At 33.8% G+C, this 72089-nt stretch overlaps 3 protein-coding genes, 1 long non-coding RNA gene and 1 other non-coding gene across 5 annotated transcripts; 2 read left to right on the top strand and 3 right to left on the bottom strand.

The window, feature by feature from the left end:
• Positions 1 to 39972: 39972 nt before the first annotated feature.
• LOC130974369 (uncharacterized) lies at positions 39973 to 40533 on the bottom strand. Its single transcript, XM_057899223.1, has one exon. It carries the CDS (start codon positions 40531 to 40533, stop codon positions 39973 to 39975), a length of 561 nt encoding a protein of 186 aa, XP_057755206.1.
• Positions 40534 to 41028: 495 nt separating this feature from the next.
• Positions 41029 to 45705, bottom strand: LOC130963044 (uncharacterized). Its single transcript, XR_009079799.1, has 4 exons — positions 44029 to 45705; positions 43876 to 43930; positions 43661 to 43798; positions 41029 to 41376 (listed from the first exon to the last, which is right to left on the bottom strand). It is a non-coding gene; the product is annotated as an uncharacterized LOC130963044 (long non-coding RNA).
• An 844-nt stretch (positions 45706 to 46549) lies between these two features.
• On the top strand, positions 46550 to 48528 carry LOC130940913 (zinc transporter 6, chloroplastic). Its single transcript, XM_057869200.1, has 2 exons — positions 46550 to 47319; positions 48131 to 48528. Exons 1-2 carry the CDS (start codon positions 46636 to 46638, stop codon positions 48443 to 48445), a joined length of 999 nt encoding a protein of 332 aa, XP_057725183.1. The 5' UTR covers positions 46550 to 46635; the 3' UTR covers positions 48446 to 48528.
• A 2145-nt stretch (positions 48529 to 50673) lies between these two features.
• TRNAI-UAU (transfer RNA isoleucine (anticodon UAU)) lies at positions 50674 to 50747 on the top strand. Its single transcript has one exon. It is a non-coding gene; the product is annotated as a tRNA-Ile (tRNA).
• A 17667-nt stretch (positions 50748 to 68414) lies between these two features.
• On the bottom strand, positions 68415 to 69609 carry LOC130945647 (RING-H2 finger protein ATL63-like). The gene has a single exon (XM_057874352.1). It carries the CDS (start codon positions 69391 to 69393, stop codon positions 68488 to 68490), a length of 906 nt encoding a protein of 301 aa, XP_057730335.1. The 5' UTR covers positions 69394 to 69609; the 3' UTR covers positions 68415 to 68487.
• Between the last annotated feature and the right edge of the window lie 2480 nt (positions 69610 to 72089).

Genomic DNA, 72089 nt, shown 5'->3' with positions numbered 1-72089 from the left:
ACTATTTTTCTCCCCCTCCCTGTATACAACTTAGTCAAATATAACTTTTTTTTTAGTTGATTAATATTTGTATAAATTATACAAACAATAATTTTTATATTTTAAAACATAATTAATTTTATATTAAATTAATAGCACACAAAACTAAATTCGAGACCATTGTGATTCAGTAGTACCAAACATTACTCAATTAATATATTAATTGTGTTGCTTGACACGGCAAAAAGCTGAACCATGGATCAACCGATCAAGAAAGGAATTACCACTTGTTAGAACAAAAATCCAGTACGTGTAGTATATTGCTTGAATTAAAATATTGTAAAACCTTGATAATTTTTAGTGACTTAAATATGGATGGTTTTAATATCATTTGTTAGAACAAATAATTTTATAATTTAGATTATTTATATTAATTATTAAAAATATATCATATATAATATGAAAGTATATTTATATTCATAAAAGTGATTGAAGAATTATTTTAATTTTTTTTAATTAAAATTTTTGTATTTTTAATAGGATTATTGAATCATAACCTTTTTTTATAAAAAAAGAGTTATAGAAGCGACTTTGATATGTTAGGACAAAAATCTTAAAATTATTATTTATATTTGAGTGTGACACTCATTAAATTTTAAATAACAAATAAAATAATATGTTTGGTTGTATTTTTATTTAATTCTAAATTAAAAGTAATAATGACTTATTCAATTAAATAATAAGATCACTATTATTATATAAGTTATTTAATGGAAAAAAAAAACTTAATTTCTGATTATAATTGATATATATATTACTTATAAATAGAATTTTTTTAATAAAAAAAGGACATAAGATGATCCAACAAATAAATTCAAGATCAGACAACACTTTGAGGATAAGAAAATTGTTCTCATTGTAATGAATATATATAACATTAAAAAGACCGTGGAGTATAAGATATTATAGAGTAATCATCTGAAATATTTGGTACAGGACATACACCCAATTTGGAATGGACTGTTAGTGGAAGATACGCGTGGCCTTTCAACGGAAATAGAAAAATTGGAAAATGAGAAGATATATTGGCCTTGTTCTTGTCTGCAGATCTCAATGGAGCAAGACCATCGATGATTGGACTCCAAAGTCATAACTCAGACGATATTTACAATGATAACAGCAGATTTGACCATCAGTATAAAAATTCTATAAGAATTTATTGAGAATCACTTTAGATACAAAGCATTCTATAGAAAAGTCTGACTTGTAAAAAAAACGAATAATTACTAAAATCTATATATGGAAATGTATTTTATTCGATATGTGTTTTTATATTCTCTGTAGTTTTATGTGTAGTTTAAAATGAGATTATCTTTAAACCTATATTATATGTTAGGTATATGGGTGCAACTTATAACTCAACAGTATTACGGTGATAAAAACAGTGTTATGTTTTATCTCGTATTTTGAATTATTTTATTTTATGTTGAGATTTTCAAGCACAGATAATTTCATCATATATATCCATTTCCAATGGATATTACCATTCTATTTTAATAATGTACTTTTTTTTATAAATTCATACAAATATATTATATAAAAAATAAAAATATTATATTCATATTAAAATAAACTATCACAATTAATTATAAATATTTATATATAAATATATGTGTAGTTTAACTTATTTTTAATATATATTTTATATTTAATGTGTAGTTTATATTGATAACTGATTTTAATAAACACCTAATATAGTTGATAAAAAAAATCATGTGTAATCATATTGAGTGATATCATAAAAAAATAGAAGTGACTATTATTTTTCATGTTATAAGTATTTAAAAATTGTTTCTTATAATAAAAAAATCACAAAACATCATGTATAATGCATATATTTTGTAAAGTTTAGTGAAAATGATTAATTAATTACTTTTACTCTTACTAACATGGAACTTTACAATTCACTTTCTAAACATTTATCTTAAGATATTGTCTATTTTGACACTTTAGAGCTCATAATTTTATTATTATATAGGGGCAAAAATCACTTAAGTATTAAAATACATGTACAAAGTAAAAATATTCATATTTTTATAAGACATGTTTCATTTTTGTAATACTGTAACTTTTAATACTTTATGATTGCACTAAAAATTCGAGCGCTACTTACTTCTATTCGTTTAATTATATACTATGTTTATTTAATATTGAGCTTTCGCGAGTACAAACCGAAAGTTTAATTAAGAAAAAGGAAAGGTTTTACTTTTAATCACTTAATCACAAATATATATATATATATATATATATATATATATATATATATATATATTCACATAGCATTATATATATAGACTTATTTCAAGATTCTCAAATACAAGTTCTATCCCCTCTAAAAACTAAAAACGATAAACGACGAGGAAAAAACAAAATCTAAGAACTTAACGCATGAGTATAATCTTCTATGCTCCTAAAACTCTACACTAAACCTTCACACCTGTAACTGAAAGGGATGGAGATAGGGGCTAAGAATTGGGGAGTTTTTATTAGTAGGGTCGGGGTTAGGAGTTAACTTCATTCTATATATATTTGGTCAGCAACAACAGTCAATAAGGTACCATCTAATTCAACAATTAAAGAACACAGAATTTAAACAGTCATTTAGCACACCCACAATCACAGAAAATTACACTTACAAACAAATATGCACAAACAAGTATGATGCATGTCTATCCCTAGTGCAAGTAATGAGCTCATCTGTCGGTTTCGACCCGCTCCCGACGTAACTCAGCAACCTTTGTATGAATTTGGTTTCCAGTGTCATAACCTCTGTAAGCAACCTCTGTCTTACAGGTGCAACTCTCTTGAACTGATGTATGCAAACATAACCTCTGTAAGCAACTTCTGTCTTACAGGTGAGGCTCTCTCTAACCAATGTATGTAGCGATAACCTCTATAAGCAACCTCTGTCTACAGGAGTGACCATCCCCTGGATTGGCCGATGTATCTCTAGAAAGCAAATTTCGGTGGACTCATCACCACCATATCTCTACTTGTTTTCAGCATGTAAATAATCATCTCTCATTCTCTTCTTTTTTTTTCATTCTTTCTTTCTTTCTTTTTTCTGTTCTCTGCTCTCTTGTGGCAGAAATTTTTTACATTCTTTTAATCTTTTGCTCTCTGCTCTCCTGTGGCAGAGATCCCTTTAACTAATATATTATTTTCTTTTCTTTTCTTTTCTTTTTTCATCATTCTTTTAATTCCTTACTTTTAACATAAAAAAACTATCTTCACACTCTTCCCTCATCTTTCCCTAAATGTTTTATGAAGAGGAGAACATGAGATTCTTAACTTAGATTTGTCTTTCTAAAACTTTTAGAAAAATTTGTCTGTTTATCACTCTCTGTTTTATTTTTCATAATACATACAATAATATTCTTATAAAATAATATTTTGATAAATAATAATTTGTAATAATAATAATTTACTCTAATGTAAATAAATAATTTTAAACAAATATTTAAAATAATATTTTTAATACTCTTAAAACTTATTTTATAAAACCTTATTTTTAAATTTTTATTAATTACTTTCTAAACCACGAATTCTTTAATATTTTATTTTTGAATTCAATATTTTATAAAATTATATTTAAATCTTCACTTTGTTTCATATTTATATAAATAACTCTGAGCTTTTATAAAATATCTGTTTTATCCCTGAACTTTATTTATTACCCAAAATACCTAAAAAACTTATATAACTATAATATTAAACTCAATCTTTTCATAAATATACAAGTATATTTTCTCAAAAATAATTCTTCTTGACTGATTCTTCTTTTCACCAAGAACTGAAACCCTCCTTATTTTCTTTTTAAAATATACATTTTAATGTTAATCTGTTTTTGAGTTTTATGTTTACCGATTTTTCACAGTTTTTAATTTAATTCCTCGGCCATTAAACCTCACCCATTTTATTCAAAAACTAACACAATGATAGCTCCAAATCAGTCTCATTATCACAATTTGGGCAGCACAAACATGACCAAATCACAAGCTTAATCACATATAACAATATATTATCAAAATTCAATATAAAGTCAATCAAACTCTATCAATAATAAATCACAACAACCATTCACTTATCCAACACAAATTTAATTGGTGAGAAATTACCGAAATCTTACTTCCGTGCGAAATCAAAATAATAGAAACTCCAGATAAGCTTTTTGTTTATGAGCATTGGGACGAGTTTGTTCGCTCTGTGTTGAGTATTCAGAGAGTGGCTGATCCTGGTCCATCCACTGAGTACCTGGACTTGTGGTACCATGTTGCACATAGAATTCTGTCACCAGGGATTGTATTCGCAGACCCCAGGTTGACGCAGGTTCCGGACCATGCTGTACTCAGAGGGTTGTCGCAGGCACCCATTAGAGTACTAGCGTCGGATATGCCCGATAATAGACGTGTGGAGCAGAGACGACGCATTGGTACACGTGCCACTAATCGCGAGTGGCGCTGGTTCGACAACATGATGCAGGAGGAGCAGGTTGGTGGTGATGAGGGAAGCCAGGCAGATCATCACCTTCATCGACCTGAATGAGTCCGCAGGCAGCCCGTACGACACTTGGTTCGGCATGGGGGGGACGCCGCCATCTGCATTTGGAGTAGGGCTACAGGAGGCTCCACCCGGAGATCGGCGAGCGACCAGAGTTAGGCGTCCAACTTGAGGTGGCATAGGCTCGCACTTACTTGGTCCATTTGGGGGCGACCATGATGTTGATGGTGACCAGCAGTAGCGCCCTTTATGTTAGTTCCGACCGTTATTATTGTATGAATTATGACTTATTTATTTTCTGTTAGTTTTAACAACTTGTGACAGTTATATTTGTATGACTTGTGTAGTTAACTTATTTTGTGTTAGTCTTAATGTCTGGTGGCTATTATTTTTGTACGACTTATTGCTTATGACGATTTCATTTTGTATCAATTCGTGCATTTTGCATCATGGGTTGTTACTATTACACAGGTATTACTGGTTTTTTTATAATGAGTCACTTTCCTCATAATCCGCTACAGGGTGTAGCAGATTATGATTTCTGCACATTTAGTCATAAACCGCTAAAGAGTGTAGCAGTTTATGTGATGCCAGGTTCTCCACGTAATCCACGACAGAGTGTAGTATTACGTATATTTACGTTCCGCTAGAGGATATCGCGGATTACATACAATTGCGTTTGTTGCATTTGTGTCTGGAGTTTGCCAATGTTATATTTGCGTAAAGATTTTCTTCAATCATTTTATTTATGTAAATTACCCTCAATTTTAGTCAATATTATATTAAATTACCAAATAAGTTCAGTATAAATACTATTAAATATAAATTTTTATTGAGTTTAAATTTTGAATATTTATTTTAATTATTATTATTATTTTTAATAAAATTTTATTTTTTTATACTAAATGTTGACTATAATATTAATTAATTCCTAAATTCTTTTCAAATTGATATGAAGATAAAAATAACATTATTATTATTTAGACATTTACTTTCAAAGAATGCTGCAGTTATTTGTCGTCTTGTTGATAATAATTTGCTGTATTTTTCTAAAACAAAGAAACATGTCAATATGATTTTTAAAATAGGACAAGAAAGTTTGACCCCCTTGACATACATATGAGCAGGCAGATCGAGAAAGACTAGTTTTGATTTCAGAGATTTTTCAAACCCCAATGCCATGCATGGTCCTTCCTCTTTTGTCTTCAAACACCATAGGGAGCTGAGACTCAGAGAGTAGTGTACTCATGATCAAATAAACTATAAAACCAACCATAGATAGGTGGAGACCACCTATTATTTTTGTAATGATAGATAATATAGAGAGCATTTGATTTAGAATCATGATAGATATATCTATCTGACCTTGAAAATGAAGTGTCTCTCTCAAACTAAGGGTGTTGAGTTGAGAAAGCAAACGTTGTATACTTGCATTTTTTCAGTCTTCAAAGATATTAGTTATAAAAGAAATAATAAAAAAATATATTTATGGCTGAATTAACTACATAGCGCATATCATTACGGTTAATGTTGTAAGTGTGATGAGTGTATGAAGTTAGTCCCACATAAAAAATAATAAAAAAGAGTGAGAAATTTATAAGAAGAAAGACTTATTAATTTTTTATCTTAAGATTTTAAGGAATATTTAAGGTGAAACATTAACCCAACAATTACAATACTAGTAAAAAGTTCAAAAATTATTTACAAAAGATATTATTTAATTATAAAAAAATAATAAAAAATATAGTTGAACTAGGGATTTAAGTGTTTTTTGAATTTTAGTAGCACTTTGCTAACCGCTCCAATATTGGAGTCACAAAACGGTTAGTAAAATAGAATTTTACTATGAATCCCTTTGCAGCGGTTTGTGGCGGTTTGTACCACCGTATTATTTTTATTTTAAATTGTTTATAAATAGTGGCAGTTTTAGATCGTCACATAACGCATTCCTTAATTATAATAGTTGCTATTCGATTATAGGTCTATCTACTGTACAGATGTATTTTTGTACAGATTTACAGATTTTTGTCTTTTATTGATTTAAAAGCGTGTCACTAAAAGTGTTGCTTAAAGAGAAAGTGTTACCCTTAATCGTTAACTTGGCTCTGATACCAATTTTTAAATGTAATTTCTTTTTCAAAATTTCTATTTTCAAAATTTCTATTAACTCTTCATATTTTGCTTCGAATAAGTTTATAATTTGTATAGATTTGGTTGGTGGTACTTTATAGTTTACAATTTCATAAAAAGTATTGACAATTTCTACTATTACTAATTCTGATTTCATTTTTATAGTTTTTCAATCTTGTTTTAATTTATAATATTCTTTTTTGAATGGATTATTGTATATAAAATCTTTTATCTGTTTGTCTTTTTCTTTAATATAATTTTTCAAATCTTCAAAAACCTCTTTTATTTCTACACTTTCTGTTGTTTCTAAATATCTTTTTAATTTTTCAACTTCATTCTCCATTTTTTCTTTCAACAGCTTTAATTCTTTTAAGTCATAATATGGTTTTCCAGGCATTTATAAATTTTTTAAGTTTAGTTCCAACTTGTTTATATTTATTCTTATTTCTATCCTTTTTATTATAAGGTCATTAATTTCGAACTGAAGATTATTTAATTCCCTTTTATACCCCTTTATTTTACTTTTTAATATTTTCGCCCTTTTTCTTTTTATTTTGTTTTCTGGTCTTTCAATCTTTGTATACTTCATTATTTATCTTAGAATTTCTGCAAATTCTATCATCGATTCATCACTATTTTCTAGAGATTCTATTAATTTTTCTAACTCTTCAACTTCTCTTTCAATTTGTCATAGATTATTTTAGAGCTTTAAATGCTCTTTGATTTATTTCAGAAAACTGTAAATAATTCAACCGATTTTCTCTTTCAAAGAGCTCTTGTTTCTTGTCTTGATAAGTTACATATATTTTTTCTTTATTTATTGTCATACTTAGTGTTTAGGGTTTTCGATTTTTCGAATTCTTTATTTCAGAATTTCTTCTTTGATCTTTAACTTAGAAACTTAACGGGCTATTAATTTTGGATTCTCTTATTTGAAAATTTGATGAAACTAATTTTCCTGATGGTTCTTTTAGTAAAAGAACTGGATTTTCAATAGCTTTATATTTTGGTATTTCTGTCTTTACAATTTTCTGAAATAATTCATCGACATAAATTCTTTCTCTATTTTTAAATATATACTATGATGGCTATTTGTTAAAGCATAATTTATTGCATATGTAATTGAAAATGGTTCATCGCCTTGTTCCATTAGATTCTTTCTGTGAAATTTATAAGCCAAACTTATAGATCTTCCAAGATTTTCAGTTGATAAAGGTATAGCATATCCAAGATGGGCATTGAATTTAACATTTACGTTTGCCAAGTTTCCATGAACAATTCCAATTATTTGATCTATTGGGTCATCAGTAATTCTTTTGTCACAGATTGCTAAGCTTATTGGTGAATTAATTCCTTTCATATATGTAGATTTGATTAAGACTTGTATAGTACTAATATGAATCCATCCAATTTTAGATCTTTTTTGTTGATCCTTAATTTTCTCAATCTGTTTACTCAATTCTTCATCATTTATCAAAGCTATTTCAAGTTCTCCATTGGCGGATTTTATCTTTATAGGGGCTTCAAGTTGAATTTTTCCATAGTATATTATATTTTTTCTATTAAAAACTTCTTTTAAAAGATTTTGTTTATTAAAATTTTCATTTGATTTGAGATTTAATTCTGTTTTTAGAACAGCCTGTTTTTCATTATCTAGTAAGGAAGATAATCTATAATAATCAGATTCTTCCGTTAATTCTAAACTTTCTAAATAATTCATAACTATGAGATTAGGATAAAGGCGTACCTTTCTGGAGAAAAACTTCCTTTATTTAGAATATTTACATAAGATGTTTTTATCTTCAGAGGGGAGATTGTAGATACTAACTCCAGAGGGGAGTTTAGAATTGGTTTTTCCTAAGTGAATTCTTCTTCGGACTATAGAATCGCCTTGGCAACTTCCTCCTTGCTCTCCTAGCATATGAGTACTCTTAGCCTCATGCTTTCTATTGTCTGATGCCTTCTACAATTGCCTAAGCAACCTATTTATAATGGTTGGGTCTGATGGACAATTCCCATCCTTACCCTTCTTATGACGTCATTGCTTACGTCATTGTTTATTATCTTGCACCAGCTATATTGTTGGTGCTCTATGACCTAAGCGCTTACGTCACTATGCAATAATGTTGAGAGATGCTTCAGATGTGCTGTCCTCCTCTTTCATTATGTGACCTTCAGATGCGTTGTCTTCTTCCTTTATCATGTGGGTTGATTCCGTTTCATTATTGCTTTCTTCAGATAACTCTGAGACACATAGCTGGCACTTGTGGTCTTCTCTGTCTTTTATCAAATAGCAGAGATTCCTCTTTATCCCTTCGGGGAGCTTTTCTAAGAGTCCAGATAAATTGTAGAATGCTGATTCAAATTCCACTAAGAGTCTCATCTCTCTTTCTTCAATTTCATTCCTTTTACTGGACACAAGCAAAGTATTTCTGCTTTTATAATTGATTCTTGTGTGAGATTCCCTTGTTATCTTTTGAGTTCTTTCGAAGACCCTTGCTAGTGTGTTGGCTAGTCTTCCTTCATGACTGTAGATTGTTAAATCTTGAACCTGATCAATTGGTTGAAAATTTCCTGGGAAGACGGACATGAAGATTACTTGATCTGCTGGAACCAAGCATTCTTCTTCTTCATTAAAAATAGGTTGACTATTCGTAAATTTTAGGGATATATCCCTTGGATTTACGTTGTCAATCATATTTTTAAATCTCTTTACTGCATCAATGAATCCTGCAGGAAACTCACTAATAATTTTCAAATCATTAAAAATTAAAATTGTATCAATTAATCCATACTGGAAAAACTGATAGGTGTCAGATGGGGAAGCATCTGGAAATATAACCAGTTTTGTTAGCTGGGTAGTAAATCAATTTTCCATTTCTTAAGAGATTTAATTGCTGCTAGAGTTTCTTTTTCATGAGTGGTATATCTCTGTTCTGTTGGAGTAAAAGTCCATGAAATATACCTGCAAAGTAATTCCTTTGGGGGATATTTAGAATCTAGTGATTCTTTTTCTTGTTCCAAACTTTTTATAGCTTTCTTAGCTTTTAGACATCCTGACCAAGTTATGTCTGAAGCATCTGTTTCTACTATTAAGTAGTCATTTTCTTCTGCAATATAAAGTTCTGAAAGTTTTTCACATAATTCTTTAATTCTTTGAATTTGTATACTATCTTTTTCATCCCATTTCCATTCTTTTTTAGTACTTATTTTTGGAAATAAGCTTTTAGTGTACTCTGTTATATTCTTTAAAAATCCTTGATCCGAAATATAATTTATACACCCTAAAAATCTTTGTAATTATTTTCTATCTTCTATTCTGTTAGGAAATAAATTTACCTTTTCTAGAACATTTGGTTGAAGTTTTAGCTTTCCTTGAGTGAATAGAATTAATCCAAGAAACTCTATTTCTTGTTTTGCTATTCTTGCTTTCTTTTTACTAAGAACTAATCCTTTCTGTTTACATCTTTCTAAAACTATTAATAATTTTTGAAGATGATCTTCTTTATCCTGTTTTGTAAAAATTAGTATATCATCAATGTATACTAAAACAAATTCATTTAACTCTTTTAGATTTTCTTCCATAAATCTTTGATAAATACCTGGGGCTTGCTTTAATTCGAATGGTAATACATTCCATTCATAAAGCAACACACTTGTTGATTCTTTTGTTGGGCAAGTAAAAGCAGTTAATTTCTTTGTTTCTTCGTCTAAACGAAGTTGCCAATATCCTGATTTTGCATCAAGAGATGAAAACTAGGGGTGGGCAAAAAAACTGGATCCAAACCATTTTAAAAAAATCCAAACCAAACCATTTAAAAAAAACCAGTTTTAAACCAAAAAAAATCCAAACCAAATTATATTTATTTTCTAGTTTGGTTTTTGATCCAATCCATTTAAATGGTTTTAAACCGGATCCAAATCCAGATCCAAATTAAAATCCAGATCTAAAAAAACCCTAATTTTGATTTTTGAGTCTTCTCCTCTTCGACAAATCCCTTTCAACGAAACCAAATCCACTCTCCGACAAATTCACCGTCAACATTTCTTCTTCTCTGCCTCTCGTCGGAGCTCGCCGGTGGTTCGTCGGCCTCTGCCTCTTCGAGTCTTCAGTCTTCACTTTGATTCGAGACTCTGTCTCTCTGCCTCGAGTCCTCGACCTCCCATTCGCGACTCTGTCTTCTCTCTTTCGATTCTCTTCTTCTTTCGTTGGTGGCTCACCGGAGCTCATGCTCATCAATTGAGGTAAGCCTCCTCCTTGCCCTTGTTCTGAGTTCTGAGTTTTTTTTTTTTGAAGGGATATGTATGTGTTGAGTTTAGAACGGATCTGGTTGCATCTTCGGTTTTTGTGTGTGCGATGATATCACTTGAGAGTTGAGAGTATTTGGATCATTCGTGTTCAAATAATTAAATGTTCTTTCATAAAAGGACCAGGTTTCTCTCAACATAAATTGACCTAACTTTGAACTATAGCTTAGAAAGAAGGCACGCTCATTCAGTTATTTGAGGATTTTATTTTATTTTATTATCTGTAAGTAATCTTGGGAATATATTGGAGATGATATATGTACATGTTCATGCCCCTAAATTTTCAATGAAGAATATTACCTAATCTAGAGGCTGAGTTTGAAACTGATTCAATGAGAATACTTGTACTGGAAGATAGGGATTAGAGATACAAGTGCTTGCTCAACAATGAGAAATCCTTCAACAACAATATTTATGTAGTCAATTGCAATTGTGGAGTCGCTCTAGTCTCAAGGATTAGATTTTGAAGGTCTATCTCTAGCTAGAATGATTCTATGGTATATAACAAGGGAGTTTCTTTGATGAAGTGTAAAGTTGGTGAAGAATGAAGATTATAATTAAATTTTTCAGGAGAGTGTGCATTGCATAGGATGTCTTTATTTTCTTTCTATTTTTTTAAAAATTTTTTTCTCTATTGTAAAACAGCAAGCTTTCACTCTTCATTGAAAAGCACTCTTCCCCATGGCATGAGCCATATAACAAACTAACTAAATCTAATACATGATTTGCAAAGATGCTTAAGCTCTTATAAATATTGCTAATCTCAAACTGACTCTCTAACTAACCTGAATAGGCCTAACACTAGTGGACTTATCATGGGTGTAGGGGAGAATTATCTTATCAGATTCAGTTTTGCTGGCTCTAGATCACATTGCTTCTGAGTTCTGTCATGATATCATTTGATAGAATCTTTGATTATTGATGCATGTATGAATATTATTGGTTGACTGACTTGTTGAATTATAGCCTCCAAATAATTCTTTCGATGGAATTAGGTTTGATTAAACTTTATCATGTTTGAAAAATTTATCTTCCTGCTTTTTTTTTATTTTTTTTCCATCTATTCTTCCTCAGTTGTTGTGGACTCACAATTCTAAATATTTCTGCCACAGGTTGCAAACGAGATAGGCACAGAAGTAAAGTATCAAAAAGGATTTTTTGGAACAAGTGGTATGTATTTTCCCATATTTAGTTTTGTGTTATTGGAATTCAACTTTTCTACTATATATCTCATTCTCTTGAAATCTTCAATTTTATGTTTTGAAATGTGAATTATAAATGTGCCGAAAAATTTCTCTTAATCATTATCCTAAATATTAAATGAAGTAAAAACTAAAAAGTAGATACTTGCAGTGTCTTAAAATCTTAAAAAGGCAATCACTTTCAATTGCCATATGATGATGTTAAAGTTGTTTATAAGTAAGGATAGGGATAAGGTTTCATATGGTTGTGGGCTCAATATCATGATTAATTTGCAGGGATGAATGATGAATTTGAACAATGCTGCATAAGAGGGATAGTAAGAACACTTCAAATGATGAATTTTTGTGTTCTTCTTTGGCAGGTTTTGTTTACATGTTGTAGATCTTGATCCATCATCTGTTACATCTGGTGGCTGGCTGGAAGATACTTCATTGGTGGAAAAATATACAATATCTGAAGAAGCCTATAATAAGTGTGAAGGTGTGATCCACCTTGCCCACTCCCTTATTCTTCTTCTTTTAACTCTTTTGTAGAATGCAAAGTGTGCATAGACAAACAAGTATATGAATTTAATGATATTTTAGGATTTGTATTATCTTTATTCTTTAAAAGTGGATTTTATAAAAAAAAACCGGATTTTAGATTTGGATTTAAAAAAAAACCGGATTTTAGATTTGCATTTTAAAAAAACCGGATTTAAAACTGGATTTTAGATTTGGATTTTTTAAAAAAAACTGGATTTTAGATTTGGATTTAAAAAAAAACCGGTTTTATATGTAAAACTGGATTTAAAACCGGTTTATAAGTAAAAACCGGATTTAAATTTTAAAACCGGTTTAAAATCGGTTTTTATTTTTTCAAATCGGTTTAAAACCGGTTTCTCTCTTCAATTCAGTTTTGGTTTGGTTTCATGAACCATAAATCTGGTTCTGAAATGGATCCGGTTTGGATTTAAAAAAATCCAAACCATGCCCACCCCTAATGAAAACCAAGTTGCTCCCTTGATTTTTTCTAAAATAGAATCTTTTCTTGGAAGTTTATGAGCATCACCAATAGTTGCTTCATTCATTTTCTTATAGTTTATTACCATTCTTCGTTTTCCCCTTTTAATTTCATTATTGTTTTCAACGTAAAAAGCTGGAGCCGCATGAGGACTTTTACCTAATCTTATAATTCCTTTTTCCAAAAGATCTTTACATTCTAATGAGAACTCTTCTCTGTCTCTTGCGGAATAAGGAATTTTATTTGGAACATTTATCTCTTTTGTGGGATCTTTTAATTTAATGCTTACTAATTCGTTATTTGTATTTTTAATATCTAAAGGATTTTCAGCACAAATTTCATCCAAGAGTTCTTCTATCTTTATTTCAAGATTATTTTTTGGAATATTTATCTGAAAGTATAGATTTAAATAACATGTTTCTAATATAGAAAATATTTTAAATTTTAAGATCTTATCTATAGTAGTAGTTGGTATTTTTATACGTTTTGATTTTTGATTTATTGAAGAATCGTGTGGAGCTTTTAAAACTATATATGTTAATTCTTGAATGAATGGATGATATAGCTTTAAAAAGTTATTTCCTATGATAAAATCCATTCCAGAATCTAACATATATATAGATGGAACAATGAACCTATAATTTTGAATAAAAATTTCAACCATCTCTGCTTTTTGGTCAATTTTATGTATTGTTTTGTCAGCTATTCTAACTCTTAATGGTTTCTTTAATTTTTTCCAATCAAGTTTTATATTTGAACTAGCAAAGCATTGTGTTGCCCCAGAATCTATAAAAGCATTTATAAACTTTTCTGTTATTTTTATAGTAATAAATGTAGCATTATTATTCAGTCTCTGAGTCTGTTTCCGAGACATATTCAAAAATATAGTCTAAGTTATCATCAGATTCTTCTAATGGTTCCATGAAACAAGACTTAGCAATTTCTATTTGTTTAGTAAGATCCTTTTTATCCTTCTTTTTCGGGCATTCATTTGCGTAGTGTCCTTCTTCTTGGCAATACCAACATTTACAATTTTCTTTTATTCGGGCAATAGTTATTTCTTTGTCTTTTATTTTTATTGTTATTTTCTTTTCTAAAATATCTCTTTTTTCTCCAGTTTGGATAGTATTTTCTTTTTCTAAATTGATATTTTCTTTTTCTTTGAAAAATTTTATTAAGACCATATTTTTGAGGTATCTCTTCATTATCCTGACAGCAAATTCTGATTATATTTGCAAATCTTTTTTAAGTTGCTTCTTGCATACTGATGAGCGGATATTTTATACGCTTTTTGGGGGTAATTTCATGTAGATTTTAGCATGTTTCAGTTAGTTTTTAGTAAAATAATATTAGTTTTTAGGAAAAAATCATATTTCTGGACTTTACTATGAGTTTGTGTGTTTTTCTGTGATTTCAGGTATTTTCTGGCTGAAATTGAGGGAGTTGAGCAAAAATCTGACTTAGGCTGAAAAAGGACTGCTGATGCTGTTGGATCCTGACCTCCCTGCACTCGAAATGGATTTTCTGAAGCTACAGGAGTCCAATTGGCGCGCTCTCAACGGCGTTGGAAAGTAGACATCCAGGGCTTTCCATCAATATATAATAGTCCATATTTTGCGCAAGGATAGACGACGTAACTTGGCGTTAAACGCCAAGTACACGCTGCTGTCTGGAGTTAAACGCCAGAAAAACGTCATGATCCGGAGTTGAACGCCCAAAACACGTCATAACCTGGAGTTTGACGCCAAGAAAGGTCTTTACACGTGGAAAGCTTTAGTCTCAGCCCCAGCACACACCAAGTGGGTCCCAGAAGTGGATTTCTGCACCAATTATCTTAGTTTATTCATTTTCTGTAAACCTAGGTTACTAGTTTACTATTTAAACAACTTTTACAGACATTTCTTGTACCTCATGACATTTTCAGATCTGAATTACATACTTTGTGACGGCATGATTCTCTAAACTCCATTGTTGGGGGTGAGGAGCTCTGCAGCGTCTCGATGATTTAATACAATTCCTTTGTTTTCCATTCAAACACGCTTGTTCTTATCTAAGATGTTTATTCGCGCTTAATTGTGAAGAAGGTGATGATCCGTGACACTCATCACCTTCCTCAATCCATGAACGTGTGCTTGACAACCACCTCCGTTCTACATCAGATTGAATGAATGTCTCTTAGATTCCCCAATCAGAATCTTCGTGGTATAAGCCGGATTGATGGCGGCATTCATGAGAATCCGGAAAGTCTAAACCTTGTCTGTGGTATTCCGAGTAGGATTCTGGGATTGAATGACTGTGACGTGCTTCAAACTCCTGAGGGCTGGGCGTTGGTGACAGACGCAAAAGAATCAATGGATTCTATTCCAGCCTGATTGAGAACCGACAGATGATTAGCCGTGCTGTGACAGAGCATAGGAACGTTTTCACTGAGAGGATGGGAAGTAGCCATTGACAACGGTGACACCCTACATAGAGCTTGCCATGGAAGGACCTTGCGTGTGGGAAGAGGATCTCAAGGAAAATTAGAAATTCAAAGGACAAAGCATCTCCAAAACTCCAACATGTTTCTCACTACTGCACAACAAGTAACGCTATTATTCCCCAGTACTGCATTCTTTATAAACAAATAACTCTATTGTTCAAGTAATCCAAACAATTTTCTTTGACATCCTGACTAAGACAAATAAAATAAATATTGATTGCTTCAAGCCAATAATCTCCGTGGGATCGACCCTTACTCACGTAAGGTATTACTTGGACGACCCAGTGCACTTGCTGGTTAGTTGTGCGAATCACAAATTCGTGCACCAAGTTTTTGGCGCCGTTGCCGGGGATTATTGAGTTTGGACAATTGAAGGCTTATTTTATTTCTTAGATTAGGAATATTTTATTTTTATTTTTATTGTTATAAAGTCATTAAATCTTGATAGGATAGTTTCTTTTCAAAAATTTCTTTTCAAAATATATTATTTTTCTTTATTAGTTGCTAATTTTCGTGAGTTTAGTGTCTTGTTCTAAGTTTGGTGTCAATTGCATATCCTATATTTTTCTTTAAAATTTTCGACTTGTGTTCTTTGTTCTTCATTGATCTTCAAGTTGTTCTTGTTTATTTTTCTTGTTTGATCTTTAATTTTTCTTGTTTTGTGTCTTTTCTTGTTTTTCTTGTGCTTTTTCAAAACATTAGTTTTCAAAAAATTTATTTTATCCATAAAAATAATACATCTTTAAAATACATTACATTTTTAATTCAGTTGGTTATAGTGTTGGCTTATGTTCTTGGCAATTGGGCACTTTCTTTTTAAAATCCTTTTTTCAAAAATAATTTTTCTTGATTTAATCTTGTGCCAAACTTTAAGTTTGGTGTTTTCTTGTTAATCTTTTCACAATTTTCGAAAATTTATCTTGGTTTTCTAAAAATTTTAAGTTTGGTGTTCTTTCTTGTGTTCTTGGTGTTCTTGTGAATCTTCAAGGTGTTCTTGAGTTTTTCTTGTGTCTTGATCTTAAAATTTTTAAGTTTGGTGTTCCTTAGTGTTTTCCCTCCAAAAATTTTCGAAATTTAAGGAGCATTAGATCTAAAAATTTTAAGTCTTGTGTCTTTTGTGAGTTTTTCTCTTTCATCATAAAATTCAAAATTCAAAAAAAAAAATTTATTTTCTAACTATTTTTAAAACTACTTTTTCGAAAATTTTACATTAAAAATTCAATTTTCAATTTCAAAATATTTTTATATCTATATCCCATTTTTTTTGTTATTCCATTACTATAAAATAAATAATTCTCAACATATAAATTCTCAACTTGTATTCAATATGGAAGCAAGTGGGAATGAACAGTCCAAGAGGACTCTGGGGTCATATGCCAACCCCACTACTGCTTCATATGGGAGTAGTATCTGTATACCCTCCATTGGAGTTAGTAGCTTTGAGCTGAATCCTCAGCTCATTATCATGGTGCAGCAAAACTGCCAGTATTCCGGTCTTCCACATGAAGAACCTACAGAGTTTCTGGCACAATTTCTGCAAATTGCTGATACAGTACATGATAAAGAAGTGGATCAGGATGTCTACAGACTATTACTGTTTCCATTTGCTGTAAAAGATCAAGCTAAGAAGTGGTTGAATAACCAGCCTAAGAGCAGCATAAAAACATGGAAACAGCTGTCAGAAAAATTCCTGAATCACTATTTCCCTCCCAAACGGATGACACAGCTAAGGCTAAACATCCAAGGCTTCAAACAAGGAGATAATGAATCTCTTTATGATGCTTGGGAGAGATACAGAGAGATGCTAAGAAAATGCCCCTCTGAAATGTTTTCAGAATGGGTGCAATTAGACATCTTCTACTATGGGCTTACAGAAAAAGCTCAGATTTCTCTAGACCACTCAGCTGGTGGATCTATACACATGAGAAAAACAATTGAAGAAGCTCAAGAGCTTATTGATACAGTTGCCAGAAATCAGCATCTGTACCTAAGCAGTGAATCCTCTATGAAAGAAGAAGCTAAAACAGTAACTGCAGAACTCAGTCCAGTGGATCAGGCTAATGAATTCAATCAGCAATTAGATTTCTAACTCAGCAACTAGCCGAATTCAAGGAAATATTACAGGAAACAAGAATGGCTAACAGGAACATGGAAGTGCAATTAAAGCAGACAGAAAAGCAACTGTCAAAACAAATAACAGAAGAATGCCAAGCAGTTCAATTAAGAAGTGGGAAAACATTAAATACCTCACTTCAAAGCAGCAAGAAGACAAGAAATGAACAGGGGGACACTCAAAACCCCTCTGAGGACAATCAGAGCCCAGAGAGGGATAAAGCTGGCGCTGAACGCCCAGACCATGCTCATTCCTGGCGTTCAACGCCAGAAACAAGCATGGATCTGGCGTTGAACGCCCAAGGGGAGCATGGTTCTGGCGTTCAAACGCCAGTGACAAACAAGGATGTGGCGTCTAACGCCACTCCAGCTCCTACCACTGGTGTTCAATTGCCAGTAGGGAATCAGTTACATACAAGTACTGATAACAACCCTTCTAAAAAGGCTTCCCAACCCACTTCTGTAGGTAATAAACCTGCAGCAACTAAGGTTGAGGAATACAAAGCCAAAATGCCTTATCCTCAAAAACTCCGCCAAGCGGAACAGGATAAGCAATTTGCTCGCTTTGCAGACTATCTCAGGACTCTTGAAATAAAGATTCCGTTTGCAGAAGCACTTGAGCAAATACCTTCTTATGCTAAGTTCATGAAAGAAATCTTAAGTCATAAGAAGGATTGGAGGGAAACTGAAAAAGTCTACCTCACTGAAGAATGCAGTGCAGTCATTCTAAAAAGCTTACCTGAGAAGCTTAAAGATCCTGGGAGCTTTATGATACCATGCACATTAGAGGGTAATTGTACCAAGCAAGCTCTATGTGATCTTGGGGCAAGTATCAACTTAATACCTGCATCTACTATCAGAAAGCTTGGTTTAACTGAAGAAATTAAACCAACCAGGATATGTCTTCAACTTGCTGATGGCTCCATTAAGTACCCATCAGGCATGATTGAAGACATGATTGTCAAGGTTGGGCCATTCGCCTTTCCTACTGACTTTGTGGTGCTGGAAATGGAAGAGCACAAGAGTGCAACTCTCATTCTAGGAAGACCTTTCCTAGCAACTGGCCGAACCCTCATTGATGTCCAAAAAGGGGAAGTAACCTTGAGAGTCAATGAGGAGGAGTTCAAGTTGAATGTTGTCAAAGCAATGCAACATCCAGACAACCATAATGACTGCATGAGTGTTGATATTATTGATTCTCTGGTAAGAGAGGTCAATATGGCTGAGAGTTTGGAATCAGAGCTAGAGGACATCTTTAAAGATGTTCAGCCTGATTTGGAGGAGTCAGAGAAGATAATAGAACCTCTGAAAATCCCTCAAGAAGAGGAGAAACCTCCAAAACCCGAACTCAAACCATTGCCACCATCCCTGAAATATGCATTTCTGGGAGAAGGTGATACCTTTCCTGTAATTATAAGCTCTACCTTAGAGCCACAGGAAGAGGAAGCACTAATTCAAGTGCTAAGGACACACAAGACAGCTCTTGGGTGGTCCATCAGTGATCTTAAGGGCATTAGCCCAGCCAGATGCATGCACAAAATCTTGCTGGAAGATGACGCCAAGCCAGTGGTTCAACCACAAAGGCGGCTGAATCCAGCTATGAAAGAAGTGGTGCAAAAAGAGGTCACTAAACTACTAGAGGCTGGGATCATTTATCCTATTTCTGACAGCCCCTGGGTGAGCCCTGTCCAAGTTGTTCCAAAAAAAGGAGGCATGACAGTGGTTCACAATGAAAAAAATGAACTGGTTCCTACAAGGACAGTTACAGGGTGGCGTATGTGCATTGATTACAGAAGGCTCAATACAGCCACCAGAAAGGATCATTTTTCTTTACCATTCATAGACCAAATGCTAGAAAGACTAGCAGGCCATGAATACTACTGCTTCCTGGATGGATATTCAGGTTATAATCAAATTGCAGTAGATCCCCAGGATCAGGAGAAAACGGCGTTCACATGCCCATCTGGAGTATTTGCATACAGAAGGATGCCATTTGGCCTGTGCAATGCACCTGCAACCTTTCAGAGGTGCATGCTCTCCATTTTCTCTGATATGGTGGAAAAATTTCTGGAAGTCTTCATGGATGACTTTTCAGTATTTGGAGACTCATTCAGCTCCTGCCTTAACCATTTAGCACTTGTTCTGAAAAGATGCCAAGAGACTAACCTGGTTTTAAACTGGGAAAAATGTCACTTTATGGTGACTGAAGGAATTGTCCTTGGGCACAAAATTTCGAACAAGGGAATAGAGGTGGACCAAGCTAAGGTAGAAGTAATTGAAAAATTGCCACCACCTGCCAATGTTAAGGCAATCAGAAGCTTTCTGGGGCATGCAGGATTCTATAGGAGGTTTATAAAGGATTTTTCAAAAATCGCCAAACCTCTGAGCAACCTGCTAGCTGCTGACACGCCATTTATCTTTGATAAAGAGTGTTTGTAGGCATTTGAGACCCTGAAAGCTAAATTGGTCTCAGCACCAATCATCTCTGCACCAGACTGGACATTACCATTTGAACTGATGTGTGATGCCAGTGACCATGCCATTGGTGCAGTGTTGGGACAAAGGCATGACAAGCTTCTGCACGTCATTTACTATGCAAGCCGTGTGCTAAATGATGCACAGAAGAATTACACAACCACAGAAAAAGAGCTACTTGCAGTGGTTTACGCCATTGACAAATTCAAATCCTATTTAGTAGGATCAAAAGTGATTGTGTACACTGATCATGCTGCTCTTAAATATCTACTCACAAAGCAGGATTCAAAACCCAGACTCATCAGATGGGTGCTGCTTCTGCAAGAGTTTGATATAGAAATAAGAGACAGAAAAGGGATAGAAAATCAAGTAGCAGATCACCTGTCCCGAATAGAACCAGTGGAAGGGGCGTCCCTCCCTCTCACTGAAATTTCTGAAACCTTTCCGGATGAGCAACTGCTGGCCGTCCAGGAAGTGCCATGGTTTGCAGACATTGCAAACTACAAGGCAGTAAGATTCATACCCAAAGAGTACAGTAAAGTGCAATCAAAAAAATTAATCACAGATGCAAAGTACTATCTTTGGGATGAACCATATCTCTTTAAGAGATGTGCAGACGGAGTAATCCGTAGATGTGTGCCTAAAGAAGAAGCACAGAAGATCCTTTGGCATTGCCATGGATCACAGTATGGAGGACATTTTGGAAGTGAACGAACATCCACAAGAGTCCTCCAAAGTGGCTTCTACTGGCCTACTCTCTATAAAGACTCCCGAGCATTTGTGCTTAACTGTGATAGTTGCCAAAGATCAGGTAACTTGCCTCACAGTTATGCCATGCCTCAACAAGGAATCTTGGAGATTGAGTTGTTTGATGTATGGGGCATTGACTTCATGGGACCTTTTCCACCATCATACTCAAACACCTATATTCTGGTGGCAGTGGATTATGTATCCAAATGGGTGGAGGCTATTGCAACACCCACTAATGACACTAAAACAGTGTTAAAATTCCTCTAGAAACATATCTTCAGCAGATTTGGCATCCCTAGAGTGTTAATCAGTGATGGGGGCACTCATTTCTGTAATAAACAGCTCTACTCTGCTCTAGTACGTTATGGAGTCAACCACAGGGTGGCTACTCCATATCACCCACAAACTAATGGGCAGGCTGAAGTCTCAAATAGAGAACTTAAAAGAATCCTGGAACGGACTGTAATTAACCGTAGAAAGGATTGGGCAAGAAGCTTGGATGATGCTCTGTGGGCATACAGAACAGCATTTAAGACCCCTATAGGGACCTCTCCATACCAGCTTGTGTATGGAAAGGCATGTCACTTGCCAGTAGAACTGGAACACAAGGCCTACTGGGCAACCAGATTCCTAAACCTTGATGCCAAGTTAGCTGGAGAAAAACGATTGCTCCAGTTAAATGAGCTAGAGGAATTTAGACTCAATGCTTTTGAAAATGCGAAAATTTACAAGGAAAAAGCAAAAGATGGCATGATAAGAAATTGTCATCCAGAGTCTTTAAACCAGGACAGAAAGTTCTGCTATTCAACTCTAGGCTCAGATTATTCCCTGGGAAGTTAAAATCCCGGTGGAGAGGTCCATATGTAATCACAAGTGTATCACCATATGGATACATAGAACTTCAGGATAGTGACTCTAACAAAAAGTTCATTGTCAATGGACAAAGAGTTAAACACTATCTTGAAGATAATCTCGAGCAAGAATGCTCAAGACTGAGATTACATTGAAGATCAGTGATAGTCCAGCTAAGGACATTAAAGAAGCGCTTGCTGGGAGGCAACCCAGCCATTTACAAAGTTTATTTACTAATTAAATAAATTTTCTTTTCTTTACAGGTTTAAGTCCAAGTATCTTCAAAGGTGAATTAGCAATTGGTTGAAGTCACAGAGTTACAGGGAAATTTGGAAGCTCACTGGCGTGAAAAAGCCAGTAAGAAATACTGTGGGCGTTAAACGCCCAAAAGAAGCACCCACTGGGCGTTTAACGCCAGTAAGGGTAGCTATCTGGGCGTTAAACGCCAGAAAGGAGCATCTTCTGGGCGTTAAACGCCAGAAAGATGCACCTTCTGGGCGTTTAACGCCAATCTGCTAGCATTCTGGGCGTTTAGAAAAACGCCCAGTAAAGAAGGACTTCCTGGCGTTCAACGCCAGAAAGAAGCATCACATGGGCGTTGAACGCCCAGGAGAAGCAACATGTGGGCGTTAAACGCCCAAACCATGCATCATGTGGGCGTTTAACGCCAGGATGGTGGGAGGAGGTACAATTTCGTTTTTCTTCATATTTTTTTCAAAATTTTTATGTTTCAATTCATGATTTCTTGCATAAACATATTCCAAATTATTATTTTCAATTCCAAAAGTTTTGATCCTAATTTCTAAAATCCAATTTTACAAATGTTTTAGATATATCTTAACCCAAAAAAACAAATGGCTTTCAAATTCAATCCATCATCTTTTCAAATTTGTTTTCAAAACTTAATTATTTCTTTTAAAATCTTTTTCAAAAGTAAATTTAAAATTTTATCTTTTAAATTATTATTCATATCTTTGTTTTTAAATTATATCTTTTTCTGATCATATCTTTTAAAAATCATATCTTCTATCTTATCTCTCTCTTATTTTTCGAAAATTTCCCACCCCCCTCCCTATATCTTGTGTTCGGCGCCCTCCTCACCATCACCATTCCACACTGCTCTCCTCCTATCCCTCTTCTTTCTTCTCTTTTTGCTTGAGGACAAGCAAAGCTCTAAGTTTGGTGTGTTTTACCCGTGATCACAAAAACTATTGTGTCTCTTGATCATGGCTCCTAAAGGGAAACAACCCAACCCAAAAGGCAAGAAAGAAAGTACTCCAAAGCCACTTTGGAATCAAGGGAAGTTCTTAACTAAAGAACATGCAGACCATTACTACAAGATAATGAGTCACAGATCAGTGATCCCGGAAGTCAGATTTGATCTGAAAGAAGATGAATATCCGGAGATCCAAGAGCAAATCCGAAACAGGCATTGGGAAATTCTGGCCAATCCTGAAACAAAAGTGGGAAGAAACATGGTTCAAGAGTTCTATGCTAATCTATGGCAGACAGACAGGCAAAGACTAATTGGAGCTGCTCTCTTTGACCATCAGACCTTAGTCAGAGGAAAGATCATTCATACTAATTCTGACAAGATCAGGGAGATATTCAAGATTCCTCAACTGAAAGATGACCCAGACTCCTTTAATAGGAGAATGATGAGGGTCAATAAAGGGTTGGACAAGATTCTGGAGGATATATGCATCCCTGGAGCCAAGTGGACTACCAGCACGACTGGCGTCCCAGTTCAACTAAAAAGGGAGGATCTAAAACCAGTAGCCAGAGGCTGGCTGGATTTCGTAGGGCGTTCTATATTGCCCACCAGCAACCGTTCTGAAGTAACCATCAAAAGAGCTGTCATGATTCACTGCATCATGTTGGGAAAAGAGGTAGAAGTCCATCAGCTGATCTCATGTGAGCTATTCAAAGTAGCAAACAGGAACTCTAAGGACGCCAGATTGGCCTATCCAAGCTTAATCTCTATGCTCTGCAAAGATGCTGGAGTAAAGATGGGAATAACTGAATATATCCTAATTGAAAAGCCCATTACTGGAATATCAATGGTCAGACAACAGCAACAAGATGATTCAACCAAGAGGAGAGCACAAGAGGCCCTCCCAGAACTGCCCCAATTCGAATATTGGGAACATCTTGAGGCTTCTATTTCCAGATTGCAAGAAGCTATGGATCAAATAAAGGAAGAACAGAATAATCAAAGTAGCATGATTTGCAAACTGCTCAAGGAACAGGAGGAGCAAGGGCGTGATCTAAGGGAGCTGAAGCGCCAAAAATTAATCCCTGAAAAGTGCTCCATAGATTAAAAGAACATCTACTACTCAAAACAACAGGTTGCTGAGTTCCAATTTTCCTGCTTTAATTTAGTGATAGCGTTTTTTTATTGAAATTCACCTTAGGAGATATTTAGTAGTAATTAGTATGTCTATTTTGATTTTATTTCCAATTAAGCTATAGTTTATTTTTCTCATCATCATCAGGCATGAATAAAGTAGTAGATTTTATTTTAGAATAAAGAAGTAATCTATATTTTTCGAGTTCTTAATAATAAAATTTATAATTAATTATATGTGGTGGCAATACTTTTTGTTCTCTGAATGAATGCTTGAACAGTGCATAATATGTACTTTGAATTTGATGAATATTGGCTCCTGAAAGGATGAGGAACACGAAAAATATCATTGATGATCTGAAAAATCATGAAATTGATTCTTGAAGCAAGAAAAAGCAGTTCAAAAAAAAAAAAAAAAAGAGAAAGATATTCACAAGCCATGAGCACTAGCCAAGAGTAAAAAGGATCCAAGGCTTTGAGCATCTATGGATAGGAGGGCCCAAGGAAATAAAATCCAGGCCTAAGCGGCTAAATCAAGCTGTTCCTAACTATGTGCTTGTGTCATGAAGGTCCAAGTGAAAAGCTTGAGACTGAGTGGTTAAAGTCGTGATCCAAAGCAAAAGAGTGTGCTTAAGAGCTCTGGACACCACTAATTGGGGACTCTAGCAAAGCTGAGTCACAATCTGAAAAGGTTCACCCAGTTATGTGTCTGTGGCATTTTTGTATCCGGTGGTAATACTGGAAAACAAAGCGCTTAGGGCCACAGCCAAGACTCATAAAATAACTGTGTTCAAGAATCAACATACTACACTAGGAGAGTCAGTGATACTATCTGAATTCTGAGTTCCTAAGGATGCCAATCATTCTGAAATTTAAAAGATACAGGGAGATGCCAAAACTGTTCAGAAACAAAAAAGCTACAAGCCCCGCTCATCTAATAAGAATATGAGCCTCATTTAAAACTCTAAAATATTATTACTTCTTAATTTCTGTTAGAATCTATTTTATTCATCTAGTTGCTTGAGGACAAGCAACAGTTTAAGTTTGGTGTTGTGATGAGCGGATATTTTATACGCTTTTTGGGGGTAATTTCATGTAGATTTTAGCATGTTTCAGTTAGTTTTTAGTAAAATAATATTAGTTTTTAGGCAAAAATCATATTTCTGGACTTTACTATGAGTTTGTGTGTTTTTCTGTGATTTCAGGTATTTTCTGGCTGAAATTGAGGGAGTTGAGCAAAAATCTGACTTAGGCTGAAAAAGGACTGCTGATGCTGTTGGATCCTGACCTCCCTGCACTCGAAATGGATTTTCTGGAGCTACAAGAGTCCAATTGGCGCGTTCTCAACGGCGTTGGAAAGTATACATCCAGGGCTTTCCAGCAATATATAATAGTCCATACTTTGCGCAAGGATAGACGACGTAAATTGGCGTTAAACGCCAAGTACACGCTGCTGTCTGGAGTTAAACGCCAGAAAAACGTCATGATCCGGAGTTGAACGCCCAAAACACGTCATAACCTGGAGTTTGACGCCAAGAAAGGTCTTTACACGTGGAAAGCTTTAGTCTCAGCCCCAGCACACACCAAGTGGGCCCCAGAAGTGGATTTCTGCACCAATTATCTTAGTTTATTCATTTTCTGTAAACCTAGGTTACTAGTTTACTATTTAAACAACTTTTACAGACATTTCTTGTACCTCATGACATTTTCAGATCTGAATTACATACTTTGTGACGGCATGAGTCTCTAAACTCCATTGTTGGGGGTGAGGAGCTCTGCAGCGTCTCGATGATTTAATACAATTCCTTTGTTTTCCATTCAAACACGCTTGTTCTTATCTAAGATGTTTATTCGCGCTTAATTGTGAAGAAGGTGATGATCCGTGACACTCATCACCTTCCTCAATCCATGAACGTGTGCTTGACAACCACCTCCGTTCTACATCAGATTGAATGAATGTCTCTTAGATTCCCCAATCAGAATCTTCGTGGTATAAGCCGGATTGATGGCGGCATTCATGAGAATCCGGAAAGTCTAAACCTTGTCTGTGGTATTCCAAGTAGGATTCTGGGATTGAATGACTGTGACGTGCTTCAAACTCCTGAGGGCTGGGCGTTGGTGACAGACGCAAAAGAATCAATGGATTCTATTCCAGCCTGATTGAGAACCGACAGATGATTAGCCGTGCTGTGACAGAGCATAGGAACGTTTTCACTGAGAGGATGGGAAGTAGCCATTGACAACGGTGACACCCTACATAGAGCTTACCATGGAAGGACCTTGCGTGTGGGAAGAGGATCTCAAGGAAAAGTAGAAATTCAAAGGACAAAGCATCTCCAAAACTCCAACATGTTTCTCACTACTGCACAACAAGTAACGCTATTATTCCCCAGTACTGCATTCTTTATAAACAAATAACTCTATTGTTCAAGTAATCCAAACAATTTTCTTTGACATCCTGACTAAGACAAATAAAATAAATATTGATTGCTTCAAGCCAATAATCTCCGTGGGATCGACCCTTACTCACGTAAGGTATTACTTGGACGACCCAGTGCACTTGCTGGTTAGTTGTGCGAATCACAAATTCGTGCACCACATACAACGTTCTTTTATTTCCTCTCTTATTGCAGAGGTTGCTCCACCAAAATTATTTTCAATTGTTCCTCTATTTATTTCTCTTATAAATCTTCCCATTATAAATTCATTAGCAGGATATGGAAGTTTTGTTATGTACATACTAAGATAATAATTTTTATCTTCTTCTTTTAATTTGTAATAATGTATTCTATATTCACATATATAAGATTCCACATTACATAAATCATATATCTAAATATTAGCTAAATGGTTTTTTGCTTCTTGATATTCTTTATTATAGACTTCTTGTCTATGATCTATAATATTTTTTCCAAAAAATTCTTTACATAGAATCATCATTATATATAATATCTTATCATAAGCTGTTGTTTTTGTTTCTAATTCTTCTATTATTTGGTTTTCTATTGATGTCATATAATCTCTTATAGTTCCTCTAGTATGAAACTCTATGTAATTCCAAATGTCTCTTCCAGATAAATCACTAAGTTTTGGATTAGTAAAGGCTTCTAATAAGAATGAATTTAACCAGTTTTCGAAAATTTCTTTTTCGTTCTTTTTGCAGTCTAAATCGAGCATTCTTTCTCCTTCCATTTCCTGGATTTTAAGAACGTATTTTGATGGTATTTTTGTATATTTTGAATCTTTATTTATAAACCCTTTTTTAAAAGCATAATTATCAAAACCTGTTTCCCATTTAAATTGAGATTGATTATCCTTAGATGTTCCAGCTTCATTTTTTACTTGTATTGGAATTGCTGGTTCTTCGTCACTTGAATAATCTAGAATGTGTTCTTCATTTTCTATATTTTCAGAATTAACTAACTCTTCTTCTATTTGAAAACCATGTTCCATAATATTATTTTCTTGAGCCATTTTTAATTGTTTAAAAAGCATTGTAACTTCTTCTAATTTTTCTTCAATATTCATAATTTTAATGGTGGTTTTACTTTTAGATCTGTTATGTTGATTATATTTTGAAATTTTTCTTCTTTAGGATTCTCTTTTTCCTTATCCCTTTGAAATTTTATACATACTAATATTTCTTCGAGCATATCTACTATAGAATTTAATTGTGGGTTGAAGGTATGATAAAGATGTGGAGAATCATTTCCATGGTAACATTTTTTAGAAATTTCGTGTGAAAAATAAGTTTTTTCAGGTTTTTGAAGTCCTTCAATAAAACTTATAGTAAAATAAAGATTTTGAGAAAAATCATTTTGTATTGATTTCAAGAATTCGGTGTCATTACAATTAATATTAGTTAAAATCATTAATTTTTTATCTATTAATTTTGATAACTTAATTATTTCTTCTCTTAAATCTTCTAATTTACTTTTTTCCATTAGGTGACGCTTTTCTTTGTGAAGAGTTACGGTTTTGAATGAAAAGTGTAGCTTTAGAATGTGTGGTTTAGATCATTAAATCTGTAAATCTGTACAGATTTAGATCTGTACCATATAATTTTCTTTCGATTATTACTATTATTGGATTTATTGTGATTATTATTTGTTACAATATTTATTATGGATTATAATTATAATTTAGGTTGTGGTCAAATTACATCACATCACATCACAATTTTCATGGTGTAAATTACAACATAAATACCGAAATGAAACTTGAATAGAACTGCGTACGATAAAAGACACGTTTCTTTTTCATTACATTGAACATGAAAGACAGCTAGAGGACTGTAGCCTACTAGTGTTCATGGTCGGACGCACGGGTCAAGTTTAAGTACATCTGAATTTGATTTTAAAAAGCTTTCAGATTTATTTTTACCAAATTTAAAAGTAATTTAAAATAAATCGGATTAAATTGAGTTGATTCAATATAAAATTAGTATATATAAATTTATAAATTTTATATATTAAAATAATAAAACTCCGCTTATGTTACATTTGCGATACATAGTCGGTCCCAAGTCCGAATAAAGGAGAGGGTTGTGTTAGGTCTTCGGCAACCAACATAAAAATATAGTCGAACCCCATGACATGAATCAAAGATATTATTGCGCTAAAGCTAGGTCGTTGCCCGGAAGCAACGCGTCGTATGGCTCGAGTACAGTGTCAAAGCAAGAGCTGCTGCATCGGTGTCCGGATGTAGTGTTAAATGAGCAAGGGTTCTCGCGTTTTCGTAAACGGACGAGGGTAAATAAGTTAGTTCACAAAGTAAAAGGTAAAGGTCGAAGCAACAGAAGGTTGAGATTTGGGACATGGAAAATAGGCACTCTAACAGAAAAGTCCATGGAGGTGGTGGACACCATGACAAGGAGGAAGATTAACATTATGTGCCTACAAGAAACGAAATGGGTTGGTGCAAAGGCTAGGGAGTTGGATACTTCTGGTTTCAAACTTTGGTATACAAGAAAGGTGAAGAATAGGAATGGGGTTGGAATAATTGTGGATAAGCAGTGGAAGAAGGACGTAGTGGATGTCAAGAGGGTGGGAGATCGGATCATCTCCATCAAACTTGTGGTGGAGGGAGGTACTTTCCATGTGATTAGCGCCTATGCACCGCAAGTGGGTTCGGACGAACAACACAAGATAAGGTTTTGGGAGGATCTAGAGAGTTTGGTTCAAGGCATACCTTTGGGAGATAAGATTTTCTTAGGAGGAGATTTAAATGGCCATGTTGGGAGAGAAGTGACTGGATATGGGAGTATTCACGGAGGCCATGGTTTCGGGGTGATCAATGCCGAGGGTAAAACTATTTTGGACTTTTCCTCAACCATTGATCTTCTCATCGCAAATACATATTTTAAAAAAAGAGACGAACATCTTATAACATATAAGAGTGGCATGACAAGCTCTCAAATCGACTTTTTCTTGTTGAGGAGAGTCGACCGAAAATTTTGCATTAATTGTAAAATTATCCCGGGAGAGAGCTTGACAACACAACATAGGGTGCTCATCATGGATTTTTGCGTTGAGCAAAAGTTGAGGAAAAGACATCATACGAAAAACCCAAGGACGAGGTGGTGGCGGATGAAAGGTGAGGAACAAAGAAGCTTCCTAAGACAGGTAGGAGAAGAGGCAAAGTGGGATGCGAATGGAAGCGCGGAAAAGATGTGGAGGGAGATGACAGAAGTTATCAGAAGAACAGTAAAAGAAAGTTTTGGTGAATCTAAAGGAATAGGACCAAGAGACAAGGAGTCCTGGTGGTGGAATGCGAGTATACAAGAAAAGATAAAGATAAAAAGGGAATGCTTTAAAGATTGGTCTTTATACCGCAATGCAGATAACTGGAAAACATATAAGGCGGCTAAGAAAGAGACAAAAGTGGCTGTAAGTGAAGCAAGAACAAGAGCATATGAGGGTCTCTACCAGTCTTTGGGTACGAAAGAAGGAGAAAAAGGTATATATAGAATCGTAAAGAGCCGGGAAAGAAGAATGAGAGATTTGGATCAGGTTAAGTGCATAAAGGATAAGGATGGAGAGGTGTTGGCTCAAGAGGAGAAGATTAATGAAAGGTGGAAGAGCTACTTCTACAAGTTATTTAATGAGGGACAGAAGACTCTTTCGAACCTTGGTCGATTATGCACAAGGGAAGAAGATCAAAACTTTAACTACTATCGAAGGATTCGAGACTTCGAGGTAAAAGAGGCTCTAAAGCAGATGAAAAATGGCAGGACAGTAGGACCTGATAATATCGCGATTGAGGTTTGGAAGGGTCTTGGAGAAAAAGGCATCAACTGGTTAACCAAGCTTTTTAATGAGATTTTAAGGTCAAAGAAGATGCCTGATAAGTGGAGAAAGAGCACCTTGGTACCTATCTACAAGAATAAGGGGGATATACAAAGTTGCGGAAATTATAGAGGGATTAAGCTTATGAGTCATACTATGAAGTTATGGGAAAAGGTGATAGAACAGAGGTTGAGAAAAGAGACACAAGTAACAGAGAACTAATTTAGATTTATGCCAGGAAGATCTACCACTGAAGCGATATACCTATTAAGAAGGATGATGGAGAGGTATCGTAGTAATAAAAGGGATCTACATATGGTGTTTATTGATTTGAAAAAAGCGTATGATAGGGTACCAAGGGAGGTCTTATGAAAGGTTTTAGAAAAGAGGAGAGTAATGATCGCATATATTCGGGCAATTAAAGACATGTATGATGGAGCCACAACTAGTGTGAAAACTCAAGGTGGTGTGACAGAGAAATTCCCTATTGGTATAGGATTACACCAGAGATCATCCTTAAGTCCATACCTTTTCACATTAGTCTTGGAAGTACTCACAGAGCACATCCAAGAGCCTGTGCCATGGTGCATGCTTTTTGCCGATGATATCGTCCTTATGGGAGAGTCAAGGAAAGACCTAAATAAAAAGTTGGAGTTATGGAGAGAAGCTTTAGAAGTGTATGGTCTGCGCATAAGCCGTAGCGAGACGGAATATATGGAATGTAAGTTTAGTCTGAGAAGGAAAAACCCCAATATAGAGGTGAAGATTGGAGAAAATATCCTACAAAAAGTTAAAAGTTTTAAGTATCTTGGGTGCATCATACAGTATAATGGAGAGATTGAATATGATGTAAATCATAGGATCCTAGCAGGTTGGTCAAAATGGCGCATCTGGTTTTATATGCAACAAAAAAGTGCCTTTAAAACTTAAAGGTAAATTCTATTGCACCGCTATAAGACCGGCTATGCTGTATGGTACGGAGTGTTGGGCAGCTAAAGGGGAGCACGAACATAAGCTGAGTGTGGTAGAGATGAAGATGTTGAGATGGATGAGTGGTCATACGCGATTGGATAAAATAAGGAATGCAGTTATAAGGGAGAGAGTTGGAGTAGCACCCATTGTGGAAAAGATTGTTGAATCGTGTCTCAGGTGGTTTGGACATGTGAGAAGAAGACCGATAGAACATCCAGTCAGAAGGGTGGATGAGATGGAAGATGGACAAAGGGTGAAAGACAAAGAAAGACCTAAGAAGACCATCCAGGAGGTGGTCAAACGAGATCTACATGTAAACGGTCTCTCTGTAGACATGTTACATGACAGAGCACAATGACGTCGTTTGATTCATGTAGCCGACCCCATTTAGTGGGACAAGGCTTTGTTGTTGTTGTTGTTGTATATATTAAAATAATAAATTATTTTAAAATAAAATAATATCATATAATATAAAAAATATTGATTGAAGTATAAAAATATAATATGACATTATTAATATATTTTTTTATTGTAAAAAAATTTGAAACAAACCTAGTGACTCGAAACATAATACGAACTAAATCCAAAAATAATATTAGATAAAAATAATAAATTTAAATCCAACAGAATATATCTCAAGATCTGGATTGAACCAAATCTTGAAGCCTTATTGCGTTAGGACCACTTAGATTAGTAATCAGTATACTATATGTGACATTTAGCTGCCTAGTTAGTGTGGGTTTAATGCTTGGAATAAACACTTAAATTAATTTCTACAAATTTTAGATCGAATATTTTAATTTAAAATAAATTATTATTTAAAGTTTTTAAAAATTTATTAGATAAATTAATTTTTTTTATTATTTTAAAAAAATTAATTAGTTTTATGATAATATATTTTGAAATTTTTTATTTATTTTATAATAAAATTTATTAAAAAATTGTTTTTTTAACATATATATCAAAATTTTAATTTAAATTATATATAAATTTTATTATTAAAATTAATTACTAAAATTATTAAAATACTTGAAATACTAACACATTTTTATTAAAAACTTTCCTTATTATATAATGGCTCAACTTGTAAAATATAGAGGAATTAAAATCAATAAATTATGCATTGCCGCCACGGTAAGGGAAAACAAAATAATCATAAACTAAATATATTGATTAATTTTACAGTAAATATCAAATTTGATATTTAAAGAATTTTAAATCCAACACCTTGGTGTTTAGTGAATTTTTGCTTTTTAGAAATTCTTGACATTTATTTTTATTAGACAAAATTATCTCCGTGTCACTTTTAATCAAATTTTTAATATTTATATTGATTAAATAAGTATTTAATAAATTTTATTATTTTAGATTAAAAAATGTCATTATAAAATAAATTTTAGTCCTCTTTTAAATTAATAGAGGGTCGAGTACAACTTGTGAGAGTAATTTTTTAAAATTTTAGAGAATAAAAATTTATTAAAAAACAAAATATCTTATTTAAAATTTTTTAAAAAACAATTTAATATTTATTCTTAATTTTGTTATTGTTGTATTTTTAATTATATAATAATCTTCATATGTTGTCATCTCAAAAAAACTAGTTAGGTCATCTCTTCATTAGGAACGAATTTCGTAGTCTTCTAAAAATTAAGACATTATTTTTAGGTTATAATATTTTAGTTTTTAAAGATAATTATTTTTAAATTTTATTCTTCTTGAATAGTAACAAAAATAAACTATTAAAATGATATTTAAAAGATTTTACCATTAATAAAAATAATTTTGAGATAAACGTTTGTTTTATGTTTATGTCTATCAAAAGATATGAACACGATAACACATATTTAATTTTTTGTTTAGTTGTTGAGACACAAATTTTTTAAGAATAAAATGACACATAAGATTATGTTTGGTTATAGTGTATATTACGAGATAAAGACACTGAGATATAAATTTAAAAGACATAGACACAAAATACATATGTACATATTTTATGTTTGGCAAAGTAAATACACAAGACACAAAAAACACTAAAAAGTTCATAATATCCTCATCGTTTACCTTCATCATCACCACCTAAATTTTTCATCTATCACCACCTATTTTTCTCATGACCAAAAATAAATAATTCAAATAATAAAAAATTTTAATAATTTTAACAACAAATTCATCCATTAATAACAGTAAAAATTCTATTTAATAATTAATTTAACAACTCTTAATTTAAAAAAATGAAACAAATATGGCAGAAAAATGTGCAGAAAGTAAGCAGAAGAGAGATGATAATGGCGAACTCAAAGAGAAAAAGGGATAGAGGCGGCAGTGGGGGACTCGAAGACGATGAAGGGAGAGAGGAAAAAAGATAGATCTGGAAGCAACAACAGTAAAGGGTGACTACAATAGTGATGAAATAGCCATGGAACAAAGAAAAAGAGAAAGAAAAAAGAGTGGAGAAAGAGAAGGGCGGTTGTTTATGTGGCAAAAAGGGAGGAAAAGAAGTGACATATAGTGGTGGTTTTGGTGGGAGGGAGGAAAGAAGGTCTTTCTGATGGCAGAAGGAAGAAGAAGATCTGAAATGGTATAATTGAAAAATAAATGTAAAAAAGATTGTGTCTATATCTAAAGTTTGTGTTCCACCTCCTACTGCAATAAACAAATTTTATGTATTTGTGTGCTTCCGTGTCTATCCGTGTCCATACAAAATTTATGTTTTAAAAAACAAACAATGAACATGTATTATTATGTCTATATCTCCGTGTATGTGTCTTGCTAACCAAACGCTACCTAAATAAATACAAAATACATGCATTTAATGTATCTAAGACACAATTTTTTACACTTTTCTTGATTACAATCTTGTCCTTAACTCCATCTTCCTTCCCGCTTATCTTTCTCTCTTTCGCTTTTCTTCTTTGATGCTCAACTTTACCCTCCTCTCTCCTTCTTTTTCCCTCCACCATTGCCCTTTTTTCCCTCTTCCTCTTTCTTTCTCCAATGTGGTCTCTTCTTTTTTTCATCTCTTCTTTTTGTGTGTTATGTCTCCTTCTTCTGCCTTTTGACCTTTACCCCTGTCATGATTCGTTCTGCTTTGTGTTGCGTCGGGTTGTATTTTCCTTGATCAATGCATTGCCTCACATCTACCATAGCTTCTACTTCATATCAAGTATGTCTTCATTTTTTAGGTAGCTAGCTTCCTATTCTGTCTTTTTCTCTATCTCTATCCATTTTCCTATCTTTTTCTCTCAATTTGCTTCCTCATCCACCTCTCTTACATGTTGTTGTCTTTCGTCTACCTCTGCTGCCTCTATTTATCGTCGCGTCTTCTTCCTCTGATTCTTTGCTTTTTTTTTAAAGAAAAAGTGAAAACGAAATGATATATTTAATTTTTATTTTTGTAAATTTTGATTGATATTTGTTTAATCTTCTACTTTTATTTGAATGATTTTTTTATCAGTTTAAGAGTTGTTAATAGTGGTACAAAAGTGATGGTGTTGGTTGTTTGATTGGTTGTAGAGTAGTGCTAGTGGTGAGGTGATTCGTAATAGAAAAAATCTAAAGTAACAACATTCCTACTAAACAACATAAACAACACCAACTAATAATTCGTAATTTGAATAATCAATATTAAACACATTTTAAATAATAAGGATTAGCAAAACACCCATCCCATAATTAGGTTTTCTCCCTTCCCTGTCAACAACCACAAACCCTTTCCTTCTACACCCACACCGCACCGCGCCCCACAACCCCCCCAGCCGGACACTCGCGAAACATCGCATGCGTTCCGGCTCCCTCATGCGTCCGTAGCTGCCGCACGCATTCGTGTTTCGTCATGCCTCCCCAACCGCCGCACGCAGCACAACCTTGTCGTGCCTACATCCCACCACCATAGACAGTCCAACTTCGTCCTCCATCGCGCCATGGGGACTGCCTCTGGCCTATGTTGCTGCTGTTGTATCATCGGACTTCATGTCACTGCTGCAGGGAAAAGTCGTGCCTATGACACGAACGTACCATCCCTCGCATCGTTGTCCTCCATCGTGTCTCTCTGTCACCATCGGTCTTCTTCTTTTTCTCCTTTCGCGACGCAGGCGCCCTCCACCTTCCATCAATCACGTTGCACAGCCTCACAAAATTTTCTTTTTATTGTACATGGATGTTTCTTTTAAGTTCGATGGATGTTGCTTTTTATTGTACATCGCTGATGTTTCTTTTTATTGTACATGAATGTTTCTTTTTATTAAGGCACTAAGGTCCGGTATTGCCGACGACGTTGGGCGTAACAGGAGAGGGGAGAGTAGAGTGACTGCGGTGAAAACAGGGTAATGGGAAAGGAGAAAGGTGTAATTGGGAGTAAAGATGGATAATATATTTTTTTATGTTTAGTGAGCCTGTGGTGTAGTCCATTATTTACGTTGTTTAAATTTTCTGTTGTCTTTTTAGCGGAACCGTTTGTAATAAGGACAATATCAATTTTTTATAAGATATGTTTCTATTTTGTATTTAAATATTATACTAGTTAAAAAATATGTCTTATTATGTCTATGTTTTGAATGTCTATGTTTTTGTGTGTATTTTTTAAACCATACATAAACCAAACACAAAGTAAAAAGATGCGAAAAACAAAAGAAATCCTAAAATAATTTATAAAATATATGAAAATAATAAGTTTGAAAAAGATTAAAAGTTTGAAAATTTGTAGTATAAAACTATAAATAGAAGTACAAGAAAAAATGTTATAGTGAAAATTTAGATTAAAGGGAAAACAAACAAAAACTTTCTTCTACTCAACCATTGGCTAGTAACTAAGATCATGTTGGAAATTGATGACATTTGAGTATAATGATGAGCTTGGGGGTCCCAAAATCACATTTAGAATGGACAATAACACAAGACAATTAGTTGCCAATCAAATGTAATAATAGCCTAACCGATCTCACTTATGCTTCAATCTGACACAGATTGTGGTGCCTCATCATCATTCATGGATCACATACTATCTACTCTCTTCTTTTTCCTAATTTGAATAATAATAATAAGAATGTCATGTGATCATAATATTAATTAGAGTACTTGTTTAAATTATCAAAATTTAGAGATAAAATATCCTTTCTTGTCCAAAAAAACACAAAACAAAACAAAGATTGGACCGGCTCAAATAAAATTGCCTCATTTGAAGAAAAGAGATAGCTTACATTAAGGAAAAAAAAAAAAGAACAAGACTAGATGGATTAGGTATGTGTTGATTAGCCCACTAGAAAAGATAAGACACCATTCACAAAGTCTTTTTATTAGTAACAAAAATCAATGTCTTAGTACCTAATGCATTAAAAATTATAGCATTTTTTTATATGAACATTTTATTTTAATAATATCAACAAGTGCTCTTAAAAAAATTGGCTTGGGGGTTGTGGGAATTACTCCTTTGTTTTTCTAATAGTGAATGGGCTAGCCTACTAGTCCAGTACACTTGTGTTACAAACTGTAAGACTATTGAACCAAAGTAAATTAGGCATATCTTTTGAGTGTATTTGGAATGGGCTAAGCATAAGAAACCAAACTAACTAAAAAAAAAAAAAGAATGCCATCAAATTAAAAAGAATAATATTTATGTATAAAAATATCATTTTTTCAAAAAAAGTTATTTTTTATATTTTATTATTTTAAATTGATTAACTGCTAAAAAATTAAATCGATTTGACCGATTAACATTATTTGATTGACTTTTTCATTTTTAACTGATTCATTGCTAATCATTCTTTATTTTGAATCAAACCGATTTACTGACCAGTTTTCGATTAACTGGAGCAGGTTCCAATCCTGTTATGAGAACACTGCATTTTCATTAAACATGTTTCACGCGTTACCAAGGTGAAATCGTCAAGGTTTATTTTGATTTAATCAATAGTTTGGAATTTTAATTTTTAGAATTAAAAAAAATTAATTATTCTACAGATTCTTATAGTTTTATCAAATTTATAATTAAATTTTTATATATTTTTTTAATTGGATCTCCATACCATTATTTTTTTTCAATTACATTCCCACTAGCATTAAACTTTTAAAAAACTTTAGTGAAGTTTGAATTTACTTATTTACCCATATCCTATCTAACACCCTACCATATTTAATCTTATGCTTAAGTCATAAGATTGAGATAGTAAGGTATTACGACCTCTAAAAATAAAAATATATATATAATAATAGAGAAAGAGATACTTAACTAGGAGCCTTGAAGAACGGGTAAAATGAAATCGCAAAATTCAAAAGCGCAACGCTCAGAAAATGTGATTACTTGCGTGAGAAGAAAATTAAACGGGTTTACCATGACCCCGACCCCACCCCGCCCCGTTCAGGACCTGCCCCGCTTCGGGTTGGGTTTAAACCCACCCCGGCCGAGTAGGGGCGGGTCGGGTACCCGCGAGTTCGGGTACTCCTACCACCTCTACTTCTTGCATAGTAGGATCAAAGGAAGGCGGGGCAGGGTCGGGTAGGACAAAAACCCGCCCTTACCCGCCCCACTGTCACCCGTAGCAAGAAGGGAGAAAGAAGATCTGAACTCACTTTATTAAGTGAGTGGGTGGGGCCCACGGGTCCAGTTTGTGTTTGGTTCAATCGGTTTGGCTCGTTCAGTCCAATCTTGGGCCGATTTCTTTAAAATTGGTGTCAAAATTCTCGTTTTGATTAGCTCTATTCTATTTTAATATTAGATTTACAATTTTAATTTTCTTTATTAAAATTAAATTTTCTTTTAATTATTTGCTAAATTTGTGGGGTTTACATCCTACCCACCTAATTAGGAATTTTGCCCCCAAAATTCAAGTTTAGTAACCTGAGATAGGCGCATTGATCGTTTCTTTTATCAGGTCTAAATCCTCAAGTGTGTTCTCCAATTCCAATTCTTATTCTGTATTTACATTATAAACGGAGTAATACATCTAAGTTTTAATTCTTTAGTCTCAATTTCGCACCGACTCTCAAAGTAATATTTAATAATGTGTAACTAGTTTCTCTTGAAGAAGTTCAAAACCGTTTTCGCTCTCAAGCTTCTAAACAGTAATGTTTTCTAAGGTATGGAAGAATATTAAGGGGCCGACATTTCTTTATTGTTTTGGTTAGGCGTTGTACGTAATGCTAATTCAAGCTTGTGAAGATAATAAATCCAGAGGTAATTGAATTATTGGAACAGTATTTATTGTAGAGTAAAGGGATGTCCTATATGGTGGGTACAACAAGTTCTAGAGATTAACAAAATATACAAGAAGGAGTTAAAGTTCACTCTCAGAGAATAATTGAGATTCGAGCTGGTTGAGGAGAAGATACAGCGCACCAAATTAAATAAGCCTTAGCTGATGTCAACAGATTACCTGTTTTACGAAAGAGGGCAATTCCATTCGCGGCAAGTTCCTAAGATTCACAAATTTACATTATTATGACAAGACAAAGTCGGATTCGTTTGGAAGGAGCAAGATTCATGCAAGTTAGGGATAGGATTAGGAGTTGATCCATTTATTATTATTTAAGAAGAAGTTTGGGGTAGGATTCTATTGTAAGCTACAAAAGAAGGTCTGGTCGACTCGGAAGGATTCATTAACGCGCTCTCCGGTCCAATTGGTATTTCATACTGGAAACACTTGATTGAACGGATCTCGTCCTCTATTTTATAATCCCTCAAGCTTCTGAGTTCCTTCGATTCCAATAGTGTCATTATACCATTCTCAACACTCTCGATCTCTAACCTATGACTCAAGTTGTATGTTTACTCTCCCGATCCTCTTTTACTACATAACTCTAGTTATTATTCTTCAAGAACATAGTCACTCCCTTAAAGTCAACCAAATGCCGTTTTGTTTCAATAACTAAAAGTCATCTTTCGATCAATTTCTTGGAAGTCACAATTCTCACAGCTGAGTGGAGGATTATAATAAGTGTTACAGATCATCATCATGTAAAGCAGTCCAAATTTTAATTACTAGTTCATCATTACCTCTAATCGGAGCATTTGTGCTCTCAGCACCATCTGCCCTCGTAGTGTACACTCATCCTGCCTGCAGAGCTCTCTTAGCATCCTGACTCTTCTTTTTTGGACAATTCCAGGACATATGCCCAGCTCCTCCACAGTAATAACAGACATCCCAATCGGCCCTACACGGAGTGTTTGGGTGGTACCTTCAACACCTCCTGCAAGTCAAGTCATCCTGTGGAAACTGAGCCTGTTTTCCGCGTCCTTTTCCCTGGTTATTGTTATTATTGAACCTCCGGAAGCTACTCTGGCCTTGATGTTGCTGTGGAGTATTGCTGCCTCGCTTGAAATCTTGACCTCTAGGCGCTAAATTCCTTCCGCGATATTTCCTAACAGAGCTTCGGTGGTCACTCTTATCTAATGCTGCCATTCTCAGACATTCTTTAGCAACTTTGGTTTTGTTTACCAGTTCAGAAAAGGTTAGAATCTCCATCGGTGCAACGAAACTCAGAATATCGCTCTTAAGGCCTCCCTCGTATTTGATACATTTTCACTCAGCAAAGTCCTCAAGAGCTCCCTGACAAATCTGTGAGAAACGGCACAGTTCCTCAAACCTGCTACTGTACTCAGTGATGGTCATCTGGCCTTGTTTCAGCTGAAGCAGTTCAGGTTCCTTAGCATTTCTGGCTGAACTGGAAAAGTATTTCTTATAGAATTCTTCTCGGAACAACTCCCAAGAGATCACAACCCCATCAGGCTGCAGAATGAGCCTCATGCCCTGCCACCAATGCTGAGCTTCACCTTGCAGCTGGTAAGTCCCAAACTCAACGCATTGTTCTTCAGAAACCTGCTGAGCCTGTAATGCTCGCTCAATAGCTTGTATCCAATTATCTGCATCAGTAGGATTCGAGGTTCCTCTGAAGGTCAGAGGATGAACCTTCAGGAAGGAGGAAAGCGTCATAGGGCCATCTTCGTCGTTGTTGCCATTGTTACCATTATTTATTTGGTTTCCCAGGGCTTCGGCTGTCGCTTGCATCGCCGCGGCCATATTCCCTAGAGCCGCCATAAAGTCTATAGGGTTAGGAGGATTGTTCCCTGTCGCCTCAGGCATAGCATTGCCTATTCTACCTCTACCTCGCCCGCGTCCGCGTCCGCGAGTCGACATCTGGTCCCAATACACACCAAACAAGTGATATCAAGTTGATCAGTCTCAATATCGCAAGTCTAGTGCTTTAAGTCCCAAATGTATTCTCATGAACGTTTATGCCACATATATCAGCCAGATATCCTAATAGCACATAGACACATACACAGAGAATGCACAAAAGCATATTCAGTCCGTCCTCAGGCTCTTATAGGAAAGAACTACTCTGATATCATAATGTAACACCCTACCATACTTAATCTTATGTTTAAGTCATAAGATTGAGATAGTAAAGTATTACGACCTTTAGAAATAAATAAATAATATATATATATATATATATATATATATATATATATATATATATATATATATAATAATAGAGAAAGAGATACTTAACTAGGAGCCTTGAAGAACGGGTGAAACGAAAATGCAAAATTCAAAAGCGTAACTCTCAGAAAACGTGGTTACTTGCGTGAGAAGAAAACTAAAATTCAATAACATATATGTACAAATGATACGAGTAGAGGGCCAAGAACACAGCATAACTAGCTTCTGACTCATCCTGCGAAGCCAAGGCTGGTCGGAGAACATATACGTACATATATATACATAATAATAACCCAAAAGAACATGTTCAAAACCCTAGTTCTCCATAAAACCTCTAAGTGGTACATAAACAAAGTATTCTTACATACAAGAGGAGAAACTATACATATATATACATCAAAATAACAAAAGGAGATCCCAAAATAAACCACTTTGCCGTAGAACCTTCAGACGCCTACCGAGGAGCCGCTCGACCTGCATCTGAAAACAACAAAACAGTATGGGGTGAGAACCGGAGATTCTCAGCATGGTGAAGGTGCCACGCATGTAATATATAAGGTCCTGGGAATGCCAAAGGCAATCCTAGAACTCCGACATACAATTATAAAACTTAATTTCCAGGCAAAAGCCATAAAAGGGGTAAGTGATCTAAGTATCCTAAACTTACTTACTTACTTTAAACTCTAGCATTAATACCAAACCAATCCACCTTTCCTCCGATTCCCCGTTATCCATGAATCAGCAGGGACAAACAAACAAATAGTTTCACACACAAGTAGGAAACATGTAGTACAAGTAGCAAATATAGCAGTTAGCAGGGTATATATTCAGTTAGGCAATCCCAAATAATGCATAGCAGACAAAACAAACAAATGCACATGATGCATACCTGCCCTATGGCTGTTGATATCAACTGTCGGTTACGTAGCCATCCCGACATGTTCTCAAGCTCAAAAGTACAACATGGGAAAAATCCCCAAGCTGACATGGGGAAAGAATGCCCCAAGCTCAATAATATTCATGGGAAGGATCCCAAGCTAACATGGGGAGAAGAGACAACACCCCAAGTTGACATGGAAAAAATAATACCCCAAGCTGAATGTTATCTCTGGGACGAATCCCAGGCTAACATGGGGGAAACAACACCCCAAACTCAATAATAACCACGGAAAAAATCCCGGCTGACATGGGGACAACGCCCCAAGCCTAAGTTATTCAATCATTTTCCCATAATTATCAATTTCATTCCCAAAACCAATTCATATCTCATCTTATCATTCTCAACTTTACTTAACTCATTGCTCATACATTTTATTATTCTTGATTGATTAACATCATCAATTCTCAACTGATCATTCTTCTTTCTTCTCTTTATCTCTCAATATCACTGTCTTTAACTTTAACCCTTCCTAGGGACAACTTACATTTCTTTTCATTTCCTAAGCTTGTTTAATCTAAAACCTTCTTGTGTTGTAAATATTTATGCACGACCTATTTTTCTTGGTAAGGTAACTCTAGAGATCCTAATCTTCAATTTAAGTTAGGTTTTGCTGAACTTGGATTAGAATTGAATTTTTTATAAAATTTAGAATTCTGCTACTGCATTTACAAAATTTCAGAAAAACAGACAGCAACAGTATTTTTATAAATTCCACAATAATTATAATTCTAATCCGTTGCCTCTAAATTTTGGTGGGATTATAGTCAACAATCCCAAGTTTAAGAACCCACAAGTTTCAGGTTCATATCACTTTATTTGAGTAATTAATTATCAATTGGAAGAGGTGCCCTATTTTTATGAATCAGTTCAGAATTTTCAGCAAACAATCCATCTTCCAAATGACTTATCTAAGTCTACAAAATAGATATGGACCTGAAACTTATTCTCACTTAAAATAGACTAATAAATCTTTAAAACCTTTTTAAAACCGACTCAAAATTTCATTTAAATCTAAAGTTATAGCGTCTGAAAGTTGGTATTGCAGAACCAGAAAACTAGAAAAATCTGCAACAACCACTAAACTCCAAAAAAATCATATCTTCCAAACCACTTGGCCAAATTCCTTGAAATTTTTCTAGAATAATCTTGACTTATAGAAATTTGTTATAAAAATATATTAGTTTGAAAATCATGTCCAGATTATTCCCAGTTTTCTTTTTAAGTTGCTGTCCAAACAAATTAGGAATTTCTGCAGCAAGACTTCTCAATTTCACTAACCAAATTTAGTTCTCTAGGTTTCCAACTTATACTAATCCACCATTTCTCTTATTCATCACCTTATATACTTAAATTATATCACAATCCTACCCGAAATCTCAGTTCCATGTACCTATCAGAAATCACCATGATTTATATCATACAAGCTCACTTTAAAACATTAAAATTCTGCACTTCTTTTAACAATAATAAACCAACCAGTCAATAGAATTTCAGCAACAACAACAATCTTATTAACTCATCACCACAAAATTAATCAAAATAACCATACCAACAATTTTACATAAACACCACTCAATCTCAACCATATCATTAAATTGCCATAATCACCAATCCTTCATCCATCGTCATTATACTAACATACATATATATATTTGCATTCAACCCACATTGTCAATTACCCAACACATGCTCACATCAACTTATCCATCAATACCATAAAGACTAATAATTTAACATAATTAATCGTTTCAACTTATCCAATAGTGCTCTAGCCTGAGTTTTTACAAAACCTTACATATTAAACACGCGAAACATAAACCATACCTTGGCCGATTACTATATTTAGTCCAAGGCAGCCCCTCAAGTTTAGAGAAACCAGCTGCAAGCTTAGCTTCAATCACCACCAAGCTTTCAAATGCCCACAATTCAACTCCAATTCATATATATCTACTTAATTCACACCTAACACACATGTACACTTTAATTTCAGATTTCACATAATAAATTCAAGATTTGGCTAGGGTTTAGGTCATCCTTACCTTATACGTGCCTCAATCAACCCAAAGCTCGCTCATTCCTCAACTCAATTTGATCCTATAATCATTAATTTAACCAAAATCTTAACATCCAAAAATCTTAATATTTCCGAATTGAAGAAGAGATAATAGGAGCTGGAATTTTGATTTTCTCACCATGAAAGATACAGGACTTTGTAGAGCTCAACGCCACGGACGCGTGGTCGCAAACGGTGCAGCGATTAGAGCTCTGGATCAAAAGTTATCAAGGATTGAAGTTTAGGTGAGGGTTTGCTTCTTCTCCTCTTCTATGGCTGCCATGCAGCATGTTTAGCATGCAAGAAGGGAGAAAGAAGATCTGAACTCACTTTATTAAGTGAGTGGGTGGGGCCCACAGGTCCGGTTTGAGTCCGGTTCAATTGGTTTAGTCCGTTCGACCTAATTTTGAGCCGATTTCTTTAAAATTGGTGTCAAAATTCTCATTTTAATTAGCTCTATCCTATTTTAATATTAGATTTACATTTTTAATTTTTTTATTAAAATTTAATTTTCTTTTAATTATTTTCTAAATTTGCGAGGTTTACACCCTACACTTATAATTTTCACACCCTCACTACCTTTCACCACTCCCTCCACTTCGATTACCATCTCCTCATCCTCCTCCTTTGTCACCACCCTTCCAATATCAACATGTTCCCTAATCAGTTAAGTCCCTATTTTTATTCTTTAATCAACACAAATCCAGACTAACATAATCAAAAATAGAATTTTTACTATAACATAATCAGTTAATTACAAGCAAAATAATTACAAAAAAAATATATATAATCAGAACTCATAATCAGTACAATCAAATTAAGAAAAAATAGAAACAGAATGAAGCAAAAGCAGCAGAATGAAGCAAAAATAGAATAAACAGTTATGCAAATTCCTCTTCGACAACAACAGGTTCATATAAAAAAAACATCAACAAAATTACAGTCAATAATTTCTAATCCAAAATTAACAATTTAATTATACAAATTTCAAATTCCAGGTTCAGCAACAAAACCGTGACAAATTCAAATCACAACAACAATTCCAGAACTGCAATTGGAGCTTCTGATTTAGCAACTAACCTACCTGAATGCGGAACATGAGCTCTGAACACTGGCGATCTTACGTGATGGGGAACAAAACCAGCTGAAGAAAACGACGATGTCCACAATGACAGAACCACCCAACGCGACGATGGCACACCACACATAGTCAGAAAGGCGTCGTCATGAAGGGAAAGGTGGAGACGAAGGTGCGCAAGATAGCTAGTATGGGCGATAGCAAGCGGGAGAGAGAGAGAGAGAGAGAGAGAGAGAGAGAGAGAGAGAGAGAGAGAGAGAGAGAGAGAGAGAGAGAGAGAGAGAGAGAGAGAGAGAGAGAGAGAGGAGCACCCATCGGCTCTCACGACAGTTGTTTCTGCATCTTTGTCACTGAACCACTACTAGCTTTATACTTTTCACCGCTGGTCCACCGCTTGCATCTGCTTTCTATAAATCTTCTTATCTCTGTTGGTTCTGCTCAGATTTGCAAAATTTTTTGTCGGTGTGTATTTATTGCCATCTTCTTCAGACTCTGTAAAACGAGTAAAGTGGACTATTGAAAATAGTAGAAGTGAGAGCAGGATGAGAGAGGAAGGGCAAAACACAGTAAGGCGACATATTTATTACTTGTGAGAGAAAAAAGGAGGTTAGGAGCTAGAGAGAGTGAAGGTTTGAAGAAAGGTAAGGGTTTTCACACCCAGCAGCAAAGCTCAATAAAAATGCAGAAAGATCTGGAGTTCCTAAGTCTAGAGAGAATAATAAAAGTGTTTTTGAAATTTAGAAAATATTGAAATGTTTTAGATTAGATTTTTTATCCTTAACTTTAAAATATTCGTTTTTTAAATAAAATATTCTATTATTTTAGACTTTTATTTTATAATAAAAATTTAATTAAAAAAAATAAATAATATAGAGACTTAACTAAAAAAAATATTAAAACTCAATTAAAAATTTAATAAAACCGTTCTTTCATTTTTTTTTCATAGAACTTTCAGTGAGGTCTAACAAACTCAACTTTATGGAAATGAGATGGTGGATATAAGTATAGAACAGCACTGAGGGATCTAAAAAAGATGAAAGAACAGTACAATCTTAATATTTATGGGTTTCAGACGCAGCACACCTTAATCATACACCAATAGAAAAGATGCTTTGTGCATGGCCACGTAAAGTTATGTGATTTGTGTCTACACAGAAGATATTACATGATGAAAAATAATTACATTTGAAAGAGAGAGAGAAAAAATTTAAAATTTAAGGGTAAATTAAGTGTAAAATAATATGTTAATTTTTACCTTCACTTATTATTACATAATTCACCTCTCATCAAATAGAAATGATATATATATTGGAAAAACAACGCACATTTATTCTATACTTTTAAAAAGAAATTGACAGTCAGAAAATTTGTTAAGTTAGGTAGTAAAAATGTAAAATATTATTAAAAAACTTTTAATTATTTAATTATTAATATTTAAAAATGTAAAATAAAGTATATTATTAGATTATTAAACTAAAAAATTATACTAAAAAAATTAAGTTAGATAGCTAATAACTAACCTTAAAACTAGACTACTAGGGCCTAATCATTCGTCACTAACTAACCCACGCTTTTTAAGTGTCCCAAACACTTGAAACTCTCAACCTAAACTTAGAACAGAACACAAACACACAAACTACTTTCCTCTCTCTCTCATCCTCCGATCCCATGTCGGCAGCGGCTGCGTGTGCAACTGCTGCAGATGCGGCTCGAGCCGCTACATGTCGTGACAGCACAGCCGCAGCACACCTAAAATTCATTTCCATATTCACCATCTTCGTCACCAGCATGGTAGGGATGTCATCCCCGGTGCTGATGACACGTTTCTTTAAAGCTAATCGATCACTCTATGACAAAGCTCTTGTTATTATCAAGTGCTTCGCGGCCGGGGTCATCCTCGCCACCTCATTAGTCCACGTTATGCCTGATGCATTCGACGCGCTAGCTGACTGCCACGTAGCATCCAAGCACCCGTGGAAGGATTTTCCTTTCGCGGGATTTGTGACGTTAGTTGGCGCCATCCTGGCACTCTTGGTTGACGTGGCAGCCAACTCGCACATGGAGCATCACGTGAGCTATAAGGCTTTGGAGGGAGAAGAGGGGAAGGAGTTAGTTGGAGACAGTTACGACGGTTATGATGACGTGGAGAGGGTTGGGGTGGAGGAGGAAGTGGCGAGGTTGAAACAGAGGTTGGTGTCTCAAGTGTTGGAAATTGGGATAATATTTCATTCGGTGATAATTGGAGTGACAATGGGAATGTCTCAGAATGTTTGCACAATAAGGCCACTCGTTGCTGCTTTGGCTTTTCATCAGATCTTTGAAGGAATGGGTCTTGGTGGCTGTGTTGCTCAGGTTAGTGTTGTGCTCTTATTGTTAGAAGTTTTTTCACATCAATGATATATTTCAATAATTTACAATAAACTACTGTTATGGGCATTAAATAATTTTGGTGATGATAATATTGCTTTTGTAAAAAAGAAAGGCAGTTGTAAATTTTTAAAGAGTTTAATTTTAATATACTGAGCATGTAAAATGTTTTATATAATTGTTTAATTATATCTATTTTTTTATATTATCATTTATATGATTAATATAAAATGTAGTTATTTTTATTTGAATTATATTAGATAATTAATAATTTTTTTGAATAATATGAACAACAGAACTTAAATTTGGTTATTATTAGATATTAATTACTCAAGTCATTAATTAAATTTGGAATTAATTCACTTTTTTAATCCTATTATTCACATTATTCAGCAATATTATTGTTTACTTATATTTTTTTTTATTAATATAGTGTTATATAATTAGATGTACATGTAAAATTATTTTATATTGATAAGATTTATTCTTAAAAATCATAAACATTTAAGAAGTTTTACAAAATGTGATTGATTTAGAATGTTTAATAGCTGATTTCATATTAGAATAAGTATAGAGAATTAATTTTTAATTAGTTAATATTAGTTAATTTTTTCTATTATAAAATTATTTTTTAAAATTATTTAACATTTAGAATTGATATTTAAACAGTTTTAATCAATATTGAAGTGGTCTAAACTTTGGGAATAAAATTAAACTTGTTACAAAAGTTGGAAGTATTTTTTTATAATTTCAAGAGTACAAGAAGTATGATAACCCTATTTAATTTATATTGCAGGCAGGGTTCAGCTTTGGAACAATGGCATACATGTGCCTCATGTTCTCAGTGACAACACCAATGGGAATAATCTTAGGGATGATTTTGTTCTCAGTGACTGGCTATGATGATAATAACCCTAATGCATTGATCATGGAAGGGTTACTTGGTTCAGTTTCTTCTGGGATTCTAATTTACATGGCTCTTGTTGATCTCATTGCAGTTGATTTCTTTCACAACAAGCTTATGAACTCAAATAGGAGGTTGAAAAAACTGTCTTTTCTTGCATTAACTCTTGGCTCTGCTTCAATGTCTCTTCTTGCTCTTTGGGCTTAAGCATTTTGCATGTCTTGTATGTGTTCAAATAATGTAATAATGTCTAATTGTAAATACAAGCTATACTATAAGGTTAATATATATGTAGGCTAATTGTTTTCTTAATAATTTTGTTCTTATTAATGTTCCTACTCTTTAGTTTAATTAATGTTGTTCTTTCTTTGAATATTTTTTAACATAGATAGAAACTAATATGAATGTATTTTTTTTTGACAAAAATCGTTTTATCCTTATTTAAAATGGACGAAATTGAGTGTTTACTCTTAATCAAATTCAGTCAAATTTTACTAACCTAAATGACAATATTATTTGTGCCATATATACTATATTAACAAAAATAATAGAGTAGTACATGTGTGATTATTATTATTATTATTATTATTATTATTATTATTATTATTATTATTATGCGTACCCACAGTGAAGTTTGAACCTTAGATCCCTTGTAAACTAGCAAATGCAATATGTGAAGGGCTGTTTTACTCTACTGTATCAGTGTATCTAATAACCAATTCGTCTCAAACTTTCCTTCTTTTGAACTTTAATTTGTTGAAAGAAAATAAGAAGATTCCCGATTCCACTATGTAGATCACTAGATCCTTTTGATTTAGTGTGGAAAAATTATATATAATTTGGAGAGGTAGTGAGTGATGGCCTTTTGTTCTTATATAAAAGTAATAAAGTGTGATTTTTTTATAATATAGGGTAAATAATAAATCATCAAAAATACACTTGAATTATTTTATTATTGATAAAAATATTTTGAATTTTATTATCGATAAAAATATTTTATATAATTTAAAAACATGTCAAAAATATATTTCTGTGAACTAAGATGTTTTATATTATAAAAAAAATGGAATTATTTTTGTCATATTTTTAAATAATTTAAAAATATTTTTGTCAATAATAAAATTCAAAAATATTATTGTTAGTACTAAAATAATAATTTAATGCATTTTTTGATACTTTATCCTTTTTTTAATACAATGTATCTATTTCTTTTCTAACATGGGAAAATGTTGAATCTTATGAAACATAAACATGGACCATGATACCGACACATGACATATAGACATACTAATTTTAATATTTTATAAAATATGAAGGCACAACATATATATAATATAAAGTAACTGCTATAGTATTTAAAAGTATTTATCTAATTTATTAAAAAAATTAAAAACTAATATTTAATTTTAAAAATATAAAAATAAATAATTATTAAATATTCAAAATTTATCACAAAAATAAGTTGGACACCAAATTATAGATATTATAAAATTTATCATAATATGAAATAGTTTTCTAAAAAATTATAATAATTTTTTAATATTTTATTAAATTAAAATACAAACTAATATTGTGAAATATTTTATTGTCTTTTTTTAATTGTATAAAATATTTTAATTATTTTATGTTTTAATAAATAATAATATATACTATTTTAAAATTTATTTTAATAATATAAGTGAAGAACAAAGTTAAATATGCCAATACGTGATGGTATTTGTTGGATGAATTTAAGTATATTTAAAAAATATTTTTTATTTTCTATTAAAATGCTGTTAAATACAAAACATACTTGTTAGAATCAAATAAATATCGTATTTGAAATATATCTAACATCAACAAATAGATAAATCTAAATACTCAATAGGTTGAGTCCTACTAGGCTGCTACTTGCTACTTTATTTGCTTTAAGTCTTTTTTTTTTTTCCAAAAAGATTTGCTTTAAGTCTTTACCAAAAAAGAAAATTCAGATTTTGATTCAGGAGCAATTGAATGAACATAATCGAGAAAATGAAAGAAAGAAAGAAAAAAGAATTATCTTTCTTAGTTGAACCCACCTTTTTAATTGACGTGATTTTAAGAAAGTTTATGTTAGACAATCCATAAAATTATGATAAAGCTAATGTGATACAGCGTATATATATACCGACAATGACATTTTTTGTTAACTTCTTGCTATGTTAATGAAATAGATACTGTGATAATAATAATTATCTTACGAATTAATTACGATTGCATATATCAGTTCACAATTTTAATACCATAATCAGTAGCTTAAAAAGAAAAGGAAATAAAAATACTAGGCAAAGCATTAAAAGTTAAAAACAATAATGAATATTTGATAAATTCATATTGTTTATTGAATAGCTTTGATAAGGTCATATTGTATTTGAGAATTGACTAAATAATCACAAATTTATCTCTCAAATCAACTTGGTCCCGTAGCTCAGTTGGTTAGAGCGTTGGTCTTATGAGCCGAAGGTCGCGAGTTCGAGCCTCGCCGGGACCAATTTTAAATGTAGTGCCTTAGTTATACAATAACATCTCATTATATTATTAATTTTAAAATGAAAAAGAAAAAACAAAAATTAAATTAAAGCAAATAACCTCAAATCCTAAAAGAAGACAAATAAGTCATTTTAATAAATTCATCATATTAATCTAATTTTTAATGCATTTTAAAATTTTAGTTAAACAATAGTTTATCATAAAAATAAAATTCTGAAAAAATTTAAATAAATAAATTAAATATTTTATTCACCAAAATATATTATTTTAAAAATATTTATTAATTTATATAATATTACTTATTCTATTTATAGTAAAAACAATATGTATATATTATATACACATATCTCGTTTACATTATAAACAAGATAAATAAAATAATATAAACAAAATTTTTTTAAAAAATTTTATTAATGTCTGAAATAATAATAATAATAAGTATAAGATTAATTAAAAAATAAATATTTAATATTTTTATTATAAAATTATTAAAACATAAAATTTAGATGAATTATGTAAATTTTATATTTTAAATTGATCTAAAATAAATTGTAAATACCATCTTTTTAGTTATCTTTTTATGTCTGACTTTCTTTAGGATTTGAGGCCATTTTCTTTCTCACTACCATGAGCATGGAAGACGTCAGACCTATTTGCCTTTTTAATTTCTTCTTTTCAAATGCATTAGGCTTTTCAGTCTACAAAACCACTTATAAGCCCACATCACTTTATACAAAAGGCACTAATTAATTATTTAGATTTTTCACTGTCAATGATTAATTTGTTTTGTTGTTGATTGAAATTTTATTTAAGAATTTTTATTAATTAATAAATTATTATATATAAAAAGTAGAATTTAATATTCTAACATTTAATTAAATAGATTAAATAATTAATTATTAAATTAATCTAAATTAATTATAAAAGAATCCTAATTATTAGATACATTTTAAGTGTATCACGAAATTAAATATTTTAATTAACTATTAGTGTTAATTATAAAATATATATTTGATTAAAATTAATAATTAAAATCAATTTTATAATTAAAATTATTAAAACATCTAAATCTATAATTAACTTAAAACGTTTCCCTAATTATTTACCTTGTTTGTAGTACCAGATAAATAAATAAATAAATAAATAAAAGACATGGTTTGGTGGTAGTACCCTAGTGCTATCTGCTATGGGTACAGTAGTTGTGTCTCTCAAGTCTATGAGGGGGTAAAAGAAAGAAGTGAATGCTATGATAATTTTGACATCGTACTTAATTTACTAAAAAAGATAAATAAATAATATTTAATAAATTTTAAATAATTTATTTTTTTTGTTTTAAATATTTTATTTTTTATTTTTAAAAATAAGTTAAGTAATTTAAACATTATGATAAAAGGTATTATAGAACTCACCAAAAAAAATAATATATATATATATATATACTATTTTATATATTTTTAATATATATTTTATATTTTAATATGTATTTTATATGATAAATAATAAATTTAATAATTGATTTTGATATGCAGACATAATATGCATGATTTAATTTTAAAATGTTTATATTTAAACAAATCATGACAGAGAAGGATAAAAAAAAAGTACCATAATACTATTAATTTCATTATGTTACTAATAATATTTTTATTAATTTTTGTCAACTCTTATTTATGACTGTATTTAATAAAAATATCTTTGTGAATATGTCTAATAAAAATATCTTTTTTATAGTTGTATCTAATGAAATTTATATATATATATATATATATATATATATATATATATATATATATATATTTTGGATATGTCTCTTTATACATATATTTAAAATATAATAATTAATTATTATTTACAATAAGTTGGTAAATAATATATTATTAGTACGGTATACTTTTTCTAATACTATATGTCAAACTAATTAGTAGGGTAAGAAATGGAAATCGGTAACAAATGCTCACAACCACCATGCACAAGATTAATGAACCATGATACCGACATTCTCTGATAATAACAACTATCTTACCCACTCAGGGTGTGTTCTTATTTATATCTTCTACCAATAAAGTTTTCCAATCTAACAAACTTAACAACCTCTTCACATTACATACATTACATATGCTATCTATGTTTCTTTGTCACCTTCAATTCAATTAAAAACTTAGCTATCACTCTACCTATACAATTGCATACACCAAAAATGGCCACTACTCAAAATCATCACTACCAAATCAATTTCATTCAGTTACACTTCCATAAGTTAAGAAATAATAATGATGCCTCAAACTACCAATCATTTAACCAACAAGGGGTAATCCTTTTGGTATGTTCCATTTCCATTCTCATCCTTCTACCTACATTCTTCCTATGTATCCACTTCTGTTGTCGCCATCCCCGTCGCCTCTTCCTCCTCTTTTCGCAACAACAACCGGCTTGGCCGGTTGTGGTGATAATCAACCCTACCCATGATGCTTATCATTCATCTTCCATTATTACTAAGAGTCTTAGCATTGTTGGTGATTATGAGAACAAAGAATGTTGCATATGTTTGAGTAGTTTCCAAGAGAATGAGAAGGTAAAAATTTTAAGTGAATGTGAACATGTTTATCATTCTGAGTGTTTGGATTTGTGGCTTAGGGCACATCCTAGTTGCCCTCTTTGCAGAGCATCCCTCCATTTTAGTAATTCTCTTGCCATAAAGAAATGTACAATTTAATTAATTTAAATTAATTAATTTCTTCCAGAGGTGGAGCCAGGTGTTAGGAAAGGGCGATGCCCTCTAATTTTAATTTTTTACATGTAAATTATATGTAAATTTCAGTTAGTCCCTTTTTAAAATTTTATTTTAGTCTTAATTTATTATATAAATGTTTTTGGCCCCTTCTAATATTTTATCTAACTCCGTCCTGATTTTTTCTAATTCCTTTGTGTATATGTGTATATACACATGTTAATGCTAAGCATATTATATAGCCATTTTAAATTTCATCTTTAATTTTTTGAATTGTTATATCATTTTTTATCGTATATTATTCTTCTAACTTTTGCCAGAATTTCGGAAGAGCTTGGAGAAAAGTATCTCTTAGAAAGCTTTATTGTTTGTATAATATTTTAAATTAATTATCCTTTTCTGAGTAATTTTTAAAGTACATAGAATAATGCACAGTAATATATGATTAGATACTCAATTATATTAGGTGTAAATAAATTAGCTATATATGATATTTTATAAGAAAAAGTATTATATTATTATAAATAAGTTCAATTATTCTTATTATATTGCAAATTTGATTATTCTATTATGATAGATTTGATTATCCTACAAGTGGTTGATTATTTAATTAAAAATTTTATAAATCAATATATAAATAGAGTATATATTAAATTTAATGGTTGATTTTTAGTATACATAAAATATTTGTTAGATATATATAATTAAAAAAAAATAAGATGAGTGAAACTAATTAAATAAAATTTAACATAGTATATAAGCTAAGATAGAAAATGGTACTCATAAACTGTTTTTCTATCATATATGCATCTCTATATCATTTTCTGAAATAATAAAAGATCACTTATTACTCAAATAAAATGTGAAAGGGGTTTCTGAAGAAATTCTTAAATCTACTTCTATAAGGAAGGTATTCCCTTATAATGTACTATATAGTTGATGCATGGAATATAGAGAGTTTAAAAGGGAAAATAAATTCAATTATTCTTTCAACTATTCTTTCTTTAAATTTCCTTCAAAATCTTAACTCATACATTATTGATCACATCCATTATTAAATGTTTTTTCCTTGTAAGAATAAATAATAAAAGTACAGATAACTATAACTAGGGCCATAGTTAGTTGAACCATTTATTTTGTAATAAATGAAAAAAAAAAATAAGAGGCCAATGTGTACGAAAAACATAATAAACATATGGCTATTTCTTTGGTACTATATCATCAATTGCATTAATTTATTTCTTGTGACTTCTCAATTGAACATTATATGAAATGAAAGGATTATTGTTGCAGCATCATCTGGTCCACTAACTAATATATAATGTCACTGTGTTTATTTATAAGGATAAGATACTAAGATATATAGATATAGAAATATAAAATTATATTTAATAAATAAAATATAAATAAAAATATTAAATTTTAAAATATTGAATTAGTATATTTTGTATTTTTTTTATATATTAAGAAGAATATAAAGATACAATACAAAAAATAACTTATTTTTTATTTTATTATCACAATCAAATTTTTATAATTATTTTTTTATCTATTTTTTATTCTAATTTTTTTGTGAAAAAAGTAAAAATATAAATTGGATTTTTATTATTTATTTTATCTTATATTTAATTTATTACCAAATAAAATACAAAAATACTAATTTTTATATCTCTATTATTTATATTTTTGTTACGGTGGGTAATCGGAGATTAATAAGATGGATGGCGTGGGTTGGCCCAAACGTGTGAAGGAGGAGGTTTCCGAATGGATCTGCAACTTCGGGAGGCTCCGTCCGACTTGTTTGTGCCAGGAGAGGGGGGTGGTACCTGCAAAGACACTCCGATGCCTAAGTTAGCAAGAGTGCGAGCAGGTCTAAAGAGTATTGGGCTTAGAGATACCTGAGGGGAGTCAGTGTATTTATAGTGGTGAGCCAATAACCACCGTTGGAGTAGTGCCATATTTTTAGGGTGTTAACCGTCCCATTATCTTAGGGAGGTTAAGATATGGCGCGATGAAGTGGTTAGAGAGATTTTAGGGGCAGTTACTCATTTGAATGAGTGCTTATCTGCCAGCTACTCTCCGTTTCGACTTCTTCAGACCAAGTCGGGGTTAACACTGACTTCTTAGTACGAAGGTCGGTGCTCAGCAAGGCTCAATCCTCTGGACTAGGCCTTTCATTTGGACCTGGGCCTTTATTATTGGGCCAGGGTATGAACAGTGCCCCTACTTGAGCCCAAGATCTCTTATAAGACTTGGGTTTGAGTATTTTACTCGGGGTCGTAGTCGACTTGTAGGAGGACCGACGTGATTTTCTGAAACCGACGTGACTTTTCCGTGTCTTTTTTGTTCTGACAGTTACGTCTAATCAAGCGTCGTGTCCGTTAGGGATGTGCGTAGACTTTGGTAACGGTTCATTCTCATTAATGACTTCCCCGTTTTTACCATTATGCCCTTAGAGTATTTATAAATACTTTTCCTTCTCTTTCATTATCTTCTTTCTGCGATTTTTCTAAAAAAAATTTTCCTCGTTCGTTCTTCATTTGCTCGTGCTGCATTCTTGTGTTTGGAGACCTCTGTTTTTTCCAACCTTCGCTTTTGGATAAAGGTTAGTGTTTTCTTTTTTCATGACATGCTTTGTGTTTGCATGCTTTTATTTTCTTTGGAGAGGGAGAAGTGACGTTGTAGGCTTTCGTATCCCCTTAGGGACTCTCGTTTTTTATTCTTTTTTCCTTTTCCTTTGTAGGTTTTCGTCGTATTTTTAGAAAAATGTCTTCTGTAGAAACTCTTTCTCAATGGGTTGATGTCACAGTCCTAGGGGAGGAACCCTTGGTCGATGCTGAGTTTATTACTCATCTTCGTACTCACCACAGGATTTGTGCTTCTGAGGATGACGAGCCAAAGTATGAGTTGGTAGTCTCGGGTCCAGAAGACCGGGTTTGTTTTGGGAGAGCCAATGAGGCGGCCTCTCATTTTTTCTTTATATATGAATGTATGATCACCCGTTTGGGTGTTTTTCTTCCTTTTTCGGATTTTGAGATGTCTGTTTTGCACCACTGTCGAGTTGCCCCTACCCAACTTCACCCCAATTATTGGGGTTTTCTGAAAATTTATCAATTTATTAGTCACGCTTTGGACTTTCCAACCTCTTTGAGGATTTTCTTTTTTCTTTTCCACATGACTAAGCCCTTTAGTGGGATAAACAACAAGCAGCAATGGGTGTTTTTTCGAGCCATACAAGGTCGGAGAATTTTCACCCTTTTTGACGAATCCTTCCACGACTTCAAAAATTATTTTTTCAAAGTGCAAGCTGTAGAGGGTCACCACCCCTTTTTCCTGGATGAGAATTCTTCCCCTCGCTTTCCCCCTATTGGTTGGAGGCCTCCCCTTGTGAGAAGTACGGTCTGGACGACCTGGACGGGGTGGAGGCGGCCATTGTGGGGTTTTTCCGAGAAGTGTGGGGGAGGGCCCCATACTTGGACACTACGAAATTCCTCCAGGGGTCGCCGACCTTTGTTCGGTCGCAACTAGGTAGTATATACATTTCTTATTTTCAATTTGTATCCGTTGACTTGAGTTTTGCCGACTTGTAATTTTTGCTAATTGTTTCTTTTGCAGACATGGCAAGGAAGAATGCTCAGGAATCTTACCAGAGAGCTCAGGAGGCTAAAGCAAAGTCCCGGGCCAGGGCTGGTAGTGCCAGGGCAATCATCTCTCCTCCTCCTCCTCCTCCTCCTCCTCCTCAAAACGTGGGGACTCCCTCTCAGCCCATTGTGATTTCTTCTTCAACCTTATCTCGGCCGCTCTCCTCCGCCCGACTTCTTTCTGAGCCAGAGAAGAAGAAGCGCAAGACTTTAGAGTCTGGCTCTTCTTTTGATAGTGGGGTTAAGGCGGATGCTCTCGCATTCGTCCGAAAGAACATCTATCCTCATATAAGTATGGATGATGTTTCTGTTCGAAACCACCTCACCACTCTGGCTGAGGAAAGTTTTAGGGCGGCGGGTGTTTGTGGCAAGCTTTTGGATAATTTTGAGAAGACTCCTCTCAGCTCTTTGGGGTTAACCTCGAAGGTTGAGGAGCTGGAGGAGAGGCTTCTTTCTTATCAGGAGCATGAGAGGGAGTTGAAGGAGGAGGTCGCCAAGCTGAGGGCGGAAAGAGATAGCCTTCGGGAGAAGGAGAGTAAGTTGCGGGCCCAGTGCACTATGGAGGCGAGTTTGAGGAAGACAGCACAGGAGAGTTATCAGAGTTTATTTCAAGATCTTGTGTCTGTGAAGAAGGATTTGCTGAACTCTCGAAATGCGTATGCCGAGTTGGAGGACTCTATCGCTGATGGTGCCGAGGAGTCTTGGAGGATCTTCCTGGAGCAAGTCAGAGTTATTGCTCCCGACTTGGATCTTTCTCCTTTACATCCTGACAAAGTTGTTATTGATGGTGCCATTGTGGATCCTCCTGCCCCCGTAATCGTTTCCGAGTCAGAGTTGAAGACTCGGGGGCAGAGGATTATTGAGTCCCCTCCTCGTTCTAAAGACGCTCCGAGTTTTTCAGTAGATCCTCCTATCTCTTCATCTCCCATGGATGCCTCTGGTGGCGCTCCTCCTGACTCCGGTGGTGGTGATCCGTCTACTCTTCTTCCTAAAAAATGATTTGTGGCTATTTGGGGGTCCGGCCTGTGGGCCCCCGTTTTTAAACTCTTTTATTTATGTTGTTGGTCGGTTGAACAATTTCTTTTGGCCTTTTAAGGCCGTAAACAAAAATATTTTATAAGTACCCCCTTTTTTAACAAGGGTTAACTTAGCAAAATAAATACCCTTTTTTGGATAAGGGTTTGAGTTACCTTTATGCGTGTATGCTTTTCTGATTTTGATTTTTCGAAGTCCCCTTGATCTTTTTCTGGAAACCTTTCCCTTTGGCTTGTCTGTTTTTCTGAGCCTTTTGTTTAAGGACTTTAGGACAGCCTTTAAACTTTTTCCTAGGTTCTTCAATCTCTTTTTATTATCCCTTATACTCAACTTTGTTTTAGTGAGTTCTTATGACTTAGGTTATTTTTGCGATGCGTTTTTCTTCTACTCGGTCCTTCACCCCGATTTACGGGTCGAAGTATTTCCGAGCTTTCCTACTCGGGTTCTCATTTCGACTTATGAGTCGGATTGTTCCCGAGTTTTTTACGATCAACTCATATAACCTCTTTACACCGACTTGTACCTCGTCGTTTTATCCTGACGACCATCTAGGTCGGTTCATGGGATTTTCACGTTTTGTCGAGCTTAAGTCGGCGCGTTTCGTAGAAAGACTTAGAAAATAAAAAGGATTTTATAAGAGATATTGTAGATGAAAAAGATCTTTATTAATTGGGGAGGTACCTTCTTGCTTACTAAGGGTTTTAATAGCCTATTTTCCCTTAGCCTCTACTATGATGCCTCGTTAAAAACCCTTCTCTAGAAAAAACCCTTCTCTAGAAAAAACCCTTTAATTTTGGGAAAAAATCATGAAGTTGGGAAAAGAGTACATCAGGGAGTAGAGTTCGCTTTTAACTGTAGTAACTTTTCATATTACAAGCATGCCACGACCTTGGGAACTCAGTGCCGTTCAGGTCGGTTACTTTATAATAACCTTTTCCTAAAACTTCATTGACTTTGTATGGTCCCTTCCAATTTACGGCGAGCTTTCCTTCTCCTGATTTGTTGACTCCAATGTTGTTTCTGATTAAGACCAAGTCATCCAGGGCGAATGTTCTTCGAATGACTTTTTTGTTGTACCTTGTAGTCATCCTTTGTTTCAATGCTGCTTCTCTTATCTGGGCATCTTCTCGAACTTCGGGGAGCAAGTCGAGCTCCTCTTTGTGCCCCCGTATGTTTCCGATCTCGTCATGGAGAGTTACCCTTGGGCTTTGCTCATTGATTTCTATTGGTATCATTGCTTCCACGCCATAGACTAGTCGGAAGGGCATTTCTCCAGTGGCAGATTGGGGTGTTGTCCTGTAAGCCCATAGCACTTGAGGAAGCTCTTCAGCCCAAGCTCCTTTTGCTTCTTGCAATCTCTTCTTTAGCCCTGCCAGTATGACTTTGTTGGCTGCCTCGGCTTGCCCATTGGCTTGTGGGTGCTCCACCGAGGTGAACTGATGTTTGATTTTCATACTGGCTACTAAGCTTCTGAAGGTAGCATCGGTGAATTGGGTTCCATTATCTGTAGTAATGGAATAAGGTATCCCATATCTTGTGATGATATTTTTGTAGAGGAACCTCCGACTTCTTTGGGCGGTGATGGTGGCCAATGGTTCTGCTTCTATCCACTTTGTGAAGTAATCAATCCCCACGATCAAGTATTTGACTTGTCCTGGCGCTTGGGGAAAAGGACCTAACAAATCCATTCCCCATTTTGCAAAGGGCCATGGAGAAGTGATACTGATGAGCTCTTCTGGTGGAGCTACGTGGAAATTTGCATGCATTTGACATGGTTGACACTTTTTCACAAATTCTGTGGCATCTTTCTGCAAGGTCGGCCAGTAGAATCCTGCTCGGATTATTTTCCTGGCTAGTGACCTTGCTCCGAGATGGTTTCCGCAGATCCCACTATGTACTTCCTCCAACACCTCGGCAGTTCTTGAGGTCGGTACACACTTTAATAGTGGTGTTGATATCCCCCTTCTATAGAGAATATTTCTCACCAAGGTGTAATGTTGTGCTTCCCTTCGGATCTTTTTAGCTTCTTTCTCCTCTTTAGGGAGGATGTCGAATTTCATGTATTCGACTAAGGGGTTTATCCATCCGAGGTTTAAACCGACTACCTCAAGTACTTCTTGTTTGTCTTCTATTTTTACTACTGAGGGTTCCTGGAGGGTTTCTTGGATCAGGCTTCTGTTGTTCCCTCCTGGTTTGGTACTTGCTAACTTGGATAGGGCGTCCGCTCTGCTGTTTAGATCCCAAGTTATGTGTTTGACCTCGGTTTCTGCAAAGCGCCCAAGGTGCTCCAAAGTTTTCTCCAAGTACGTCTTCATGTTTGGGTCTTTTGCCTGATACTCTCCACTTATCTGGGAGGTCACCACTTGTGAGTCGCTGTATATCATCACATTTGTAGCACCGACTTCTTCTGCCAGCTTCAATCCAGCAATCAAGGCTTCATATTCTGCCTGATTATTTGAAGCTGGGAATTCAAATTTTAGGGAAACCTCTATCTGGGTTCCTCTTTCATCTACCAATATTATACCTGCGCCGCTTCCTGTTTTGTTGGAGGATCCATCTACATAGAGTTTCCATGTAGTTGGTTTCTCCTCCTGATCCCCTGCGTATTCTGCAACGAAGTCGGCGAGGCATTGGGCTTTAATAGCCGTCCGAGTTTCATATCTTAAGTCGAACTCGGAGAGCTCTATTGCCCATTGAACCATTCTCCCTGCAACATCCGTCTTTTGGAGGATTTGCTTCATGGGTTGGTTCGTACGAACTCTTATTGTGTGAGTCTGAAAGTAAGGCCGTAGCCTTCGTGAGGCTATTACTAAGGAGTAGGCAAACTTTTCTAGTTTGTGGTACCTTAGTTCAGGGCCCTGTAGAACTTTACTGATGAAGTAAACTGGATGTTGTCCGACCTCGTCTTCTCTTATCAAGGCTGATGAGACAGCCTTGTCCGCTACGGATAAGTACAGGACGAGGTCTTTTCCAGATACTGGTCGGGTTAGAATAGGAGGTTGGCTTAAAAACTTTTTGAACTCCTGGAACGCCTCCTCGCATTCAGGAGTTCATTCGAACTGGCATCCCTTTCTTAATAAGGAGAATAGTGGAAGGGATTTCAGTGCCGATCCTACCAAAAATCTGGAGAGGGCTGCAAGTCGGCCATTCAGCTGCTGGACTTCTCTCAAACAAGTCGGACTTTTCATTTCTAGGATGGCTCTACATTTATCGGGATTGGCTTCGATCCCTCTTTGTGTTAGCATAAATCCTAGAAACTTCCCTGCCTCCACTGCGAAGGCGCACTTTGCAGGATTTAGTCTCATCCCGTGCAGCCTTATGGTGTCAAAGACTTGAGAGAGGTCTGACAAGAGGTCAACTTCTTTCTTGGTTTTTACCAGCATGTCGTCGACGTATACTTCCATTAGACTCCCCAGGTGAGGGGAAAACACTTTATTCATCAACCTTTGATATGTGGCTCCTGCATTCTTCAATCCGAATGGCATGACCACGTAGCAGAAATTAGCTCTGGGTGTGATGAATGATGTTTTCTCCTGGTCGGGCTCATACATCGGGATTTGATTATATCCCGAGTAGGCGTCCATAAATGATAAGTATTGGTACCCCGAGCTGGAGTCAACTAGGATATCAATACTTGGTAGGGGATAAGGGTCCTTGGGACATGCCTTATTTAAGTCGGTATAGTCGACACACATTCTCCATTTGCCATTCTGTTTTTTGACTAGCACTACATTGGCTAGCCATGTTGGGTACTTGACTTCTCTGATGAAGCCAGCTTCCAGGAGTGCCTGTACTTGTTCTTCTACTATTAGGGCTCGTTCTGGGCCGAGCTTGCGTCTTCTTTGCTGTACAGGTCGGGATCCCGGATAAACCGAGAGTTTGTGGGACATGAGCTCGGGGTCTATCCCAGGCATGTCTGAGGCCTTCCAGGCAAAGAGGTCGGAGTTATCTCTTAGGAGCTTAGTCAATCCTTGTTTTAGGGTTTCCCCTAGGTTGGCTCCTATATGAGTATTTTTCCCCTCCTCTTTACCGACCTGTATCTCCTCGGTTTTTCCTCCCGGTTGTGGTCGCAGCTCATCTCTGGCCCTTGCGCCACCAAGCTCTATCGTGTGAACTTCTCTGCCCTTTCCTCTCAGATTTAGGCTTTCATTGTAGCATTTCCTTGCCAACTTTTGATCTCCCCTTACGGTTGCTATTCCCGCTGAGGTCGGAAATTTCATGCAGAGGTGGGGAGTGGATACCACTGCTCCGAGTCGATTGAGGGTAGCTCTGCCGATTAAAGCATTATATGCTGACCCCACATCAATGACTATGAAGTCTATACTCAGAGTTTTTGATTTTTCCCCTTTTCCAAAAGTGGTGTGAAGGGGCAAAAATCCTAGTGGTTTTATTGGCGTGTCCCCTAATCCGTATAGGGTGTTGGGGTAGGCTCTTAATTCTTTCTCATCTAACCCTAGTTTGTCAAAAGCGGGCTTAAAAAGAATATCCGCCGAGCTTCCCTGGTCTACTAGGGTTCTGTGGAGATGGGCATTTGCTAGGATCATAGTTATTACTACTGGATCATCGTGTCCAGGGATTATTCCTTGCCCATCTTCTTTTGTAAACGAAATGGTAGGGAGGTCGGATGACCCTTCCCCGACCTGGTAGATTCTTTTAAGATGTCTTTTGCGAGAGGATTTGGTAAGTCCCCCTCCCGCGAACCCTCCTGAGATCATATGGATATGTCTCTCTGGTGTCTGCGGTGGTGGGTCTCTTCTATCCATATCGTCTCGCTTTCTCTTTCCATGACCGTCCGACCTTTCTATGAGATATCTATCAAGCCGACCTTCTCTAGCCAGCTTTTCTATCACATTTTTAAGGTCGTAACAGTCGTTTGTGGAGTGACCATATATTTTATGGTACTCGCAGTAATCGTTGCGGCTTCCCCCTTTTTTATTTTTAATAGGTCTAGGGGGTGGCAGTCTTTCAGTATTACAAATCTCTCTGTATACATCCACTATAGAGACTTTCAGGGGAGTATAAGAGTGATATTTTCTTGGCCTCTCGAGACCGAGTTCTTCCTTTTTCTTGGTTTCCCTTTCCCTCTCTTTTGTTGAGGGAGGGGGCCCAGGTCGCCAACTCAGGTCTCTTAATTTGGCGTTTTCCTCCATGTTGATGTACTTTTCGGCTCTTTCCTGTACATCACTTAGAGAAACGGGGTGTCTTTTAGATATGGACTGCGAGAAGGGACCTTCTCTGAGTCCATTGACTAACCCCATTATGACTGCCTCTGTGGGCAGGTCTTGAATCTCCAAACATGCTTTGTTGAACCTTTCCATATAGGCTCGTAAAGATTCTCCGACCTCCTGTTTTATTCCCAGGAGGCTCGGTGCATGTTTCACTTTGTCCTTCTGGATCGAGAACCTCATTAAAAACTTCCTTGAGAGGTCTTCAAAGCTAGTAACCGACCTCGGGGGGAGGCTATCGAACCATTTCATCGCTGCTTTCGATAGAGTGGTCGGGAAGGCTTTGCATCGCGTAGCGTCGAAAGCATCGGCTAGGTACATCCGACTTTTGAAGTTGCTCAGGTGATGCTTTGGATCCGTGGTTCCGTCATAGAGGTCCATATCTGGGCTTTTGAAGTTCCTCGGAACTTTTGCTCTCATTATGTCCTCACTGAAAGGATCCTCCCCACCTAAGGGCGGCTCTTCTTGTTCGTCACGGGAGTTGCGACCTTTGAGGGAGGATTCTAACTTTAAGAGTTTTCTTTCTAACTCTTTTCGTCACTCCATCTCCTCTTTCAGGCTCTTTTCAGTTTCCTTTTGTCGCTCCCGCTCTTGTTCTAACTGTTCCAGGCGGCTGTGGACTAATCCCATGAGTTCAGTTACATGGGGTGGTCCTTCTTTTTCTGACTCGCGCCCTTCTGAAGAGTTTACCTTCGGGTTCTTTACTCCGGAGGTGCCTTCTCTGTGCTGATTATCAATTTCCTGGTGGAGGGTGAAGTCCACATCGTTATTGCCTGTGTCCAGATTCTCTTGCTCAGAATCTGTCTCCACATGACCTTCTTCGTGGGATCTGTCCGCCATCGATGGATGATCTCTCGGGTCCCCGGCAACGGCGCCAATGTTACGGTGGGTTACCGGAGATTAATAAGATGGATGGCGTGGGTTGGCCCAAACGTGTGAAGGAGGAGGTTTCCGAATGGATCTGCAACTTCGGGAGGCTCCGTCCGACTTGTTTGTGCCAGGAGAGGGGGGTGGTACCTGCAAAGACACTCCGATGCCTAAGTTAGCAAGAGTGCGAGCAGGTCTAGAGAGTATTGGGTTTAGAGATACCTGAGGGGAGTCAGTGTATTTATAGTGGTGAGCCAATAACCACCGTTGGAGTAGTGCCATATTTTTAGGGTGTTAACCGTCCCATTATCTTAGGGAAGTTAAGATATGGCGCGATGAAGTGGTTAGAGAGATTTTAGGGGCAGTTACTCATTTGAATGAGTGCTTATCTGCCAGCTACTCTCCGTTCCGACTTCTTCAGACCAAGTCGGGGTTAACACCGACTTCTTAGTACGAAGGTCGGTGCTCAGCAAGGCTCAATCCTCTGGACTACGCCTTTCATTTGGACCTAAGCCTTTATTATTGGGTCAGGGTATGAACAATTTTATTTTTAATATCTTGTCTTATTTTATTCTCAAAATTAAACACAACCTTACATAACCTTAATTTTTTTTAATATTTGCAAATTAAACATTATAAAAGTTGATTTCATATATATATATATATATATATATATATATATATATATATAGACACATACATTATATTTTGTTTCTCCTTTTCTAATAAAGTATCCATTATATTTTCTTTTCCTAAGAATTATTGAGTGAGTGAAGTAAGGAGCAAGTGTGAATATCTTAAACGACAAGGAAATATTTGTCAATAGACGTATGATACAGATAAAGTGTGACAAACTATATTATTTATACCTGGCTACATATTTTTTATACATAAAAGAAATTAAACGAAAATGAGACTAAAACCGACAGGGTGATTAGAGAAACAACTAAAAGTGGCAATGTAAATAGAGTTGTTAACGATATTTACTTATTGTGAGTTTATTTTGACTCTCTTTTATTTTAAATCTAAATTTATTTCATGTGCCAGCCATCCTTGGAGTCGTTCATAGTGGATCATGCAAACGTAGATATTGAATAAGAAAAGTTTGTATTTAGAAAAGATATTACACCAAAATTAGAGTTAATAGATTATTAAGTAATAATACAAATTACAATATATTGAGCTTTAGTTTGGTAAAGTTTTTATTTTTCAAAAATTGTTTATAAAAGTTATTAACTTTTAAAAGATGACTTTTTAAAAATTGTAAGGTAAATCAAATCAAAAATAACTTTTAATAAACATAAGCAACATGACAACATCAATTGTGTTTGGTAAAATAGCTTTTAAAATTTAAAAATACTATAATAGACATAAATGCAAGCATTCAATTTAAAAGTTAGTTAACATATGTGGTTATATTAGACATTTAAATTTTGAAAAGCACGGGCCAATTTTAAAAAACTCTATCCTATGTGCTTTTAAAAGTACTCCGATTTTTTAAAAGTTACAAAAGTAAGCACATAGTCTTTTTGATTTACCAAATTTAAAATAAGAAGTTTGAACTTTTAAAAAGCACAATCACTTCTTTAAAAAGTTTTACCAAATCAAACATAAACTTTGATTTTTTGTGAATGATCTGTTGGTATCTCAAAATTTTGCACTAATATTGGTACATGGATAGGTTAACGGTTGGATCAAGGGAATATAGATCTAATGGTTCTTAGTTAGTAGCATTTATTTTTTTATAATCTAATAATCTCAATATATTTTTTTATTTATTTCCTTTATAACATAATGACCCAATTATGATGTAAAATTAATTTTAGTCCCACATTTTTTCTTCTGTCTTCAATGAATGGCTCATTTTTTTTCCCTGTTTACACAAACCCAATTTTGTAAGATTTTATTTTTGAAAAAAAATTTTAAACAACCATGACAATTACTTCGAAATATAACGAAATTCTTAACAAAAAAAATATCTAATTTATGGGTATGATTAGTTCCTGTAAAAAAAAATCAATATTATTTTTTTTATACAAGAGCTAATCAGTCCCAAAAAAAAAAATAGAGGTCAAATTGGGTATTTATTTTTTGTCAAGAGCCTCATAATCTTTTCAAGATAATTATCAGAAACCAGATATTCACTCTTTATTTTTCCAAGATTTCTGGACATCATACTAAGTTAATCTTCGGCCCTCTTTTGGTCTTAAAAAGCAATCTGTTTTTGGTACTAGCAATTGCCCATTAGAACAGGCCCAATATATTTGTTTTTCATTTAGTCCTTTTCAGTCCAAATTCCATCATCATCATTATTATTATTATTATTCAAATCCAATCAAATGCTTCTATTTATATATAATATTTTTTTTAAAAAAAAGTAGAATTATTATTATTACCAATTGAGAAGAATGGGCATAAGAATACAACTAAGAAATTTACATACTGCTAACTAATTAATCATCAATGACCTTTTTTTACTTTTGCATGAGACATTGACCAAACCATGCAAGTGTCTACGGATGAGGCCAAGTTGTGCATTAAATTAAATATTGTAAAGCAAACATCGTTTTAGAATGGCCTCATTTGCAGCACTTTGTTCGTTTGACCCACTTAATACATTTTTTTTTCAGGACCTATATAGACTCGTACAAGAATTCAAATTCAGTTGACCAGAAATCATGCAAGATTTTGTCCTTGCCTCTTGCCTCATTCATTACTTGCAACATTGTGACATTTTTTTTTACTATTTTATGTTATCATTTCAAACTGTATATTAAGATCAATGATATATTACTTAATGGTAATTTAATTTCTTAACTAGAGATTTTTCAACCCAGTCTTCCAGAATCATTTTTTCAACAGTGTATTTTAATTTTTAAGACCGTGTTATAGAGAGACAAACTAAATTAAGTCTTTATATTATATTTAGTGTAAAATATACTAGACTAAATTATGTCTCAGTATCATATTTACTTTAAGATAAATATAGAAATTGAAAGGTAGATTTAAAATTTAAAAAGTTAAATGAAAGTATTTTTGAAAAGAAATATTATAAAAATTTTAGTCTCTATCTTTGGAAATTTCAATCACTTGTGTTCCTACTTTTAAAAATAATTTTGTGTCTTGAAATTAAAATTTTAATTTCAGTCTCTGATCATTAAACACAATACTTAGTCTCAGTTCTTCAATCTTAAGAATCAAACCCAACTTAAGTGGATACATTTATGTTGTATGTATTTATTTTTGTATTAATTTGATATAATAGGGATTTGATTACAATAAATAGAATAAAATATCAAAATGTTATAAAAAAAATCATACCACTAACAAAAATAAATTTAAAAAATATAAACCAGAAATAAACAGCTAAAAGATTTTAAAAGCATGATAAAAATAACCAAAAAATATATTTTATTTTGTAAGAAAAGACCATATAGTGTAGAATCCAGAGCTGAAAACAATGATTGCCGTTAAAGTTGCATCATGATTCATGACAGATGGATCACCAATTACAGCACTGGTATCTTAAGTACAAACATACTATCTTTTGTCTTTTTCTTTGTCATGACATACACCTATACATACACCTATATAGTACTAGTGTACATGTTTATATAGTACACTACTAGCCAATGTTCAAAACAAGCAATAGAATAGTTCTTACTTTTCTCATTCACTTGAGAGTGATTCTCATAAATTTGGATTATGCAACAGAAGATGATGATTCTCTTGCTTGTGTTGTGAATTGTGATGTGAGCAGAGTGGCACAAAACACTGAATTAACCCAACACCATGTAATAAATTGGGATTCTCAATTGCACTCTTAGAAAATCTATCATGGAAGAATATGTATGAGAAATCAAGAATTTTTATTTTTTATTTTTTTTTTCCTAATAATTTCATATATGATATAAGAGAAGTTCTTGTATGAATGCAAATCTAACACCTTATATTAACACAATAAAAGTGAATTTTATCATTTTTATTATTCCTACCTGAAATCCCCAACTAGTATCCAAAATGGAGTATAAATCATATCTATGTCCAAAAATGATTTTCTTGTTTATTTTGTAATTAAAGAACCTAATATAAAAACAGAGAAAAGAAAGAAAGATATTTGACAACATTAGAGACCATAAACAATTTTCACATGAAAGATGCATAAACCAAGCCAAGAAATTAATAGTAATCTATACAGAAGAAGTGGTTGATTTTGCTCATTTTCATGACATCATATATAAATATCTAAGTTTGTAATTCATTTGCATTTGCATTATTAGAAGATGGAAAAACTTTGCTCAACATTCTCTTCAAAGAACAACCAACAATTACCAAAGATGTTGAGGTTTCTGTTTCTGAGACAGAAGAATCACTGCTACTACTCACTCTTTCTCCATTTTCATTATTCTCTCTAATCTCAGAACTTTGACCAAAATCATCAACCACAATCTCAACTAAAGCAGAGGCACCACTACCATCATCAACATTATGAACATGAACATGATCATGATCATGATCATTATGATCACCCCCATCATCAATAACAGAACCTAATTGGGAATTGTCATTCTCAACAACAATCCCACTACTAATAATTATTGGAGCCCTGCAAATTGGACAATTTGAATGAGAATTCAGCCACATATCAATGCATTCAACATGAAAACCATGTCCACATTTTGGTAAACACCTTCCCATCTCTCCATCTTCAAAAGAACTCAAACAAATCACACACTCAAGCTCATCACTATTCTCAACTTCTTCACTACCTTTCAATGCTTCTGAATTAGTAGTAGTATAAATGAAAAGAGGAATTCTTGCAATGATAGAAGATTCTAACCCTTTTGATGTATTGTGATGAGAACTTGATGATGATGGGAATATTGGTGAATCTTCTATGTTGAAGCTGTGGAAGTGGTGGAACCTTGCAGGGCCAAGAACATCAGAAACGGTTACTGTGGCTGCTCTGCGGCGGCGACGACGACGGCGGCGAGCATTTGCCTGAGCCTGAGCCTGAGCTAGGAACCATTTAGCATAGAGATGGAGGAGAAGGACAAAGAGGATTACAAGGAGCAAAGATATTATGGCTGCAAGCATTATGTTGCTGTTGTCTGAGAACATGTTTTGGAATATTTGACTCAAAGTGTTCATGTTCTTGTTCTTGTTCTTGTTTGAATCTGATTGTGTTAGCAACTAAGCATTCTAATGTGAAAAATTTGTGGTCTTTTGTGTGGTTTTGGAATGAATGGCCAAAAGGGTATAATTTTTTTGATGAAAGATTTGGACTTGGAAGGGTTTTTTAGGACTTTGATAGATGTGATTTTAGATACATACATACATGCATAACCCCAAGTCCCTAAAAGAAGTTCTTTTTTTTGTGGATCTAAGAATCATTGGTGTGATTTTATTTTGGTCTTATTGTGTTATGTGAAAGTGGGTTACGTGAAAGTGAAGTTAGTGTGAATAAATTAGAAGGGATTGTTGCCTCTTGCATTTGGTACATTTGCGTGTAATGGTTAGCAACAAGTTTTGGTTTCTCTCATGCACTTGTATTATTGTATTTGCTTAAGGGGGGAGTCAGTGACCAAATTCTATTCTATTCTACGTATAATTATATATCCCCTTTCTTTTTTATTATAAAATTAAAAGAGAGTAATTTTCTTTTAACATATATCAATTTTATTATATGAGTTTAATTTGGATGCATTTACAGTATAAAATATTTTATACAAACATCTAATAATATCTGTTTTTTCAAATGAATATTTACGTGATCAATGTGAAAGATAATTGTTTTTGTTGACATAGACTTAATTTGGTAAAATTTTTTGAAAAGATGTTAGTGTTTTTCAAAAGCACAAATTTTTTTATTTTGTGTTTGATAAATTAAAAAGATTATATGTTTGTTCTTGCAATTTTTAAAAATAAGAGTATTTTTAAAAATATTCAAGATAGAGTTTTTTAAGAATATGTATACTTATCAAAATTAAAAGTTCTAATATAATTTTATATAGTAATTAATTTTTAAATTTAACTCTTATATTTATATTTATTATAATATTTTTAAATTTTAAAAATTATTTTATCAAACATAATTATTAGTATTTGTGCTTATTAAAAATAATTTTTAATTTAATTTACTAAATATAATTGCTACTATTTTTTAAAAATTATCTTTTAAAAATTAACTTTTATAAATTACTTTTGAAAAGTAAAAATTTTAATAAACCAAGTTACAGATATCAAAATTAAATTCTTATTACATATGATCTCGATATATATAAATATTTCAGAAATTAGAATGTAGATTTTGTCTCTTCCATTTTAACAATGCTATTTCCCTTTTATTGAAGCAAGAACTCTAATAATATTGATATAAAGTGTGCATGCATCTACTGTTATACTAAAATTCCGATAGTGATGCTTAATTAGTAACATGTTTTGCATTTACTCAAATTAGATATATGTTTTGGGAATGTAAGTAAAATAATAAGAATAATAATAATGAAAATGAGTAGTGTGAGGTGATGGACTTAAAGTCAAAGGGGGAATCCATTATAATTGATATCCCTATGTCGAAGGAGGTAAAAAATGCATAGAAGGGTGAAGAGTAGTGGGGGGAAAAAAGGGTGGCAGAAATGAAGGACTCGTGAAGGCGACGGCAGCGTGAGAGTAGTTAAAGACTTTGATTGGATTCATGTGAACCTCTTTTTAGTCTTTCACACCTTTCTTTATACATTGTTCATAAGGAGTGGTTTAACTCGATCAATTCTTAATATTTTATTTTTAAATAGATATAAAATTTCAACCTCATAAGACATAATAAAAAAATTATTTATTCTCTTAATTATTTAAAAAATTGATTACTTTATAACTTTGAAATATTTTTTATTTATCAATTCAAAAAGATGATTAAGAGAGTTTTAAAGATTTTATCAATTAGAATTTGGTATTTGATTGACTATTTTTTCGGTTAAATCAATTTGTTTAGCTTAATTTTAACAAAAATAATATGATTTAATCGATTATATATGTTACATTTTAATTACTGAAAAAAATCTTTAAAAAAGACGTTTTAGATATCTTTATGTGAGTGGCTCTCTTAAAATTTTGTGGATAAATATTCTAAGTATATTTACTTACTTAATAGGGGCGGAGATAGAACTTCTTTTAAAAGGAGATCTAACATAAAAAATATAAATAAATATAAATAAAAAATAAAATTAGAGAAAGGTCAAATAATAAAAATAAAAGAATGTATAAATAAAATTTATTAATTTAAGAGTGAGGATCATTGCTTCCCTTTAATTATACTAAGATCTGCTGGCTAATTTTTTTTATACCAGATTGATATATGAGTTATGTTAAATTATGTAGTATTGGAGAGATATACACGTTTGTGATGGCTTTTAATTTTTTATTTTAATGGAAAGAAATGATTTTCTGTCAGAACACAAATGAACCCAAGATTTTCTGTCAGTACATAAATTAAATTCAGAGTTTTTTATCAGTACACAAATCAGACCCAGAATTTTTTGTTAGTACACAAATTAAACTCAGAGTTTTCAGTACCTCCAATCAGACAATCCAATTTATCTTGAACAGTCCTCATACTCTAGTAAAACACCATATACCTTCATAATTCTGTAATACACTAACCTTCCCTCCATATTAAAATTAAAAAGTTCAAGCTCTGCACCTGTATTTAACTGTTTAATATAAAAACTATTAAAAATCTAAAAATTCAAAGCTTGCAATACTTTTATAATGTATTTACTGAAATGAAAAATTTAAGAACATCTATTCTAATTTCTAACTAAATAATTGCTTTGTTAGAAATACCTTTA

The sequence above is a fragment of the Arachis stenosperma genome, chromosome 1 (assembly GCF_014773155.1).
Source record: "Arachis stenosperma cultivar V10309 chromosome 1, arast.V10309.gnm1.PFL2, whole genome shotgun sequence".
In the NCBI taxonomy this organism is placed as follows: domain Eukaryota; kingdom Viridiplantae; phylum Streptophyta; class Magnoliopsida; order Fabales; family Fabaceae; genus Arachis; species Arachis stenosperma.
This window is presented reverse-complemented; position numbering and strand designations above follow the sequence as displayed.

Excerpts from the sequence above, each read along its gene's own strand:
- LOC130974369 (XM_057899223.1), bottom strand. The coding sequence starts at position 40,533 with ATGCCTGAGGCGACAGGGAACAATCCTCCTAACCCTATAGACTTTATG.
- LOC130940913 (XM_057869200.1), top strand. The coding sequence starts at position 46,636 with ATGTCGGCAGCGGCTGCGTGTGCAACTGCTGCAGATGCGGCTCGAGCC. Across the intron at positions 47,320-48,130 it reads TTGGTGGCTGTGTTGCTCAG|GCAGGGTTCAGCTTTGGAAC; the intron begins GTTAGTGTTGTG and ends TTTATATTGCAG.
- LOC130945647 (XM_057874352.1), bottom strand. The coding sequence starts at position 69,393 with ATGAACACTTTGAGTCAAATATTCCAAAACATGTTCTCAGACAACAGC.